General features: G+C 45.1%; 5 protein-coding genes across 7 annotated transcripts in view; 1 reads left to right on the plus strand and 4 right to left on the minus strand.

Annotated features, from left to right (window-relative positions):
* Positions 1–144, minus strand: part of LOC135108143 (uncharacterized) — a 19931-nt gene extending 19787 nt beyond the window's left edge. Inside the window, exon 1 of the mRNA XM_064018865.1 lies at positions 1–144. This exon is cut by the window's left edge and continues 8 nt beyond it. The gene's annotated coding sequence lies outside the window, so the exon portion shown is untranslated.
* Positions 145–7180: 7036 nt separating this feature from the next.
* On the minus strand, positions 7181–23427 carry LOC135108215 (uncharacterized). Its single transcript, XM_064018992.1, has 5 exons — positions 23295–23427; positions 22640–22678; positions 21998–22233; positions 13719–13927; positions 7181–9829 (listed from the first exon to the last, which is right to left on the minus strand). The coding sequence occupies exons 1-5, from the start codon at positions 23425–23427 to the stop codon at positions 8176–8178; spliced, it is 2271 nt and encodes a 756-aa protein (XP_063875062.1). The 3' UTR covers positions 7181–8175.
* Positions 23428–28990: 5563 nt separating this feature from the next.
* LOC135108216 (uncharacterized) lies at positions 28991–34483 on the minus strand. Its single transcript, XM_064018994.1, has 4 exons — positions 33582–34483; positions 32890–33499; positions 30444–32756; positions 28991–30313 (listed from the first exon to the last, which is right to left on the minus strand). Exons 1-4 carry the CDS (start codon positions 34481–34483, stop codon positions 28991–28993), a joined length of 5148 nt encoding a protein of 1715 aa, XP_063875064.1.
* A 313-nt stretch (positions 34484–34796) lies between these two features.
* LOC135108217 (uncharacterized) lies at positions 34797–40287 on the minus strand. The gene is made up of 2 exons (XM_064018995.1): positions 38630–40287; positions 34797–38535 (listed from the first exon to the last, which is right to left on the minus strand). Exons 1-2 carry the CDS (start codon positions 40285–40287, stop codon positions 34797–34799), a joined length of 5397 nt encoding a protein of 1798 aa, XP_063875065.1.
* A 9482-nt stretch (positions 40288–49769) lies between these two features.
* LOC135108144 (uncharacterized) lies at positions 49770–65692 on the plus strand. Of its 3 annotated transcripts, XM_064018868.1 has the most exons (5): positions 49770–49849; positions 50018–50091; positions 50506–50741; positions 58796–59004; positions 63049–65692. In XM_064018868.1, the coding sequence occupies exon 5, from the start codon at positions 63116–63118 to the stop codon at positions 64700–64702; it is 1587 nt and encodes a 528-aa protein (XP_063874938.1). In that variant the 5' UTR covers positions 49770–49849; positions 50018–50091; positions 50506–50741; positions 58796–59004; positions 63049–63115; the 3' UTR covers positions 64703–65692. The 3 variants fall into 3 exon arrangements, with proteins under 3 accessions (XP_063874938.1, XP_063874936.1, XP_063874937.1); XM_064018866.1 differs by lacking the exon at positions 58796–59004 and having other exon boundaries at positions 49771–49849; XM_064018867.1 differs by lacking the exons at positions 50506–50741; positions 58796–59004 and having other exon boundaries at positions 49835–49849.
* The last annotated feature ends 5544 nt before the right edge of the window (positions 65693–71236 follow it).

The following is a 71236-nucleotide window of genomic DNA, read 5'->3' on the forward strand; positions in this document are numbered from 1 at the left end:
TGGCTTTGTTGCGTCTGCTATCTGCTGAGGCTGGAGAGAGTGTGAGGTGGAATGCCTCACTGTGCCTGTGTAGATCGCGTCAAACTAGTGTTCGAACTTCTGATTCCGACTTTGGACTACATAACAAAATAAAAACCACGCCCTTTCTTATTGCCTTAGAGAGAGAGAGAGAGAGAGAGAGAGAGAGAGGAGAAACATATTTGGAGTGCGTCTGTATAGTGTCAGCATGAACCCTTTCAAAGAGATCAGGAAGGATTACGACACATACTTCCCTCTCTTGCACGGAAGCGAGGTTTTGATCAGTCGCCTGCCGTTCATTAGACACTGTTGTAGAAAAATTAATATAATGTATTTATGATTGATGGATATATCGAACTAACAAGTCTTGTATTTAAGCATTGTTTTAGCTTTTGACAGTATCGGAATCGGCACCTCAGTGAGCCTTTTTTTTATTATTATAAATTTGTTGCCCTTGGCCGGTGCTCCTACTAGATAAAAAAAAAAAAAAAAAAAAAAAGAAAGAATCGTATGTGGCATGTTCCTTATCATGCTGGGCTATCAGTTCACCGTGTGGAGTGCTGTTTCTAAGAGCACCCACACCTCTACTGATGGCAGCTGGATACCGCTGGCCACCACTGCCTCTATGAGCACACCACTGTTCTGGAGGCACACCACTTGTTTCCAGAGAAGCCACTGCCACTACTTGTTCTGGATTGATTTCATTGGTTCTTTGACTTTCTGGATGTTGGTGGAGATGACAGTGGCGGGATAGATGATGGTGGCTCGTTGATTCTCCGATGAATACTGGTAGCGCTGAGTACGTGGGTAGTGTTTTAGATTGTGGTTGATTTGTGCGAGTGAAGGCAACACAACAGTATTTTCTTGATTTAATGATGAACAGAGATGTACACGCGTGATATCGAGACAGATTTCGACGAATATGATGCTTGACTCTCTCTCTCTCTCTCTCTCTCTCTCTCTCTCTCTCTCTCTCTCTCTCTCTCTCTCTCTCTCTCTCTCTCTCTCTCTCTCTCTCTCAAGACTGACTGATGACTCTCTGATGACTGACTGCTGACTGATCTGATCTCTGCTCTCTGATGACGGACTCTAGCTCCGCATACAGGCTTTATTTATGTGACAGAAAATGGATAAGGGTTGAAAATCTGAGATGAAGGGATGGCCAATTAGGTGCCTGGAAATGGGGTAGAGAAGCCAATGGCAGAGGCCTTTATTTTGACCAATGCCCTGCAAGAAGACAAAAAGGGCAATGCAGTGTTTTCATAAGAACTGACAGAAATGTAGGGAAGGTCTGATATTCCCTTGAGAGGGAGAGAGGAAGGAGAAAAGGTTAAAAATAGATCAAAATGGCCACATGAGGAAAGTGCACGTGGAATACTGGACAATGAGCGATGAATATATATACAATAACAATTGTTAAGACTGAAGCGACTGATACAGTGCAAGCAAGTGAGTAATCTATCACATTATTTGTATCATACGTTAAGTCAGGTGTAAAAGTACGTAGCACCTGTTTACAGAGAGGATATTCTGCAATCAGTCTAGTTTGTCATTTATCATGTGTGACTCTGCTTAGATTAACATTCTGCAAGCAGGACGAAGCTTTGTCATTGGTTGTATGTGCCCTCACAGGTTTGACAGGATTCAGTAATGTTTGTGTCAACGTGACGGATCTGCTGTCATCCGAATACCATTGTTTATGGTTCTCACCTCACTTGTATTGTCTTTAAGGCACACGTGTGCCTGTAAAAACAAAGTTATTAACTGCTAATCACACCTGCGGCCTCCGCTCCAACTCCCATTACTAATCACCACTTTCCCAGTTCCGCCCACACATTCTTCCGCCACCCGCACTGCGATAGTTAAGGCACGGTCACACGAGCATTAATGAATCGATCTCACTGAGCTTTACAATGATGTATCACCTCAGGAGTTGTGTCGAAAATTAACTACAAGGCTTCCATAAACTCTTGCGGATAAACGATGAAATTTACCTCAATTTTGACTCTCAGTGTGAATCTGCAGTGCTGCCACACGAGATAACTGGAAAATCTAAGATGACCTTGACTGAGACTCGAACACTACACACACACACACACACACACACATTGATTCAGCTGTCATTTAGGTGTAGGAAAATTCGGATATGATTTTCCCGAGTCAAAGATAACTTTTGGCTCACAGGATGCAGATATGCCTGATGTGTTTTGCTGTTATATTCTCACACAATGATTCATGTAAAACTGCAGCCCACGACCAATATTATGGAGTGGACGTGAACTAGAAGTGTGACTGCCACGATGGCAGAGAGAACATGGGACATTTCTTCGTTGCCAAAGCGAAGAAATGTCCCAATGTCCCATGGCATCGCTGCAAAGCGACGTCAAAGAAAATGACAGGAGTAGTACTTGTTAAGCAAGAACACATTAAGTGTGTAATCATAGGCAGGTAGCAATAGATATGAATAGACTCTTTGTTAAACATCACGGAAGTTGTCCTTTGTTCATTTAGATCCAGGACACTTCTCTGTTGTTCGCCTTATAAAATATCACCAACTAGCACAACAACACGCACCATCCTGATCACGTGGTGCTGATGCAAATAGGGATGAGCTGTCTACGTCCCCTATAGGTTAGGACGGCACCTCCCGAGGTAGAGTAGTGGGAAGCAGAGTTGTGTGCCCCTGGTAGGAGTGACTCCCGTGTTAGTGGCTGCGTGAGCGAGCTATATTATAGTGTGCAGCGGAGGCCAACATCGAGATTTTTCCCCGTGTCTCTCTTTGGAGTTAGTGATACGTGTGTACAAAACTCTAAACAAACCCTATAAACTACAAGTGTTGTGCTGTCGCTGTTTTACATATCAAAAGACACCGTCACATATTCCTGACGTCTCTCCAGAAACCAGAGACGCAGAGCACACTGATATTGCAAACATCTCTCCAGTAACCAGAGACGCAGAGCATACACTGATGAGATGCCACTCGAGATAATTGGAAAATCTAAGATGACCTTGACTTAAACTCTAAGATGGCACACACACACACACACACACACACACACGCACACACACACACACATACACACTAAAGGACCGGTACAGACTCAGTGCGATTCCCACCATGGTGCGAGCCATCAATCAATAGTCCCTTCTAGATTAGACTTACCTTTAGGATTAACGTTAGGTATTTCCCCACCCCCTATGTACATTTTCAGTTTGTTAACTGCCTAAATAATAAACCGTTTATTATTATTATTATTATTATTATTACACACACACACACACACACACACACACACACACACACACACACACACACACACACACACACACACACACATTGATTCAGTTGTCATTTAGGTGTAGAAAAATTCGGATACGATTTTCCTGAGTCAAAGATAACTTTTGGCTCACACGATGCAGAGATGCCTGATGCGTTTTGCTGCTATACTCTCTCACACAATGATTCATGCAAAACTGCAGCCCACGACCAATATTATGGAGTGGACGTGAACTAGACGTGTAACTGCCATGATGGTGGAGAGAATTGGGACATTTCTTCGCTGCCAGGAAGGAGAAAGATACTGCCAGTGTTTGCTGGTACGGGAAGCGCTCATAGAGTATGTCAAAGAAAATGGCAGGAGTGGTGCTTGTTAAGCAAGAATACATCGTGCTACCATAAGTAGGTAGCAATAGATATGAACAGACTTTGTTAAACATCACCTAAGTTTTCCTTTGTTCATTTAGTCTAGGACACTTGTTCGTCTAATGAAAAATTACCAACTAGCACAACAACACGCACCATCCTGATCACGTGGTGTTGATGCAAATAGGGATGTTATGTTTACGTCCGCTGTATGTTAGCCGACGGCACCTCCCGAGGCAGAATAGTGGGAAGCCTCGGGTAGGAGTGACTCTCGTGCTAGTGGCTGCGTGAGCGAGCTATATCATAGTGTGCAGCGGAGGGCAACATCAAGATTGTTGGCGTGTCTCTCGCTGGAGTTAATGATACGTGTGTACGAAACTCTAAACAAACCCTATAAACTACATGTGTTGTGCTGTCGCCGTTTTACTGATAAAAAGACACCATCACATATTCGTGACGTCTCTCCAGAAACCAGAGACGCAGAACACACATTGATATTGCTAACGTACCCTAACAGTAACCAGAGACGCACATTGCCTCATAAAAAAGAAAAGAAACATTCAGAAACATCAAGTTACTTTATTCCCCGTGAAAGGTGAATTCTTCAGTTATAACTATAAATACAATTGTTAATAGTGCTTTAATTGAAACTTTCCCTCAATCCTATTAACAAAATGCTACCTTAAATACCTTTTAAAGACAATGTTCCTCCCGCTGGCGTGATAAACAGCCGATCAATGAGAACAATAATAGCGGAATGCCAGAATTAAATGGTGGCGTGGGACTGATGGAAACAAATGAGTTGTCATGCATCCGGCGGATCTGTTCCAAGGACAAACATGAGTAAGTCACGAGTCATTAACCTGTCGTGTGTGTGTGTGTGTGTGTGTGTGTGTGTGTGTGTGTGTGTGTGTGTGTTTTAAATAATAATGCGAATGCTTCATTACTGATAACTTTTCATGCTATTTAACAATGGTATTAACTTCTTTTTCCAGATTGCGGACACACTCACTGGGACCTTAATAATCCAAGATCAAAATAATGTTTCTAATAAATATCTAAAAACAAAACATTTTGTACAAAAACCTAAGCTGTGTCAATGCTGAGCCTGACCAGACCAGTATCATTTTGTGGCATACCGCAAGCAACGTTTGCTTGTGTGACAAGACATTTTTCACATCTCTTCTTCCTCTCTCCCTCCCTCCCCCTCTCATTCCTACCACCTACTGTCTAACCTTCACATGGAAAGCGTCACAGCAGGTAAACTATTTCCATCTATCGGAATTATACTCGAGCATGTTCTGCTTCTCCTTTTTCATCGTTTTTAGTGAAGTTGATGTAAAATTGAGTTGTTTTGCGTCCTGAAACGAGTGAGTCATGCTCTTATTTTACCAACTTAATCATTTCCTAAGGTCTTGATTTTGAAGAACGAAAAAAAAAAAAAAATGCCGTATATTTAACATCCTTCCTTTGTTTTCAGATCAATAAAAACATCACTGTTTTCCCACAACCTGCTTGAGGCAGAGCAAACTTTGGTCACGGTAACCTTTGCTGACACAGGTTCACAAGTCACGATGAAGTTACAAGGCAGGATGGTTTTATGTGTATCAAATTTGGGAAAGTCTCACACTCAATTCTGTTTTCGTTGATGCCTGCCAGTGCTTGTGCTCACTGCCAACTAACAGTGTGAAAAGATTTCCATTTGTCATTGAAGCTCATCCTCACAGATCGTCCTCGAAGTCAAGGATTATTATTGACCATGTCCTCGATCTCATCCTCCAAACCAAAAGGTTGTTTTCGAAGATCGTTCTCGTTCTCGAGGATCGTCCGCACAGATCGTTCTTGACCTTGTTCTCGAAGTCCTTCTTTGTACTCGAGGATCATCCTTGTCTCGAAACTTGTCCTCGACGAAAACTTGTTGAAATTATTGTGTTAGTGATGGTGATGTGTGATAAACTCAGAGTCAGCCCTTCGGAGGACAGCACATCAGAGTCAGCTAATAATATTATCTCTTCCACCTCAGAGGTTGGTTAATTGCTGTTGTGAAGATGCGTCCACCCACTTATCAGAGTGAGGTGGTGCTGCAGTGGTGTTTCGCGTCCTGAAACTGCTTGCGTCAACACTCACACTCTCGGCACGGCTGTCTCACTGGGCGCTCCGTGTTCTTGTGCTTGTTTGTTCTTGACTACCAGAGGGAGACTGTTCTCACTACTATAGCACTATCATGTGCTGCACATCTCAGGAAACGCAGCACAATATATAAATGGTCCCAATTGAACATATAAAACAAAATCCTGCAGATGATACCATAGTAAATCTGTTTTGTACAAGAGGGGTTGCACCTCACCCCTGTCTGGATTGTCCTGCCCATCGCCCTGGCACGCCAGTCACCATACTCATCTTTCCATCTGATACGTTAACTACTTATTGCTGCAACATCAATCTGAATACATCCATTCCTTCAATAAGGATGAACAACATATAAATGTTTTGTTTCTTTAAGGATAATAGCAATGATTTTGGTGTATAGGAATAGACCACGACACGTGACAACGCTGCTTTCAGACGTTGCCAGAGTCAGAGTGACCCACCACGACCGCCCACCACAGGTCAGGTGGAGACAGGTGACGGAGGTCACTTCTTCTGATAATCGTGTACAATGAAAATTTTCCCTCCCGCACCTCCCAAGCGTTCTCATGTGTTTCACAGTAGCGAGGAAAACTCGTCTACAATGAAAACAGTACACTTCCTAGAAGAGAAGACCAACAGAGGACCTTCAGCTGAAGGTGAGGGTATTCTCGGATCATCTTAGGTGCTGCGCAGACAGATTTGTGAGGGCGGCGCAAAAACGCTCACTACATAATATATTCACTATACTTGATAATTTTAAGCACATATTTATATCTCCTCTATAGCTCAAAACTAGTCAGATATTATACTCATTTAGAACCATGTTTTTATGCGATGTTTGGGATCTAAAAGGAGTCAGCTCAGTAACTGGCAGACTATTAGCACAAGCTAATGGGCCGGAGTTCAGGAATGGAGTGCATGGAGTACCGAAGGAATTAGGATGGAGCTCGAGACGTGCACGTGAGTGGGTGCCAAGAAAAGCAGTGGAGGGAGTGCTAGAGAAATGGAGTGGAAAGAGTGCAAGACGAGAGGGGTGAAGGGGGTGTAGGAGAGTGGAGTGCAGTGGAGGGGGCGCAGGAGAGTGGAGTAGACTGCAGGGGAATGGAATGGAGTTAATGAAGTATTGAAGAAGTGGAGTGAAGTGAAGGGAGTCCAGGAGGAGTTCAGTGAAGTAAAGCGAATACTGGAGTGTTGTTGACTGGAGGAAGTTCCACCTGAGTGCAGGTGGAGTGGAATGGTGTAGAGTGGAGTAGAGGGAGTGCCACAGGAGTGGATAGAGTTCCGTAGATAAACAAATGAATATTAAGGAAAATATTGGACCTACAAGGCTACTGGACGTGCACGAGGAAGATACTTAACACTTGTAACTTAATTCAGGAATATTTCCTCTTCTTTCAAGTGTCTAAGCTTTATTTATAATCTTATTAGTACATCGTGATCAATGCTGTGCACCAGATACATGAATCCACATCGCAAAGACGATTAATCAACGTCGCATCAGACGGATGCATTTCAGATACAGTACTACAAACTATCACTACAAGAAGCTAAAGATAATTTTCAACATGTACTCTTATACTAGTGAAACCTAATATCAGATATCCCACAACACAGGAATCATCATAACACCAAGAGTCAAGTCTGCATTATCTAAGCACAAGACTCACATGATACAATGGCGATGTGTCCTCCACACTACCGCTAGCAAGTAAACTCTGATCAAAGACTTCATTGAAGGATGTAAACATTACCATTAGGGACTTCAATAAACTTGATGTTACAAGAAAATTCCAGTATAATCCATCTCTCTGCAGCTTTATCTCAGGTTTTTTTAGGTATACAGATTACTGCCATTGTATTCAGTGATCGTTGTTCTTTCCCTAAACAAGATAACAGAGGTGTTCCACAAGGTATTGTTCTGTCAACCTCTCCCTTTATATCATGTATGATTGAACATCTGTCAGAACTGAAAAAAAAAAAAAAAAATTCTAACATTACAACTTGAACTCCTCTAAGAAAACATTAAAAAAAAAAAAAAACACTCTCTTAATCTTACAAAATTAATTTTATAATTAATTCAGCATCCATGTCACCCAGTGCCTCACACTCCCAGTAATCGCCTCCTTTGTTTATCAGTTAATTCATCACACAGATCCCTGTTCACTTTCTCTCCTCACTTTTCCGGCTTCCATTCATTAAAGATTTCCGCCCAACATGCAACTGCCACAACTGCAATGCACATATTTAACTCTTTTCTTACAAATATTGCAAAATAATATCCAAAATAAAAGATGATTGGAAAAAAAAATTAATATTCTTATAAATTTTCAGTGATGGTTTGAAGATTTCACCCATTACTGTTCCACATATATGGGCTCATATCACTAGTTTAAGCCAAAGTTTCCTGTTTCTATTTTCTTTACTTGTTCCGCCATTCGCCTTAGTTGGTTAAGCTGCTCAACTCTTTCTTGCCACCCCGGCTTTGCTGTTCTCTGCTCATTCTTTATCATCATGTCGATGTATTCGACAGCGCTTAGCGGGTCTGGTTTTAAAGCTATTTCCCTTAGTCTCTCAAGGGACTTCCTTACAGAGTCAGCCATTTCCAGTATCTTCTTCTGCCCTAAATCATATTCTCCTTGAATCTTGTCAATTATATTCTGGGCAGACAGTTTTCTCCCGTGTGCTTCTTCGTAGCGAAGACGAACTTCTTCCACTGTTTTTTGGATTTTCTTCCTAGTGACGTAGTATATGTAGTCACATATTTCGTGTTCTTCAAGAGAACAGTGCAAAGGGCAGACTGTACACATCATTTCTTTATCCATAGCATAGCACCACCTTTCTCTACCACCAAGATAGTAGGCCAAGCACCTGTGGCAACAAGTGCGCTGACATGTCTTACAGTTACGCATTCCTCCATACCCAAACCCATATTTATCATGTTCCTTCTTTTCAAAGACATCTTCTTCCACCTCAAAAGAGAAGTTTTTGTTTTGGTCTACATCATGTTCATGTTTTCTTAACATTTCCTTTTCCTTTTCCAGGGTATTCAATTTACTTAGTCCTACTTTGATTTCTTTTTCTATGCCCTTAATATACACTTCAATTCTTTTGCGCTCTGTAAGAACATCCTTAGTAAGAAGAAGACTCTTACTTTCAACTTCGAGGACTTTATCCAGGAAGGTCTGGAAGCTTTCACATCCCATTTCCCAGAAAAGAGAGCCGAACTTTCTGTTTTTATTAGTTTGGGAGTAGAGAGCAGAATTATTAAACTGGAAGTAATGTTTGTGTGGTATTTCAGCTTCCCTCACTGCATTAAGAACCTCAGGCTCCTGGCCGTCAGCAAAAGTAACGAGAAGGAATATGTTATCGCTTATATCTTTGCCAAACAGTGCAAGGATACTGTCAAAGACATATTTTTGCCCTACAGAGAGTCTGGCCTGGGAAGCCTGAACCACAAAGCCAATGGCATCGATGTGGCTGATGCCGAGATCTCCTGGGCTTGTGAAAAACTTGCGAAGCTGCTCAACTATTTCCCTGTCCCTCTTAATACCTTTAGTGTCACCAAAGCCTGGAGTATCGATGATGGTGAGGGAATAGGGCATTCTGAAACCGTCCTGGTGATGCAGAGTGTAGGAAGTGACATCTTTTGTCTGACTATGAGCTTGGTTAGCGCGACTGTCCTCGACAATCATCTTGAAGCGGAAGGAATCATTCCAGTCAACACCAAAGACATAGTTAACCAGGCCATTGATGAGTGTTGTCTTTCCAGAGCCTGTTTCCCCCACCATCATGATAACTTTGCTTTCAGCATACCCGTGATTACATCCAAACTCTAGTTTTTCAAAGCCTGCGTCTTCATCTCGCAGAGTTTGATGCATGGGAATGCCATACACACATGGATCTCCGTCCTTAACAATACTGGAGTGACGAAGAATGGACAGCTTGACGGGCATCTTGCCACCTTCCGCCATCTTCACCACCTCTGCTGGAGCAGCTGACCTCACTGACAAGACTAGCTGCTGCGTAGACCAGGTAGATCTGCAGAATTAAATACGTATTTAGATGTAGATCTTGTACACATCTGGCATTCGTTGGTAATGTTGTAATGCAATATAAGATAATGGATATAGAAAGAATAAATGAGAAAACAAGATAAATTATGAAAATCAGCAACTCAGACCAACACAGACAGACAAAAACATTAAAAAAAATCCACATATATACACATACATACATATATACACAAAGACCATACTTGTGCAAAAAAAATTGTCTGTATGTATATATATATATATATATATATATATATATATATATATATATATATATATATATATATATATATATATATATATATATATATATATATATATATATTTTTTTTTTTTTTTTTTTTTTTTTTTTTTTTTTTTTTTTCTTTTTTTTACCATGCATATCATACACGCACATGAACATATTGGGGGATCCCATCAAAACGGAGGAACCACTGGCGTTTTGCCTCATGAGGGGGACCTGAGGAGGTATTATTGTGATTTTCCATGGAATGACTACAGCTTTCGTGTCACACAACCATGCCTGTGTGCCGAGCGCTTAACGGAAGTGATAGTGTGTGTGGCATGGAGGCCTACATTCCTCACTCTTTCTCTTGCCTTAAACCTTTTAAAATAATGATTTAACTCAGCCTGCTCTTGTGTCAGACATGACAGAGAGGTGGCCCACAAACTGTACTTAAGCCCTCCCTCACCTGAAACTCGTGCTCTTTATGTTTCTGCTCCAAATCAAGCCAAGACTGTTTTTTTTCCTATTAGTCAAAACTCCTTCATCAAAAGAAAATGTCAGTCTTTCTACATTTATTCCCTGACGACTTCTCTCGGTTTTACGACCATTATTAACTCCTATATGCATTAATGATTTCTGTAAATAATGGAATTTGCAGCACTGTTAGTAAACTTGCAGACGACAAGAAGATGGGTAGATCAATTAGGCCGGATCTGAGCGCATTCGCCCTGCAGACACACTTAGAATGAATGAATGGATAAATAGATGGCAAAGGCAACTCAATACAAGCAAATTTAAGTACTTAGCTCCTCTCGGATTTAGAGCTATTCAGCATAACTCTGTCGCCTGTTGCCTAGCAATGACCTTATCTACACTAACACTTTGCCGTCTCTCCCAGCGATTCTACATCTTTCCGAATTATCTGCAAGTTCATTAATTTCTTTTCGTGAAGCCGTGCTGTGAGTCCTTCATCAACCTCTGCTTGTCCGAATGATTCCTAATTTTCCTCTCAGCTACCGATTCCATTATTGTACCTACAATTCAGGTTATGCTGACTGGCTGACCAAGACATTAGCAATTTATATTCTTCTTTATTAATGACGGGCACTAGTACCTCCTGAATTCAATGATCCCTAAAGATATTAGCAATCTGAGATATAAGTTCAACTGCTTCACGTGATTTCTGTTTTTTTCTTCCTATATATTTGCTGTTCCATTATCAACTTAGTTATGGAAATGTCTAACAGATTATCATAATCTGCTTTAAATATCTGTTCGCTTCCCTGCACACCCTGCATGTTCTCCAAAGTAAAAACAGTTCAAATGTAGTCGTTTATAAATTTACTCATCTCTCCTCAAAAGGTAATTAGCTCTACATCAGATGTCCTTCAAGAACGTGCTGACTTCCTGTTCTTTTTTTTTTTTTTTTTATGTAGGAGGGGCACTGGCCAAGGGCAACAAAAATCCAAGAAAAAAAAAATAAAAAAAAAAAGCCCACTAAGATACCAGTCCCAGAAAAGCGGTAGTCAAAAATTGAAGGGTAAGTGTCTTGAAACCTCCCTCTTGAAGGAATTCAAGTCAAAGGAAGGTGGAAATACAGAAGCAGGCAGGGAGTTCCAGAGTTTACCAGAGGAAGTGATGAATGAGTGAGAATACTGGTTAACTCTTGCATTAGAGAGGTGGACAAAATAGGGATGAGAGAAAGAAGAAAGTCTTGTGCAGCGAGGCCGCGGGAGGAGGGGAGGCATGCAGTTAGCAAGATCAGAAGAGCAGTTGGCATGAAAATAGCGGTAGAAGACAGATAGAGATGCAACATTGCGGCGGTGAGAGAGAGGCTGAAGACAGTCAGTTAGAGGAGAGGAGAAAAGCTTTTGATTCCATCCTGTCTAGAAGAGCGGTATGAGTGGAACCATGTATCTGAAAATATCCGTTTGTGTCTGTCTTCGCCTGGCTAGCTACCTTCAATTCATAATTGTTTTCAGCTTTCTTCCTTAACCTCTTGACTGTTCCAACCAATCCATTAATTCATTAAATCATCCTTTCCTGCTTTTAAACTCCCCCCCCTCTCTCTCTCTCTCTCTCTCTCTCTCTCTCTCTCTCTCTCTCTCTCTCTCTCTCTCTCTCTCTCTCTCTCTCTCTCTTCATTGCAATACAACGGTATGTGTCATGTGAAAGGCCTCAGCTTAATCCCTTGATCGGTCCACCTGAGCTCTCATCTCTCGCTGCGGTTGAGGACAGTAAAGCTGACGATCAAGTCCAGTACGTGATTCTGAACACACACACACACACACACACACACACACACACACACACACACATAAGTAACCGGACATACCTTTATGATAACAAATCTAATCTTCTATCGGAAAATAAAAAGATAACCAATCTAATTTTCTTTTATGATAAAACACACTGTGTGTGTGTGTGTGTGTGTGTGTGTGTGTGTGTGTCTGTGTGTGTGTGTGTGTGTCTGTGTGTGTGTGTGTGTGCGTGCGTATCGACTGGCATGCAGGGACACACCGTGGCTGATCATTGTGTGACCTTGGTGAGGTCGGAAAGTAGAGTTGTTAAGTGTCGCAGTATACCCACTAAAATCACTGCTATTATCCTCTAAGGAACGAAACATTCACAATAAATTTCATTGTTTTAGAAATGGATGTATTCAGATTCATGTTGAATAATCGGGGTGTGTGTGTGTGTGTGTGTGTGTGCTCGTCAATTCTCCACAGATTTCTTCTATACTTGGATATCAATATTCTTCTGAATATGAAGTAAGGAACGTGAATATACGAAGAGCTGGAAAAGTGACATTTTATCGGTATATTTACATCAGGAACTTAGAACAAGTGTAGTGAAAACTGAAACCACCAGACAGCACCAGACCGCCCTGATCGGGTTTCCCCAGTTCGCGCATGCGCACTTGAGCTTAGTGATATGACGCAGTTCTGACGTCATATTCCAGGAAACAAGATAAGTGTTGTAAAAAGGGTGAAACTAGTAGAGAACCCAAGTAACAACAGGCAAGCACTCACACACACACATAAACATGCGCACGTTCGCACGTACATGGAAACACTAACCAATATATATTTGATATGCTACTCTCTCATGTACAGATTCCAATGCCTTCACTGCCACTTATATAGATAATCTTACTACCATATATCATTATGATTAAGAGATCATAGAACGCCTGTCAGAACATGGATTGGACAGAGAAAAATTGTGGAACCTACGGTTAAAATTGGTTGACATTCTTTGTGAGACTTTCCCAGACACATATGAAGCACTTGAGCTTTACAATCGTAAGAAAATATCTCTAATCGCAGAGGATATATACACAATTGGCTACTCTGGGGTGAACAAGTTGCCAGATAGAAGATTGGCTAAGGTATTGAAAACAGGAAACATGGGAGAAGGAATGAATATTAATGCTTAGCCTCAACTGATGGCTGCTCCGGTAGAAGGGGCAGATTTATTGGAGACTTGTGTTATGCTTAAAGACACAGTCATAATTTGAGTAGCGTCATCTCTAATCTATCAGATGTTAATAGTTTGAGAGAAAAGATAGCTCATTTGGAGATGCGTCTGGATGTTACGCAAGTAAATCAACTACGGCAGGAGATAACTAGTATACAACTGCGAGTACCTGCGGACGAGCAACTTGATGCCCAACTTCCTACGGGCGGATGCCGTGATGAGCAGGGGCCTGCAGACATGTCGGTTATGGACCAACGGTCTGTAGGTGAGCCGCTTACTAACCACGGAGGCAGGGACGGGCCCCGAGGTGTCAGGGGCATACGGATAGAACTCATCCTGACCAGCGGCCTGCGGACGGGCCCCATGTTGAGCGGAGGCCTGTGGACGGAACTCGTGCAGATCAGAGGCCTGAGGACCGGCCCCGCGTTGTGCCTGGCCCTGAGGATGAATCTCGTCTAGACCGGCAGCTTGCGTGCGGGCCCCGTGATGAGCGGGGGTCCAAGGGCGAACCTCGTACTAACGGGGGACCGGCGGGTGGGCCCCGTATTGACAAGGGGCCTGCAGATGGATCCCGTGCTGACCGGTGGCCGTTAGACGGACCCTGGCGTGATCAAAAGCCTGCGGATGGGCCCCACTCTATTCAAATGATCGGAGAGTAGGGGACAGCCCCGATGATGACCAACGACCCGCAGCTTTGCCCCACGGACATGAGCATCAAGATGAGATGGAGGGTGAGTTTAGGTTACCAGCTGAGCAACAGCGCCGTCTGAGACAAGGCGAAATAAGGATTCGGAAAAGTACTCATCGCCAGATAGTTGGTTCAGGCCCACCTGACTGCTATCAAATCCAAGATATTAAAAATGGTGACTCCTTGAAGGGATGTATAGCAGTATACGTGGGACACATGGCTGAAAACACTACAGTTGAGTGTATGAAGAAATATCTAAGTACTATTGGTGTTAAGGATGTCTCTGCTGTGATTAATCTCAAATGTAGAGTTAAAGGTAGATCCTCATTCTGTGTAAGTGTTGACTCTGTGGAAGGGGAAGAGAGATTTTATAATGGTGAGCACTGGCCGTCAAGTGTTCAGATACGACCCTTTCAGAAGAAACCTGTTCTTGCACACACACGTGGTTTGCGCCGGCACTATCAAAATGAACTCCCTGTAGAAAATTGGTCGTCCTCTTCCAAGCATCGAGCATCTAGATCCTATACACACTCGAGATTCACCACTAGTAATAACCATTCAGCCTCCTCGGCAACTGTTTGATTATGATCGTCGTTCCAGGCAATTTTAGCATCACTAGATCTGGACTCGGAGAAAAAGTAGTGAATAATAATGTACATAAATAACAAAATTCAGTGATAAAGATTTGACTATTATATCATATAAATGTAAGGTTTTGAAGTCAACGTTTATGGTTATAGATTTTGATTTATTGTCAAAAAGTGACTTATTGTTTCTTTGTGAACATTGGTTAACTCCATACGAAGTGTCTGCTTTGAAAGAGACATTTAGTAATGCAGAGGATAGATGAATACAGTAAACCATGAGGAGGCAGTGGTGGGACGGCCGTATGGTGGAGTGGGTTTTATTGGAAATAAGATTCCTAATGTCACCTATGTACCTTACATATGGACAATGACAGGATAACAGGTGTTCAGCTGATTTCTTGTCAACAGGTTATACTCACAATATTTGGAGTATACATGCCTTTCCACAATGGGAGAAGTGATCAAGTACAACTTTACAATGACACACTTGACAAATTACAGTCTGCTATTGATAATGTGACGGGTCCTTTTGTTATTGTGGGTGACATGAATGCTCCTCTACCATCCCAAAACATGTTGAATAGATATTGGTACAGACGACATCCATTTAACAATCATAGCTATCTACTACTTGATTTTCTGTCAGGGAATGATCTTTGCCAGTCATATTTTATGTTTCATCAGAATTGTAATTATACGTATTTTAATGCTAACATTTTGATAACATCTTTATACCACATTTTATGAGTAATATCAAAAGTTGTTTCATTATGTCAGAGCTGGAGAACAATGTAATGTTGCTCTTCTAGACAGGGTGGAATCAAAAGCTATTCGTCTCATCAACTCCTCTCCTCTAACTGACTATCTTCAGCCTCTCTCTCATAGCCGCAATGTTGCATCTCTAGCTGTCTTCTACCGCTATTTTCATGCTAACTGCTCTTCTGATCTTGCTAACTGCATGCCTCCCCTCCTCCCGCGGCCTCGCTGCACAAGACTTTCTTCTTTCTCTCACCCCTATTCTGTCCACCTCTCTAACGCAAGAGTTAACCAGTATTCTCAATCATTCATCCCTTTCTCTGGTAAACTCTGGAACTCCCTTCCTGCTTCAGTATTTCCACCTTCCTATGACTTGAATTCCTTCAAGAGCGAGGTTTCAAGACACTTATTCATCAATTTTTTACTACTGTTTTGACCCTTTTATGGGACTGGCATTTCAGTGGGCATTTTTTTTTTGTTGGATTTTTGTTGCCCTTGGCCAGTGTCCCTTACATAAAAAAAAATAAAAAGTGTCCATCCTACATAAAAAAAAAAAAAAAGTGATCACTTGCCGGTGTCAATATGTATGAAAATGAGTGTGAACTCCCAAGGTAATGCTATTGGTAATGTTTATAGAATGCCTTCCCATCCCCGCATTAATTGGTCGGATTTTCAAGTTAGGGATCACTATTCTCAATATATGAGTGTGGCTTCACGGAAACTCTCTATTATCGATGTTTCAACGGTTAATACATATGATGGGTCAAAATTTGTTATTGATTCCATGTGTGATCAGTTGAGTACAATTATGCATGATTCTTGCACAAAAGCGTTATTAGATGTTCCTAACAAATATTTAGGTCGTTACCGGAGCAAAAATTGGTGGAATCACGACTGCACCGTTAGTAGACTGCACCGTTAGTAAAGATAGACAACGATTCTGGTTCTAGTTTATTCCTGTCACAAGTTAGCAAAAAAGTCGTATCAAGCTGCTTGTAAGAGAGCAATGAATACTGATTTGCACGACCTAACTTCTCAGATTAATTTTTTTATATAAGTGGTAATCTAAGGAAATTTTACTTACTATTACTTACTTACTATTACTAGTCAAGCATTAGAGCAACATTTCAGGAATAAGTTTGAAAACCGGGAAGATTTATTGACCCTCAGTGACACCAGACGTCGTGCTAAGGCAGAGACCGACGTCAGATATAAAACGGTAATGTCGACTGTATCCCGTGATAAGGTGATCTCGGCCTGTGTGGTAAGAAGATATATATCTTCCTTAAACAATGGCTGTTCTCCTGGACTGGATGGCATAATGGCAGAACACTTAGCATATGCCACAGTCAGCCATGTTTCCGTTCTATTAGGATGTATGCTTACTCTGTGCATACAATTTCATGTAGTGCCTAAGTCATTTAGAAGGGGCGCCCTTATACCCATACTTAAAAAGGGAACCCTTAACCCGTCGGACCTCAGGAATTACAGACCTGTAACCGTCTCTACTGTATTTTCAAAGATATTCGAATTGTATATTCTAGATACCTGTAGGTGTTATGAAATGAGTGACCAACACTTTGGATTTGTCACAGGAAGGAGTACAAATATGGCTGCTGTGCTAGTGCAAGATGTTATTTCATATTGTAAATCCCGAGGCTCACCGGTATTTGCATGTTCTTTAGATGCCCAGGGACCCTTTGATGCTATACCTCATGATGTCATTTTTTACAAGGCAATGGGAGTGATTCCTAATGACTGCTGGGCTACTCTGTTTACGTGGTACACACCAAGTACGGTGCAAATTAAGTGGGGAACATATCTATCAGCTGATATCCAATTCTCTAGAGGTACTCGCCAAGGTGGGCTAACATCTCCCTGTTTATTTAACTTATTTTGCAAAGATTTCATGGATACCTTATCAGCGTCTAACGGTGGAGTTGTTATTGGTTCCAAGTCTTTTAACGTTTTTAGTAACGCAGATATTCTTCTATGTAGTCTAACTGTCACAGGTCTGCAGCAAATGATCAAGGTTTCCAATGAGTATGTAAGTAATCATGGTTTGTCCTTTAAACCCAACAAAACTTAATGTATCATATTCGGGGAATGTTATTTTACGGAGCGTCCTGTATGGCAGCTAAATAGAGATATTTTGAAAGTAAATGATGTGCTGAAATACTTGGGAGTGAATACTTGAAACCCATAGGAAACCTCACGCTTATGTGACTGAACCCAGTAGTGCTTGTAGAAAAGCATTTTATGCCTTACAAGGAGCAGGGTTGTGCAACTTGGAAACTAATGTTGACACAGCTTCCAATGTCTGCAAAACTGCAATTAGGCCTGTACTGTCATATGGATTGCATACTGTCAAAATTGATAAAACGCGTATGAATGAGTTAGAGTCCATGCAAGGAAAATTTGTAAAGGCTATGTTCGGAATACATAACTAGTGTAGAAGTAAACTCTTATTGAAAGCCTTAAGGATCCCCTCAATTGAGTCCACTGTGGATGTAATGAATATTGACCTATTATGCCAAATTTTTCACAATAAATCAAGAGCAGGATGCTTTTATATATAATTGTAATAATAGAGTTTTGAATGAGAGGAAATTCAATCAAATAGGCTTACTTGGAAGAGCGAAGGACATCTGTGCTTCCGTGTCAGAGGCTCTTTGTGTACCGAGCGCATAACAGAGGTGATAGTGTCTGGCATGAAGGCGTACATTCCTCACTCTTTTTCTCGACCTAAACCTTCCAAACCTTCGTTTAACACAGCTTGTTCTCGTGCTATACATGATAGAGAGGTGGCCCACAAAAGGTACTTAAGCTTTCCATCACCAGAATCTCATGCATTTTATAATTATTTCTGCCCGGAACCATGCCAAGTCTGTTCTCCAATTAGCCAAAAACTCCTCTATTAACAGAAAGTGTCAATCTTTCAAGATCTAACTCCCCTCGTGACTTCTGGCATCTAGCCAAAAATATCTCCAATAACTTTGCTTCTTCTTCTTTCCCTCCTATATTTTAACCAGATGGCACTGCTGCTATCTCATCTATTTCTAAAGTTGAACTCTTCGCTCAAACCTTTGCTAAAAATTCTACCTTGGATGATTCTGAGCTTGTTCCTCCCTCTCCTCCACCCTCTACTTATTAAAATTCTTTGCAATGATGTTTTCCATGCCCTCGCTGGCCTAAACCCTAGCAAGGCTTATGGACCTGATGGGTTCCCTCCTATTGTTCTCCGAAACTGTGCCTCTGTGCTTGCACCTTGCCTAGTCAAACTTTTTCAGCTCTGTCTGTCAACATCTGACTTCTTGCTGGAAGTTTGCCTACATTCAGCCTGTTCCTAAAAAAGGGTGACCGTTCTAATCCTTCAAACTACCGTCCTATTGCTTTAATTTGCTGCCTATCTAAGGTTTTGAATCTATCCTCAACAGGAAGATTCTTAAACATCTATCTCTTCACTACATTCTATCTGATCGCCAGTATGGGTTGCGTCAAGGCCGCTCTACTAGTGATCTTCTGGCTTTCCTTACTGAGTCGTGGTCATTCTCTTTTAGAGTTTTTGGTGAAACTTTTGCTGTTGCCTTGGATATATCAAAAGCTTTTGATAGAGTCTAGCACAAATCCTTCATTTCAAACTACCCTCCTATGGCTTCTATCCTTCTCTCTTTAACTTCATCTCAAGTTCCCTTTCTGACCGTTCTATTGCCGTTGTGGTAGACGGTCATTGTTCTTCTCCTAAATCAGTGGTGTTCCTCAGAGTTCTGTCCTGTCACCCACTCTCTTCTTATTATTCATGAATGACCTTCTAAACCAAACTTTTTGTCTTATCCACTCCTACACTGATGATACCACCCTGCACTTTCCACGTCTTTTCATAGACGTCCAACCCTTCAGGAAGTAAACATTTCACGCTGAGAAGCCACAGAACGCCTGACTTCTGATCTTTCTAAAATTCTTGATTGGGGCAGAGTAAACTTGGTATTGTTCAGTGCCTCAAAAACTCAATTCCTCCATCTATCAACTCGACACAATCTTCCAGACAACTATCCCATCTTCTTCACTGACACTCAACTGTCCCCGCTCTTCTACACTGAATATCGTAGATCTGACCTAAACTGGAAACTTCACATCTCATCTCTTGCTAAAACAACTTCTATGAAGTTATGCGTTCTGAGACGTCTCCGCCAGTTTTTTTCACCCCCCTGCTGCTAACTCTGTACAAGGGCCTTATCTATCCATGTATGGAGTATGATTCACATGTCTGGGGGTGTGGGGGGTTACAATCCTATTGCTCTTCTAGACAGGGTGGAATCAAAAGCTTTTCACCTCATCAAATCCTCTCCTCTAACTGACTGCCTTCAGCCTCTCTCTCATCGTCGCAATGTTGCATCTCTAGCTGTCTTCTATCGTTATTTTCATGCTAACTGCTCTTCTGGTCTTACTAATTGCATGCCTCCCCCCTCCCACGGCCTCGCTACACAAGATTTTCTTCTTTCTCTCACCCCTATTCTGTCCACCTCTCTAATGCAAGAGTTAACCAGTATTCTCAATCATTCATCCCTTTCTCTGGTCAACTCTGGAACTCCCTGCCTGCTTCTGTATTTCCACCTTCCTATGACTTGAATTCCTTCAAGAGGGAGGTTTCAAGACACTTATCCTTCAATTTTTGAGTACCGCTTTGGACCCTTTTCTGGGACTGGCATCTCAGTGCGCTTTCTCTTTATTGGATTTTTGTTGCCCTTGGCCAGTGCCTCTCCTACATAAAAAAAGAAAAAAAATGTAAACCTTGTGAAATATCTGTTTGACTCAAGCTATGCAAAGAAGGCCAAGTATGAAATAAAACGCCAAAGATTTGATAATGATGGGTTATCTGACAGTGTCCGTGTCCTTCTGGCAAGTGACAATTCATCTGACAAATATGTTCTAAATTTATGTTAGTGTAATTTAAAAATAACTTATTTGAATAATTTTAAAATTCATGTTTTAATCTATCTCTTTTAATGTTCATGTCGGTATAATTTTGAAGTGATTTAAATAGTTGTAAGATTTCCTTTGTAGAATTTTAATTGATTCCTTTCTTTTAATATTCTAAATTTGAGAATCACTTAATCTTAAAACTGGCTTCTTAGTCTCAGACTAATTTTATGAATAACAATGTATTATGTTTTTTTTTTTTTTTTCTCTCTCTCTCTCTCTCTCTCTCTTCTCTTTTGAAATATGTTTATAGTGTCCTATGTATCTTCTTTTCAGGGCAAATAAATTATTATTATTATTATTACTATTATTATTATTACTATTATTATTATTATTATTATTATTTTTATTGTTATTATTATTATTATTATTATTATTATTATTATTATTATTATTATTATCATTATTATTATATAGTTGACGTATCATGCAGAAAGGTGAATATTGTGATTGGCGTGGCAAGACAATGGCCATGAAAGTCCTGCTGAGGGAGTGGTAGGCCAGCCCTAAAGTCATACTGTATATTGAAATGGTTTACCTTTTTTTATTTATTTTTTTTTTTCATTTTACTTTTTTTTTTTTTTTTTACAGAATAGAGAAACCTCACACAGAAAATACTTCACACTAGAAAAACAGTATCCTTTTTTTTCCAGCTTCCCTCTATTAATCCAAGAATCAGTCAATTACCTTTATAGGTACTCATCTAGCAAAGCATCTACTTTCATATTACTCTATATGTTTATCTGTTTACCTGTCTGTCTAGCTACCTAACTACTTATGTATTTTGGTGTACATAACAACTTACTAATCTACCTATAGCTATGTAGCACAATATATCGTGACACCTAACGGCATCCATTCACCTATCTATCTATCTAACTATCCATCTATTTGTCTCTCAGCCAGTCTTATCTAGCTGTATTGGGCACAATAGATTACTTCCGTTAACAACACCCTCCAGGCACAAAATCTTGCCTATTTATTTCATCGTGCAATACATCTCGTAATTTTGAGTATTTTCATATTAAAAGAGTATTGACAAATTTAAAAACAAGCATAATTTTAGTCTTTGAATGATTAATGCGTGCACGAGACTATTACTATCCGGTTGGGAGGTTAGTTAAGTGATGTCTTATATAAGTTCATGATATGCTGAACTGTTTGCGCGTTGGGAGATTGTCAGGGACAGTTATGGAACCTTGCGTGACAGTTGTGGAATATCAAGTGAAGGACTTGAGGCGAGGCGCCATGACCGTCGTGGGGCAAGTGATGCTTTGGAAAAAAAAATAAAAGTGACTTTCTCGAGAAACGGGTAGTAAAACATTTTAAAACAGAAACTTGTCAGAATAAAATGGTTTTGTTTTAAAATGAAGTTGAAATTATGTTTGTTCCCGAAGATTTGATCATATTAGTATTAATGAGAGTAAATCCACTTGCCCAAATATATGAAATGTTCTTTGCCGGAGTATGGGAAGACAGGAATGCTGAACTGGCAGGCGACTTGTGGCAGCCGGTAAAGGAGGTTTGTGTTTCCCGGCCAGTCACAGGAGCAAAGCTGCGGTAGCCGTCCAGTCCCGGCGTGGCACTGAGTCCAAAGCTGGCGCTCAGGCTGTGGTGGTGGAAGGACGGACTGCCTTGCTCACCCCCGGCCACAGAAAAGAGCCTCTCGGGGGCTGAGAGAGACAAGGCGGTTTATTTCATTTTTTTTTTTTTTTTTTTCTTTTTTAGTGTGTGTGTGTGTGTGTGTGTGTGTGTGTGTGTGTGTGTGTGTGTGTGTGTGTAATGGAGTGAGTATATTTGTTTGTTCCCAGCACGTCTTCCGAAGGTTTTGACATGCACGCTCCCGTGTAGGGTACTTCACTAGTAGGGTGTTACTGAAGTCCGCAGACGTACGGATGGTTCCCCTCTGGGAGTGTGAAGGCTCACAGTCCGAAAAATATTCTACCTATACATCCATACATGTGTGTGTGTGTGTGTGTGTGTGTGTGTGTGTGTGTGTATACCACTCTGTCACATCGTTATCATATTGTTAAATTATGAACATTAAGAGGATTAAATAAATATGCAAAATTCACATACCTGAGATTTGGCTTTTGCAGCGTTTACTGTCTGCTGAGGCTGGAGAGAGTGTGAGGTGGAATGCCTCACTCTACCTGTTTATATCGCGTCAAACTGGCGTTTGGATTTCTGACTCCGACTTTGGACTACATAACAAAATAAAACCACGCCCTTTGTTATTGCCTTACGCCCTTTGTTATTGCCTTAGAGAGAGAGAGAGAGAGAGAGAGAGAGAGAGAATGTGTGTGTGGAAACATAATTGGCGTGCCTCTGTATGGTCTCAGCATGAATCCTTTCAAAGAGATCAGGAAGGATTGCGACTCACGCCTCCCACTCTCGCACGGAGGTGAGGTTTCTTAAGTCGCTTGTCGTTCATTAGACACTGTTGTAGTTCACATATAAGAGAAATTAATATAATGTATTTATAATTGATGGATATATCGAACTAACAAGTCTTGTATTTAAGCACCGTTTTAGCTTTTGACTATTTCGGAATCGGCACCTCAGTGAGCCTTTTTTTTTTTATTATTGTTATTATAAATTATTATTATTTATTATTATATTATTATTATAAATTCGTTGCCGGTGCCCCTCCTACATAAAAAATAAATAAATAAATAAAATAAAAAAAGATCGTATGTGACATGTTCCTTATCATGCTGGGCTATCAGTTCACCGTGTGGAGTGCTGTATCTAAGAGCAGCTACACCTCTACTGATGGCAGCTGAATACCGCTGGTCACCACTGCCTCTATGAGCACACCTCTGTTCTGGAGACACACCACTTGTTTCCAGAGAAGCCACTGCCATTGCTTGTTCTGGATTGATTTCACTGGTTCTTTGACTTTCTGGATGCTGGTGGTGATGACGGTGGCAGGATAGATGATGGTGGCTTGGGAGTGTTCTTATGCCTGTCTGTGCAGGAATCAATTGGAGTGAGTGGGTCGTGGCGACGAGCGGTGCGGCGGGGAGGGGAACATAAGAACATAACATAAGAACATAAGAAACAAGGGAAGCTGCAAGAAGCGACCAGGCTTACACGTGGCAGTCCTTGTATGAAATATACCTACCCATTTCCATCTATTATCTCCATTCATAAACCTGTCTAATCTTCTCATAAAGCTCTCTAGTGTCCTAGCACTAACAACATGATTACTGAATCCGTTCCACTCATCTACCACTCTATTTGAGAACCAATTTTTTCCTATCTCCTCCCTAAACCTAAATTTTTCAAGCTTGAACCCGTTATTTCTTGTTCTATCCTGGTTGCTGATCCTAAGAATTTTGCTTACATCTCCCTTGTTATAACCCTTATACCACTTAAAGACTTCTATCAGGTCCCCTCTTAACCTACGTCTCTCTAAAGAATGTAAATTTAACAGCTTCAACCTCGCCTCGTAAGGAATACTCCTCATCCCCTGTATCCTTTTAGTCATTCTCCTCTGTACTGATTCTAATAGACCTATATTTTTCCTGTAATGTGGGGACCAGAACTGCACAGTGTAGTCTAGATGAGGTATGACCAGCGCCAAGTATAACTTTAATATTACTTCCGGCCTTCTATTTTTAACACTCCTAAAAATGAATCCTAGTACCCTATTTGCCTTGTTTCTGGCTTCTATGCATTGTTTTCTTAGACGGAGTTCAGAGCTAGCTATAACTCCTAAATCTTTCTCGTACCCTGTACCTACCAGAGTTTGGTTGTTTGATGTGTACCTATTGTGTGGGTTTCCTCTACCTACGCTAAGTACTTTGCGTTTATTGATATCAAATTGCATTTGCCATCTATCCGTCCATTCATTCATTCTATCTAAATCTGCTTGCAAGGCGATGGCATCCGATTCTGACCTAATTAATCTACCTATCTTTGTGTCATCCGCAAATTTACTAAAATCACTACTAATTCCACTATCCAAGTCATTGATATATATTAGAAATAACAATGGCCCTAATACTGATCCCTGTGGCACCCCACTAATTATATGACCCCACTCGGATTTCGAGCCGTTTATTACAACTCTCTGTCGCCTGTTACTAAGCCATGACCCTATCCAGCCTAACACCTTCCCATCTATCCCGTGTGCCCAAACCTTTCTCAGGAGCCTTTGATGGGGTACCTTGTCAAATGCTTTACTAAAGTCCAGATATAAGATATCATAACTATCACCATTATCTACTGGCTCGTACACCTTACTGTAAAAACTTAACAAGTTTGTCAGGCAAGACTTCCCCTTCGTGAAGCCATGCTGTGACTGATTTATCAAGTTATGTTTGTCTAAATGTTCCCTAATGTTCCTCGCTATTATTGACTGTAAAATTTTACCTACAACTGAAGTTAAGCTGATAGGTCTATAGTTAGACGCTAAAGTTTTATTTCCTTTCTTAATTAAAGATGGGTACTACATTAGCCTGCCTCCACATTACTGGTACCTCACCCGATTCCAGTGATTTCCTAAAGACAGAAACTAACGGCTCACTAATAATCTCTTTGCATTCCTTAAGTACTCTGGGATATATTTCATCTGGTCCTGGTGTCTTGAACTTTTTTAGCCTACCTGTCTCCTGTTCCACTATCTCCCTAGTTATGGAAATATCTGTCAGCTTCTCATTCTCATCTGCTCTAAACACCTGTTCACTATGGGGAGGGTGAGGTCGTGGTGACGTTGGCGGTGATTGTTTAGTACTGCTCTCTAAAGACAACTCTCTTCCTCCACACAAAACTACAAGCACCTAATAACACACACACCCTTCACTCAAAAATTTTAAAATCATCATGGCGACTCCTACACCAGCCTCGGAGTCCCCATCTGGGGAGGGGACCATAAATGTCCCCAGGTCGGACTGACTTTCTGTCGACGACCCTAAGTCGACGACCCTAAGAGGGGGGTGTCAAGACACCCCCTCAACTTTTTCTTCATGAACTTCTGCAACATTCGCGGTCTAAGGTCTAATTTTCAATCTGTAGAACACCACCTCTCCTCTTCTAAACCTCATCTTATTTTCTTCACTGAAACTCAGGTGTCTGAGGCAACTGACAGTAGCCTCAGGCTTTTCTGTTCCCCCCTACTTTCTCTATCCTCATTTTCGATCCAAAGCTGGATGCTGCGTTTATGTGCGCAATGACTTAACCTGCTCTCGTGCCCACGCTCTTCAATCTTCCGAGTTTTCCACCATCTGGCTACGACTACAGAGTCACTCTCATACTAAATTTATCAGTGCTGTATACCTCTCACCTAACTCCTCTGATTATAAGAAATTCTTTGACTACTTAACTTCCAAAGTGGAGCACATTCTGACCCTCTGCCCTTTTGCAGAGATCTCCATTCTTGGAGACTTCAATGTTCACCACCAGCTTTGGCTTTCCTCTCCCTTCACTGACCATCCTGGTGAACTAGCCTACAACTTTGCTATCCTCCATGACCTAGAGCAATTGGTGCAACACCCTACTCCTATTCCTGACCGTCTTGGAGATACGCCCAACATTCTTGACCTTTTCCTAACCTCTAATCCTTCTGCTTATGCTGTCACCCTTTCTTCTCCGTTGGGCTCCTCCGATCACAATCTCATATCTTTATCTTGTCCTATCACTCCAATCCCTCCTCAGGATCCCCCTAAGCGAAGGTGCCTCCGGCGTTTTGCCTCTGCTAGTTGGGGGGACCTGAGGAGGTATTTTGGTGATTTTCCTTGGAATGACTACTGCTTCCGTGTCAGAGACCCGTCTTTGTGTGCTGAGCGCATAACAGAGGTGATAGTGTCTGGCATGGAGGCGTACATTCCTCACTCTTTTTCTCGACCTAAACCTTCTAAACCTTGGTTTAACACAGCTTGTTCTTGTGCTATACATGATAGAGAGGTGGCCCACAAAAGGTACTTAAGCCTTCCATCACCAGAATCTCATGCACTTTATATTTCTGCCCGGAACCATGCCAAGTCTGTTCTCCGACTAGCCAAAAACTTCTTCATTAACAGAAAATGTCAAAACCTTTCAAGATCTAACTCCCCTCGTGATTTCTGGCATCTAGCCAAAAATATCTCCAATAACTTTGCTTCTTCTTCTTTCCCTCCTCTATTTCAACCAGATGGCACCACTGCTATCACATCTATTTCTAAAGCTGAACTCTTCGCTCAAACCTTTGCTAAAAACACTACCTTGGACGATTCTGGGCTTGTTCCTCTCTCTCCTCCACCCTCTGACTACTTCATGCCACGTATTAAAATTCTTCACAATGATGTTTTCCATGCCCTCGCTGGCCTAAACCCTCGGAAGGCTTATGGACCTGATGGGGTCCCTCCTATTGTTCTCCGAAACTGTGCCTCCGTGCTTGCACCTTGCCTAGTCAAACTCTTTCAGCTTTCAGCTCTGTCTGTCAACATCTACCTTTCCTTCTTGCTGGAAGTTTGCCTACATTCAACCTGTTCCTAAAAAGGGTTACCGTTCTAATCCCTCAAACTACCGTCCTATTGCTTTAATTTCCTGCCTATCTAAAGTTTTTGAGTCTATCCTCAACAGGAAGATTCTTAAATATCTATCACTTCACAACCTTCTATTTGAACGCCAGTATGGGTTCCGTCAAGACCGCTCTACTGGTGATCTTCTGGCTTTCCTTACTGAGTCTTGGTCATCCTCTTTTAGAGATTTTGGTGAAACTTTTGCTGTTGCCTTGGACATATTAAAAGCTTTTGATAGAGTCTGGCAAAAAGCTTTGATTTCCAAACTACCCTCCTACGGTTTCTATCCTTCTCTCTGTAACTTCATCTCAAGTTTCATTTCTGACCGTTTTATTGCTGCTGTGGTAGACGGTCACTGTTCTTCTCCTAAATCTATTACCAGTGGTGTTCCTCAGGGTTCTGTCCTGTCACCCACTCTCTTCTCATTATTCATTAATGATCTTCTAAACCAAACTTCTTGTCCTATCCACTCCTACGCTGATGATACCACCCTGCACTTTTCCACGTCTTTTCATAGACGTCCAACCCTTCAGGAGGTAAACATATCACGCAGGGAAGCCACAGAACGCTTGACTTCTAATCTTTCTAAAATTTCTGATAGGGGCAGAGCAAACTTGGTATTGTTCAATGCCTCAAAAACTCAATTCCTCCATCTATCAACTCGACACAACCTTCCAGACAACTATCCCCTCTTCTTCAATGACACTCAACTGTCCCCCTCTTCTACACTGAACAGCCTCGGTCTGTCCTTTACTTATAATCTGAACTGGAAACTTCACATCTCATCTCTAGCTAAAACAGCTTCTATGAAGTTAGGCGTTCTGAGACGTCTCCGCCAGTTTTTCTCACCCCCCCCCCCAGCTGCTAACTCTGTACAAGGGCCGTATCCGTCCATGTATGGAGTATGCTTCACATATCTGGGGGGGTTCCACTCATACTGCTCTTTTAGACAGGGTGGAATCAAAAGCTTTTCGTCTCATCAACTCCTCTCCTCTAACTGACTATCTTCAGCCTCTCTCTCACCGCCGCAATGTTGCATATCTAGCTGTCTTCTACCTCTATTTTCATGCTAACTGCTCTTCTGATCTTGCTAACTGCATGCCTCCCCTCCTCCCGCGGCATCGCTGCACAAGACTTTCTTCTTTCTCTCACCCCTATTCTGTCCACCTCTCTAACGCAAGAGTTAACCAGTATTCTCAATCATTCATCCCTTTCTCTGGTAAACTCTGGAACTCCCTGCCTGCTTCTGTATTTTCACCTTCCTATGACTTGAATTCCTTCAAGAGGGAGGTTTCAAGACACTTATTCATCAATTTTTGACCACTGCTTTGACCCTTTTATGGGACTGCCATTTCAGTGGGCATTTTTTTTTTATTGGATTTTTGTTGCCCTTGGCCAGTGTCCTTCCTACATAAAAAAAAAAAAAAAAACTTGTTTGTCAAACTGCAGGAGCGCTTGTTTGGAGACCTGCCAGGGAGGGTGAGGTTCTAGTGATCTAGGTGGAAGCCGCCAGGAATATGAGAAGAGAAAACCGACAGGAAACCGTCAGCAGTTGCAAGTCCTTTAATCTCTTAACTCGCCAGAGATAGAGAAGAGAAAACCGACAGATAACCGTCAGCAGTTGCAAGTCCTTTAATCTCTTAACTCTTATTGTTCACCAGCTAAGGTTGTATTTATAGCCACTTGTTAGACTGGTTAAACTCTCTCTACCTTTATTTAATTTTTATTATTAAAGGTTTATTGAGTATTATGTCAACATATACATATATACATATTGCACAAAGGAAAAAATATACATGAATGTACATAATACACAAAGCGGGCACCAGCCCGCAGGTGGGGGAGTCTTGGGTCCCGGTGGTGGGCGGTGCGGTGGCGCGGCGAGGAGTGCTGCTCGCCGGTCAGGAAAGGAGCTGCGACCTGATCAGCGGGGCGGGGGCGCTGCCCTGAGAACTCGCAGCATCAGGTCTGTGGGCGTGTGGCGGACGATGAGGGCAGCCCTGGCCTCGCGGCTGCTGAGGAGATCACCGCCTACAGGATGGGCCGGTGGTGGCGGCGTTGGTCTGAGGGCGGCGGTGGCCGGACAGGACAGTAGGTAGTGCACTAGCGGGTGGCGGCTGTGCCTCCCGCAGTGGTCGCACTCCTGCCCCCGAAAGTCGTCGTACAGCTGTTCCCTGGTGCAGTAGCCCAGCCTTACGCGTTGCAGCAACACGCCGTCTGCTCTGGGCTGCTGCTGGGAGGCGTCCAACGACTGGTAGCCAGTGGCGGAGGCGTACCAAGCTGCCTGTCTCTTCCTTGTTTCCAGCTGCCGGTGCGTGTGGCGGGCGCGCTTGGTTGCGGCGAGCCTGGCTTGCGCCCTCACTTGGCTCAGGCTGGGCGGCACATGCCTTGTCACCTGGGGGCCACTAGCAGCTCTCTTGGCGGCTGCGTCAGCAGCCTCGTTGCCTCGTACTCCCACGTGGCTGGGTATCCAGTTGAGCCTCACCCGCCGCCCCTGCGCGGCGAGGCTCTGGAGGCTACCCAGGATGGCGGTGACGAGGCCCACGTTGTCGCTGGGATACGGCTGTTGTAGAGCCTGTAGCCCCGTTCTGGAGTCGGTGTGGAGCACCACGGTGCGCTCCCGCCGGTGTTGAGCGTGCTCCAGGGCCAGCAGGATGGCCACCAGTTCTGTCTGCAGGGTGGAGCAGTGGTCGGGAGTCCTCTCACACACCTCGGCCCCTCTGGTGATGGCAGCAGCGCCCGTCTTTCCGCTGTCAGGGTCAGCCGAGCCGTCGGTGTAGTACACAACACTGTCTGGCCCGGTGACCTGCGCCATGGCCATGAAGGCGTGCTGCCGCATCTCCTCCACGGCGCAGAGCGCCTTGCTGGCGGGCAGCTGTGTGGCGGAGAACTCTGCCGCGGGTGGCTCCCACGGGGGTGGGGCGCGGAAGGTGGGGGCAGGGAGGTCCGCCTGTGGCCAGTTCTCCATGCGAGCCAGGTTGTGGGTAGCCAGCGTGCACTGCAGCAGCCACGGGTTGCGGCGGAGAGATTCGGCACCCTGCGTCCCCGCCAGCCTTAGTCTCCTCTGTGTCACTCCCTCCGCGTCACGCTGCAGCACCCTCGCTACGCGGCAGGCCGTGATCTGCTGTACCCTGGTGGTGAGGGGTACCAGTCTGGTCTCGCTCTGCATGACGCATGCGCTGGACCACCTCGGTGCCCCCAGCATGGTCCTCATTGCGGTGTTTTGTAGCACCTCGATCCGCTCCTGCTGGTTTGGAGAGAGTGCTATGAGGACGGGGGCGCTGTAATCCACCAGCGAGCGAACAGCGTGCACGTACTAACTGGCGCAGGACGGAAAAAGTGGCGCCCGCGCTGATTCGCGTCATGGCCCGCATCACGTTCAGCCTAGACTGCGTCCTCTCCCTCAGGTAGGCGGCGTGGGCTGTGAAGGACAGCCGCTTGTCCACCCACACACCGAGGTACTGGTAGGAGTTGGTCCATGCCAGCTCAACTCCCTGGACGCGGAGCTGCCAGGTTGGGTCTGCCGCCTTCACCATCATGGCCCGGGACTTCTCTGCCGAGATCTTGAGCCCCAGGTCCTGGCATTTCCCGCTGATGAGGTCGAGTGCCTGCTGCGTCCTCCTGAGCTTGTTGCCCCTTCCGGTGACGACGAGGGCGAGGTCATCGGCGTAGCTCAGCAGGACGGTGCCAGCGTGGAAAGGCAGTGCCACTAGCTGTTCCATCAGCAGGTTGAACAGTAGAGGGCTGAGGATGCCGCCCTGGGGCGTCCCGTTCTCAAGTACCTTGAAGGTCGACCTCAGGCCCTGGAACCTAACCCTGGCGCGGCGGCGCTGCAGGTAGTCGCGGAGCCAGGCCAGCAGCCTTCCTCGCACCCCTTTCCGCACGAGTGCGCCGAGGATGGCGTGAGGGCTGGCTAGCTCGAACGCCTTCTCGAGGTCGATGAAGACGATGACGGCGGGGCGGTGGTCAATTTGGGTCAGCAGGGCGAGGATGCTGTCTGCCGTGCTCACTCCGCGGGTGTAGCCGAACACATGTGGGTGAGAGGGCCCCACGCGCCACTGTAGCCGCGCGAGCACCATCCTCTCAGCCGTTTTGGCCGTGCAGCTGAGGAGAGAGATGGGTCTGATCTTGGTGGGCTCCCTCGGCTTTGGAATCGGCTGAATGTCGGCTTCCTTCCACGCGGGCGGCAGACAGCCCGCCATCCATGAGGCGTTGATGGTGGCCAACAGCGCGGCGTCCCCAGCCGGCCCAGCGTGCGCCAACATGGAGTATGGCACGCCGTCCGCCCCCGCTGCCGTGTCGCGGCCTCTCCTCCTAGCCCGCTCCAGCTCTTGAAGGGAGAAGGGCTGGTCAGTCACGTCGGCTTCCTCCATCGCCTCCCTGACAGCCTCGTCGCGGTGTGGTCGGAGCTGCTGCTGGATGCGTTGTGTCTGGGGAGGAAGCTGGTCACTGGAGCTCCGCGTGGTGAACATGGTGGCAAGCCTCTCTGCCTCCTGCTGCGGGTGCGGGTGGGCGGGCGGGCGGGGCGGGGCAGCGCCGGAGGCTGTCCTCACGCTCCTCCACAGCTGGCCTAGAGACGTGTGGTGGCTAAAAGTGGCGCACCACTCCAGCCATTTAGCCTCTCTGGCCCTCAGGGATACCTGCCGTGCGTGGGCCACCACATCCTGTAGGAGTCTTAGGTTGTTGGGGTTGGGGCGCCTTTTGTACAGTTTTCTGTGCTGGTTGACACGGTGGTTGTGCTCGCGCACCTCTTCGTTGTAGTACCACCAGTCTGTCCGGTGGCGGCGGCTCGGGGTGCACCTGGGGATGGCTGCGGCGGCTGCGGTCTGGATGGCCGTCGTCAGGTCCCTCTCCTGCTGATGTAGGTCGGCGGGCGGCTGATAGGCGGCCCACCACTCGTCAAGAGAGGCCTGAAACTTGGTCCAGTCCGCTCTCCTTATGTTCCAGCGTGGGGGCGGGCGGGGTGGGACCGGCGGGGCCACTGGGAGGGTGGTGAGGGTGGCAAAGTGGTCGCTGGTGAGGGTCGGGTGCACCTGCCACGTAGCGCCTGCCGCCAGGTCACTCGAGACCAACGTGAGGTCAAGCCTTCCTCCCCGGGTGTGGGTGGCCTCCCCTGTGTTGAGAAGGCACACGTGAGGGATTTCCTCGAGCAGCACGGCCAGGTGGCGGCCCGTTTCGTTGGCTGGGGACGGTGACTGTAGCATGGGGTGGTGGGCGTTGAGGTCGCCCGCAACCAAGAGACTGGAGTGGGAGGCGAGGGTGAGAAGCTCTCCTGCCTCCAGCTGGTGTCGCTGGCTCCTGTATACGTTGTATACCAGGAGCGGGAGACTTCCCACCTGCAGCTCCAGCGCCAGGACCTCCACTCCGTCCCCGCAGTTGACTGGGGCTGCAACCCTGCGGTGAGGGATTGTGCTCCTCACCAGCGCTGCACAGCCTCGGGTGCCCTCCGCTGTGGGGAGCGAGTGAAGGGTGTAGCCCGCCACCCTCCATTCAAAGTCGGCGGGCGTCAGTGTTTCCTGGAGGAGCACAACGTCAAGGTGCTCCTCGAAGACGGCCTGTAGGACTTGATGTCTCTTGGGTCGCAGGCCCTGCACGTTCCATTGCAGGACTCTGAGCCTGGGGGGCCCTGCAGGCTGGTCCGCGTGGGTGGCGCCCTCAGCATATCTCCTCTCCATGTTGGTGGTGAAGGTCTGGTGGTTGGAGGGAGGGGCACAGACGTGGGTCCCTCGAGTTCAACGGTGGTGGCAGGAGGCCGCACTCAGAGATGGCCGTGGCCGTCTCCTGGCGGAGAAGCGCGTCCAGATCGTCCCGCCTAGCGGAGACGTGATCAGGGCTGGCAAGCAGCTCCGCCATCAACTGCACCATCCGCGCCACGAGGCAGTTGACCACCGCGCGGGTTTCTTCGCTGAGACAGGCGGGCACCCCGTGGAGAGGATCGCTCGGGACCATGGCTCTCCTCCTCACCGTTGTCGGTGCTGGGCCTGTCGCCGCACGGGCGGGGGCGTCGCCGGGAGGGTCTCTCCCTTGTGTGCCGCTGCTCGGGTGGTGGGGCTTGGCTCGAGCATGCTTGGTAGGGGTGCTACCTGAGCGAGTGGAGGGGTGGGCGGAGGGGGTGCGGCTCTCCGTGCCTATGGCTGGAGGCTGTACCTCGGGTCGGCGGTGAGGGGGTTGCCGGTTAATCTCTTCCGGTCTTGCCGCTGGCTGGGACGGGGGTGGGGGGGGTGGCTGAGGGGGCCTGCCGCGGGACCCAAGCTGACCTGACTGGAGGTGGGGCGGGTGCAACGGGATCTCGCGCTGACCTTCCTGGCTGGCCACGTGGTGGATGCTGTTGCTGCTGGGGCTGAGCGATCTGTTGCCGGGGCTGCCCATGCGACGCTGTATGGCGACGTCGACGTTGCCGCCTTGGTGGCGCCTGAGACTGCTGTTGTTGCTGCTGGCGTGAACGAGGCATCCTACGGAGCCTCTCAGGGTACTGGGGGTTCCACGCGTGGTGGTTTTTCCCACAGTTTGGGCACCTGGCGGTGGTTGCCTCGTTGGCCTTATGGCGGGCGATGCATTCCTCCGTCGGGTGGGGCAGGCTGCACACGCCGCACCTGGCGGCATGTTCGCACCGCGCCTGCAGGTGGTTGTACCGTTGGCACCTGTAACATCTTACAGGCTCACCTTGGTAGGGGCGCAGGGAGTATCTGCCCCAGCAGCCGAGATCCAACTTGGCGGGCGGCGGCCCCACACACACAAGTAGCACCTGTCTCGTGGGCAACTTGTCCCTCCTGGAGGTCAGACGCTGGGCGGAGGTCACCTGAGGGTGAGCCTCTACCGCCTCGAGAGGCAGGTCGAGCGGGTAGCGCTCCAGCACCACCTTGTGCCTCTTTTCGCTTGGGTCGAGGAGGAGCACCCTGTTTCCTTCCTCCGCGATGCGGCGCAGGAGTGCCGTGGAATCCTCGTCCTTGGGCGTGACCACGTGCTCACCCTTGAGATTAACCCTTACCTGTATCCGAAGGGTCGGATACTCCCTCTCGAGGGCAGAGATGGCTCGGTAAGAGTTCTCGTATTCGCCCAGGCTGCCCAGCTTGAACTTGGGCCTCGGGAGCTGGTGGCGGCGAGCTCGGCTGGTCGTGACGGTAGTCCATCCTTGCTCCTCACCGCCGTCCTGCTGCTGCTGCTGCACCACGTCGCTGAAAACGGAGAGGTCGAGTGGGGCCCAGTCCGCTTCGGTAGCGTTGTCCTCCTGCCATGAAGGCTGGAGGCTGCGGGTGGCTCGCTTCGGTGAGCGCTCATCACTGCTGCTGTCCTCCAGCAGGTTACGGGCCGCTTTCTTGGGCGTGGAGCACTTTAGGGATGCTGAAGAAGAGGATGCTCTTGCCCTCTTCCCTGAACCGTTGTTCAGCACTAGCACTTGGTCACTGTTGAATGCCATGACGATTGAACGAGGCGGGAACGACACACGTGGTATTTAGGGTAGGTCAGAGGGAGCGTGGCAGCGACCACGTCCGACCCCGACCGTGGCCCAGTCGTGACTCACCTTAATTTAATTATTAAAGGTTTATTGAGTATTATGTCAACATATACATATATACATATTGCACAAAGGAAAAAATATACATGAATGTACATAATACACAAAGCGGGCACCAGCCCGCAGGTGGGGGAGTCTTGGGTCCCGGTGGTGGACGGTGCGGTGGCGCGGCGAGGAGTGCTGCTCGCCGGTCAGGAAAGGAGCTGCGACCTGTTCAGCGGGGCGGGGGCGCTGCCCTGAGAACTCGCAGCATCAGGTCTGTGGGCGTGTGGCGGACGATGAGGGCAGCCCTGGCCTCGCGGCTGCTGAGGAGATCACCGCCTACAGGATGGGCCGGTGGTGGCGGCGTTGGTCTGAGGGCGGCGGTGGCCGGACAGGACAGTAGGTAGTGCACTAGCGGGTGGCGGCTGTGCCTCCCGCAGTGGTCGCACTCCTGCCCCCGAAAGTCGTCGTACAGCTGTTCCCTGGTGCAGTAGCCCAGCCTTACGCGTTGCAGCAACACGCCGTCTGCTCTGGGCTGCTGCTGGGAGGCGTCCAACGACTGGTAGCCAGTGGCGGAGGCGTACCAAGCTGCCTGTCTCTTCCTTGTTTCCAGCTGCCGGTGCGTGTGGCGGGCGCGCTTGGTTGCGGCGAGCCTGGCTTGCGCCCTCACTTGGCTCAGGCTGGGCGGCACATGCCTTGTCACCTGGGGGCCACTAGCAGCTCTCTTGGCGGCTGCGTCAGCAGCCTCGTTGCCTCGTACTCCCACGTGGCTGGGTATCCAGTTGAGCCTCACCCGCCGCCCCTGCGCGGCGAGGCTCTGGAGGCTACCCAGGATGGCGGTGACGAGGCCCACGTTGTCGCTGGGATACGGCTGTTGTAGAGCCTGTAGCCCCGTTCTGGAGTCGGTGTGGAGCACCACGGTGCGCTCCCGCCGGTGTTGAGCGTGCTCCAGGGCCAGCAGGATGGCCACCAGTTCTGTCTGCAGGGTGGAGCAGTGGTCGGGAGTCCTCTCACACACCTCGGCCCCTCTGGTGATGGCAGCAGCGCCCGTCCTTCCGCTGTCAGGGTCAGCCGAGCCGTCGGTGTAGTACACAACACTGTCTGGCCCGGTGACCTGCGCCATGGCCATGAAGGCGTGCTGCCGCATCTCCTCCACGGCGCAGAGCGCCTTGCTGGCGGGCAGCTGTGTGGCGGAGAACTCTGCCGCGGGTGGCTCCCACGGGGGTGGGGCGCGGAAGGTGGGGGCAGGGAGGTCCGCCTGTGGCCAGTTCTCCATGCGAGCCAGGTTGTGGGTAGCCAGCGTGCACTGCAGCAGCCACGGGTTGCGGCGGAGAGATTCGGCACCCTGCGTCCCCGCCAGCCTTAGTCTCCTCTGTGTCACTCCCTCCGCGTCACGCTGCAGCACCCTCGCTACGCGGCAGGCCGTGATCTGCTGTACCCTGGTGGTGAGGGGTACCAGTCTGGTCTCGCTCTGCATGACGCATGCGCTGGACCACCTCGGTGCCCCCAGCATGGTCCTCATTGCGGTGTTTTGTAGCACCTCGATCCGCTCCTGCTGGTTTGGAGAGAGTGCTATGAGGACGGGGGCGCTGTAATCCACCAGCGAGCGAACAGCGTGCACGTAGTACTGGCGCAGGACGGAAAAAGTGGCGCCCGCGCTGATTCGCGTCATGGCCCGCATCACGTTCAGCCTAGACTGCGTCCTCTCCCTCAGGTAGGCGGCGTGGGCTGTGAAGGACAGCCGCTTGTCCACCCACACACCGAGGTACTGGTAGGAGTTGGTCCATGCCAGCTCAACTCCCTGGACGCGAAGCTGCCAGGTTGGGTCTGCCGCCTTCACCATCATGGCCCGGGACTTCTCTGCCGAGATCTTGAGCCCCAGGTCCTGGCATTTCCCGCTGATGAGGTCGAGTGCCTGCTGCGTCCTCCTGAGCTTGTTGCCCCTTCCGGTGACGACGAGGGCGAGGTCATCGGCGTAGCTCAGCAGGACGGTGCCAGCGTGGAAAGGCAGTGCCACTAGCTGTTCCATCAGCAGGTTGAACAGTAGAGGGCTGAGGATGCCGCCCTGGGGCGTCCCGTTCTCAAGTACCTTGAAGGTCGACCTCAGGCCCTGGAACCTAACCCTGGCGCGGCGGCGCTGCAGGTAGTCGCGGAGCCAGGCCAGCAGCCTTCCTCGCACCCCTTTCCGCACGAGTGCGCCGAGGATGGCGTGAGGGCTGGCTAGCTCGAACGCCTTCTCGAGGTCGATGAAGACGATGACGGCGGGGCGGTGGTCAATTTGGGTCAGCAGGGCGAGGATGCTGTCTGCCGTGCTCACTCCGCGGGTGTAGCCGAACACATGTGGGTGAGAGGGCCCCACGCGCCACTGTAGCCGCGCGAGCACCATCCTCTCAGCCGTTTTGGCCGTGCAGCTGAGGAGAGAGATGGGTCTGATCTTGGTGGGCTCCCTCGGCTTTGGAATCGGCTGAATGTCGGCTTCCTTCCACGCGGGCGGCAGACAGCCCGCCATCCATGAGGCGTTGATGGTGGCCAACAGCGCGGCGTCCCCAGCCGGCCCAGCGTGCGCCAACATGGAGTATGGCACGCCGTCCGCCCCCGCTGCCGTGTCGCGGCCTCTCCTCCTAGCCCGCTCCAGCTCTTGAAGGGAGAAGGGCTGGTCAGTCAAGTCGGCTTCCTCCATCGCCTCCCTGACAGCCTCGTCGCGGTGTGGTCGGAGCTGCTGCTGGATGCGTTGTGTCTGGGGAGGAAGCTGGTCACTGGAGCTCCGCGTGGTGAACATGGTGGCAAGCCTCTCTGCCTCCTGCTGCGGGTGCGGGTGGGCGGGCGGGCGGGGCGGGGCAGCGCCGGAGGCTGTCCTCACGCTCCTCCACAGCTGGCCTAGAGACGTGTGGTGGCTAAAAGTGGCGCACCACTCCAGCCATTTAGCCTCTCTGGCCCTCAGGGATACCTGCCGTGCGTGGGCCACCACATCCTGTAGGAGTCTTAGGTTGTTGGGGTTGGGGCGCCTTTTGTACAGTTTTCTGTGCTGGTTGACACGGTGGTTGTGCTCGCGCACCTCTTCGTTGTAGTACCACCAGTCTGTCCGGTGGCGGCGGCTCGGGGTGCACCTGGGGATGGCTGCGGCGGCTGCGGTCTGGATGGCCGTCGTCAGGTCCCTCTCCTGCTGATGTAGGTCGGCGGGCGGCTGATAGGCGGCCCACCACTCGTCAAGAGAGGCCTGAAACTTGGTCCAGTCCGCTCTCCTTATGTTCCAGCGTGGGGGCGGGCGGGGTGGGACCGGCGGGGCCACTGGGAGGGTGGTGAGGGTGGCAAAGTGGTCGCTGGTGAGGGTCGGGTGCACCTGCCACGTAGCGCCTGCCGCCAGGTCACTCGAGACCAACGTGAGGTCAAGCCTTCCTCCCCGGGTGTGGGTGGCCTCCCCTGTGTTGAGAAGGCACACGTGAGGGATTTCCTCGAGCAGCACGGCCAGGTGGCGGCCCGTTTCGTTGGCTGGGGACGGTGACTGTAGCATGGGGTGGTGGGCGTTGAGGTCGCCCGCAACCAAGAGACTGGAGTGGGAGGCGAGGGTGAGAAGCTCTCCTGCCTCCAGCTGGTGTCGCTGGCTCCTGTATACGTTGTATACCAGGAGCGGGAGACTTCCCACCTGCAGCTCCAGCGCCAGGACCTCCACACCGTCCCCGCAGTTGACTGGGGCTGCAACCCTGCGGTGAGGGATTGTGCTCCTCACCAGCGCTGCACAGCCTCGGGTGCCCTCCGCTGTGGGGAGCGAGTGAAGGGTGTAGCCCGCCACCCTCCATTCAAAGTCGGCGGGCGTCAGTGTTTCCTGGAGGAGCACAACGTCAAGGTGCTCCTCGAAGACGGCCTGTAGGACTTGATGTCTCTTGGGTCGCAGGCCCTGCACGTTCCATTGCAGGACTCTGAGCCTGGGGGCCCCTGCAGGCTGGTCCGCGTGGGTGGCGCCCTCAGCATATCTCCTCTCCATGTTGGTGGTGAAGGTCTGGTGGTTGGAGGGAGGGGCACAGACGTGGGTCCCTCGAGTTCAGCGGTGGTGGCAGGAGGCCGCACTCAGAGATGGCCGTGGCCGTCTCCTGGCGGAGAAGCGCGTCCAGATCGTCCCGCCTAGCGGGGACGTGATCAGGGCTGGCAAGCAGCTCCGCCATCAACTGCACCATCCGCGCCACGAGGCAGTTGACCACCGCGCGGGTTTCTTCGCTGAGACAGGCGGGCACCCCGTGGAGAGGATCGCTCGGGATCATGGCTCTCCTCCTCACCGTTGTCGGTGCTGGGCCTGTCGCCGCACGGGCGGGGGCGTCGCCGGGAGGGTCTCTCCCTTGTGTGCCGCTGCTCGGGTGGTGGGGCTTGGCTCGAGCATGCTTGGTAGGGGTGCTACCTGAGCGAGTGGAGGGGTGGGCGGAGGGGGTGCGGCTCTCCGTGCCTATGGCTGGAGGCTGTACCTCGGGTCGGCGGTGAGGGGGTTGCCGGTTAATCTCTTCCGGTCTTGCCGCTGGCTGGGACGGGGGTGGGGGGGTGGCTGAGGGGGCCTGCCGCGGGACCCAAGCTGACCTGACTGGAGGTGGGGCGGGTGCAACGGGATCTCGCGCTGACCTTCCTGGCTGGCCACGTGGTGGATGCTGTTGCTGCTGGGGCTGAGCGATCTGTTGCCGGGGCTGCCCATGCGACGCTTTATGGCGACGTCGACGTTGCCGCCTTGGTGGCGCCTGAGACTGCTGTTGTTGCTGCTGGCGTGAACGAGGCATCCTACGGAGCCTCTCAGGGCACTGGGGGTTCCACGCGTGGTGGTTTTTCCCACAGTTTGGGCACCTGGCGGTGGTTGCCTCGTTGGCCTTATGGCGGGCGATGCACTCCTCCGTCGGGTGGGGCAGGCTGCACACGCCGCACCTGGCGGCATGTTCGCACCGCGCCTGCAGGTGGTTGTACCGTTGGCACCTGTAACATCTTACAGGCTCACCTTGGTAGGGGCGCAGGGAGTATCTGCCCCAGCAGCCGAGATCCAACTTGGCGGGCGGCGGCCCCACACACACAAGTAGCACCTGTCTCGTGGGCAACTTGTCCCTCCTGGAGGTCAGACGCTGGGCGGAGGTCACCTGAGGGTGAGCCTCTACCGCCTCGAGAGGCAGGTCGAGCGGGTAGCGCTCCAGCACCACCTTGTGCCTCTTTTCGCTTGGGTCGAGGAGGAGCACCCTGTTTCCTTCCTCCGCGATGCGGCGCAGGAGTGCCGTGGAATCCTCGTCCTTGGGCGTGACCACGTGCTCACCCTTGAGATTAACCCTTACCTGTATCCGAAGGGTCGGATACTCCCTCTCGAGGGCAGAGATGGCTCGGTAAGAGTTCTCGTGTTCGCCCAGGCTGCCCAGCTTGAACTTGGGCCTCGGGGGCTGGTGGCGGCGAGCTCGGCTGGTCGTGACGGTAGTCCATCCTTGCTCCTCACCGCCGTCCTGCTGCTGCTGCTGCACCACGTCGCTGAAAACGGAGAGGTCGAGTGGGGCCCAGTCCGCTTCGGTAGCGTTGTCCTCCTGCCATGAAGGCTGGAGGCTGCGGGTGGCTCGCTTCGGTGAGCGCTCATCACTGCTGCTCTCCTCCAGCAGGTTACGGGCCGCTTTCTTGGGCGTGGAGCACTTTAGGGATGCTGAAGAAGAGGATGCTCTTGCCCTCTTCCCTGAACCGTTGTTCAGCACTAGCACTTGGTCACTGTTGAATGCCATGACGATTGAACGAGGCGGGAACGACACACGTGGTATTTAGGGTAGGTCAGAGGGAGCGTGGCAGCGACCACGTCCGACCCCGATCGTGGCCCAGTCGTTACTGACCTTAATTTAACAAATACATGAACATATATACAAGAAATACTGAACATAAAAAATGATTTACATAAAGATATGGACAAAGAGAGTGAATGTGTGTGTGTATGTCTGTGTGAAGAAAGGAGTAATATGATGTATAGAAAAGACGTGTAACGTATGTGTCGAAAAGCGTGCACAGAATGTGTATGTATAAAAAAATGAGGAAGAAGAGATGAAAGACGAAAAATCTGTGCAGTAGAAAGAGAACGGGAGGCTGAAAACATATAAGAGAAAACGGAGTGCTTGGAGCGGTGACTTGTGTTTACATATTACGCTCTCATGAAGCTATGTTAACAGTGGTGATGATGAACTGGTGCTGATGATTTAAGAAATGGCAATACTGATTTATTGTAATTGAAAGGAGTTGACATGAAGACATCAAACGTTACAAAATATACATTACTGGTTTTGAGAAGCGCGTAAGCTTTAGTGTACCCTGAATATGAGAGAAAATGGGATATTTCTATGGCTGACTAGATTATTTGCTACAAGGTGAGGGTGGTGAGGGTGTTGCACAGCTCGCTTATGAAGGGGCAAGCATGCACGATCCTGGCCGCGCCCTTTCTCCAGCCTTTCCCACTGTGTTGCATTGAAGCTGGACTATTAGGGCGGCGATGTGTGTGTGTGTGTGTGTGTGTGTGTGTGTGTGTGTGTGTGAGCGAGCGAGTAATCTGTTGAGTGAATGAGTGAATGAAGAAACCAACGAAGAGTGAGTGATGGGGTGGACGTGGGAACACCGGTAGGAAGGCGTGGTTGTTTCCATCAGGTGAAGCTCTTAATCAGTTTCAGGCGCAGGTAGACAAGTTTCATGCAGGGACTGCACTGCCACATATAGGCCTGGTGGGTTTTTCCTGCCTCACCATAATCTGCTTGCCTTAATGATATGATTACTTGAATTATCAATTTATATTGTCAGGAGTATTTGTATGGTGCATTTCTGTAGCCTGACGCTTTTCCATGTGCAATAAATTAATCAAACAACAATCTCTCTCTCTCTCTCTCTCTCTCTCTCTCTCTCTCTCTCTCTCTCTCTCTCTCTCTCTCTCTCTCTCTCTCTCTCTCTCTCTCAAATACACACACACACACACACACACACACAACATTCGGTGTATTTCTCCTCACTACTGCTTTAAACCTTTCTGTTTGATACGAGACGCATATCACCACTATATGCAATGTATGAATTCTTTATAAGTATCTGCAAGAAAGTTATGGATGAAAGAGAATGGATTTTACAATTTCTTCCCAGTTTAACAAATTGGATATGGTTGTAGAAAGAGTAAAGATGTCTCAGAGTGATTGCTAATTAGGGAAAGGTGTACCAGGTGGCAGTCAAAAGGTTCAGTACCAATTATACAGCTTTGTGACTCGTCTCTGAGCGGCGCCACACAAACACACACATACAAATAGACAGGGCAGTGAAGCGGGTGGGAGTGCATTGTTATTACCACACCACCACAACGCCACACACTGCGGTATCATTGGCTCCCCGCCCTGCTGAGCCCCGGCAAGCCCCGCCGAGCCCTGCCCGTCCCGCCGCTGCTACGGTAACAGACTCCCGTCTCTCCCCGTCAATACTTAACACAATTTCCAGGGTTTTCCAAGAGTTTCATGGCAATTTAAAGATTCGCTGTGTAGGAGGATGAGGATGAGGAGGTGGTGGTGGTAAAGGATGAGTGTGAGGAGGAGGGAAGAGGGGAAGAGGTACAGAGAAGACGACGAATAAAAAACATTTCGGCTCCATATCATTATATATTTCTGTTTTATTAATGAAGTTGGCATTGTTTTGATATTCAATTTATTATTAGAAGAAGATAACAAGTTATAATCTATAATAAAATCTAGTCTAGCTGCGTTTTTGTTTTTCGAGAAAATAACCACCTCGTCATTCTATTTATTTTCATTATTTCTTATTAGCACGACTAGGATTGTTTTGGTATTTAATTTGAGACTTACAAAAATATAACAAACATATACCCACTAACAATATCCAGTAAAATATAGTTTAGCAATGCGTATTTTCAAATTTCATTTTACTCAGTTGTTGGATCTGAAAAATAATTTTCCTTATACGACGAGAAATTTGTGTTTTCTTTATTTATCTGGAAAGTAAACATTTTTTTTTATTCAGAATATGTAATATAATCTAGTCTGGCTGTGTTTTCCTTTTCAATATAATCATTTTTTTTGTGGCCCCAATCCTAAAAGTTAGTTTGTTTTTTTGGAGATTTCGTTTTTGTTACTGATTTCGGAAATCATTTTATATTTTGGGTATTAGTTAAAGTATATGGCAAGTCAGAAAATGTAGTGCATTCTTGTCTGGGCGTCTTCTTTCTTCTCGTGATTTTCAAAATGATTTACGTTATGTAAATATGATGGCCGAGACGAACATTTTCCCTGCCTCCCTCATTCTCAAAATATAGATTCATTCACAAAAAATAGATAAATAACCCCTAAAATGCCTCAAATAAAGTTTAAATAAATTGAAGAGGGAACCCCCGTTCCGATCGCCCACCATGAAAGCAGGACTTCATCAAGACAGACCGCGTCTCCTCCTCCCTGCCCGTGTCTCTTCGCCAATATTTCCATGAATTTCCAGGGTTTTCAAGTATTTCCAGACTGAAATGCATAGATTGTGTTAGCAGAAGGAAAAAATGAAGAATGGAAATGTGTAAAGGAGTGTAGTAGTAGTAGTAGTAGTAATAAGAGTAGTAGCAGCAGTTGTTGTTATTATTAAGTGTGAACGATTGTGTGTGTGTGTGTGTGTGTGTGTGTGTATGTGTGTATGTGGAGGGGGGAAGTTATTTTTGGGCTGTCCCCTGTGGAATTGAAGGCCTGCTATATAGATAAACAGACTATTACTACTACTAGTACTAGTGTGTATGTGTGTGTGTGTGTGTGTGTGTGTGTGTGTATGGTGCCTCTACCGTGCCTCACTGTATGGGATTCCTGGCCTGGTATATAAATAAATCGACGACTAATACTTCTACTGCTACTAGTACTACTGCTGCTGCTCTCTCTCTGTGTGTGTGTGTGTGTGTGTGTGTGTGTGTGTGTGTGTGTGTGTGTGTGTGTGTGTGTGTGTGTGTGTGTGTGTGATAATGATAAAAAAAAAAAATAATAATAATAATAATAATAATAATAATAATAATAATAATAATAATAATAATAACAACAATATAGTAATCATTATTAAAGGTTACATAAGCCAAATAGCCTTTCGGCTGACAAGTTACTTTGAAAACAAGGAATTAAAAGAACACAAGAGCAATGAAATAAATAAAAACATTTTCTCATCCTTCCTCCTTGTCTGTATATCAACATTTAGATAAACTTCCGGGTATTTACAGACAGAAACGTAAAGTAAAACCAAAATTAACAACAAAAAATAGATAACTCATAAAATGCCTCAGATAAGGCTAAAATAAGTGGAAAGGGCAGCCCCGTCCCGATCGCCCACTATGAAAGCAGGACGTCATCAAGACAGACCGCCTCCCCTCCTCCCTGGCCATGTCTCTTCGCCAATATTTTCCTCCATTTCCAGGATTTTCAGGGTATTTCCTGGTTCTTCCATACTGAAATGCGTAGACTGTGGTAATAGAAGGAAAAAATGAAGAGTGGAAGTGTTTGAGGGAGTGTAATTGTAGTAGTAGTAGCAGTTGTTGTTGTTATTGTTATTATTAAGTGTGAATGACACGTGTGTGTGTGTGTGTGTGGTGCCGTGTTTATAGTGCCCCGTGTTGAATTGTAGCCCTGCTGTATAGATAAATAAAGTACTACTACCACTACTACTAGTGTGTGTGTGTGTGTGTGTGTGTGTGTGTGTGTGTGGTACTCCTACTGAGCCGCCCCGTGTGGGATTGCTGGCCTTGTATGAGGATAAATAGACGACTACTACTACTACTACTACTATTACTGTATGTGACGGAATCCTGGCCTGGTGTAGAGATTGATAGACTACTACTACTACTACTACTACTACTACTACTACTACTACTACTACTACTACTACTACTACTACTACTACTACTACTACTTCTTCTTCTTCCAGTACTGCTGGTGCTACTCCTGCTGCTGCTCTGTGTGTGTGTGTGTGTGTGTGTGTGTGTGTGTGTGTGTGTGTGTGTGTGTGTGTGTGTGTGTGTGTGTGCGTATTTACCTAGTTGTATTTACCTAGTTTTGGTTTACGGGAGGGGGAGTAATTTCATAGTATCCCGTCTCTATATTTATCTAGTTTGGTCTTAAAGGCATGGACAGTTACGGCAATGACAACGGCTTCATTGAATTCATTTCATTTGTTCACACTTTTGTGAGGAAAACTATACTATTTGATGTCTCTTCTACAGTTAACTTTATTCAGCTTCTTACTGTGTCCCCTTGTACTCTGTGTGTCTAAAGTTATAAAACTTCCTTTGTCCACATTTTCCATACCAGTTATCATTCTATAGATGTTTATTAAATCCCCTCTCGCTCTCCTGTTTCCAAGAGTAGGAATTTCTAACATTCTTAATCTCTCTTCATAAGTCGACTTACTCAACTCTGGAACCATTTTAGTGACTGCTCTTTTACTCTTTCTAATTTTATAATATTCCTCTTTATATGAGGAGACCACACCACTGACGCACATTCCAATCTTAGTCTTATCATGGAAATCAACAACTTTTTTTTTTTATCATTTCTTCATCTAAATTGCATTTACTTAAATTGAATTCCATTTGCCAAGATTTACTCCATCTATTTTTTTTTCTTTTAAATCATCTTGCAGTACCATAGTCATTTACATTTTCTACCCTTCTCATCAGCTTAGCATCATCTGCAAATAAGTTCATATAACTGTCTATTTCTTTATTTATGTCATTCACATATATTACAAACATTATCGGGCCCAACACTTACCCCTGTGGGACACCTTTAGTTACTTTCAGCCAAGATGAATTCTGGTCTTGTATTACAGTTGGCTAGATGCCAGAAATCACGAGGGGAGTTAGATCTTGAAAGATTTTGACATTTTCTGTTAATGAAGGAGTTTTTGGCTAGTCGAAGAACAGACTTGGCATGGTTCCCAGCAGAAATATAAAGTGCATGAGATTCTGGTGATGGAAGGCTTAAGTACCTTTTGTGGGCCACCTCTCTATCACGTATAGCACGAGAACAAGCTATGTTAAACCAAGGTTTAGAAGGTTTAGGACGAGAAAAAGAGTGAGGAATGTACGCCTCCATGCCAGACACTATCACCTCTGTTTTCGCTCAGCACACAAAGACGGGTCTCTGACACGGAAGCAGTAGTGATTCCAAGGAAAATCAGCAAAATACCTCCTCAGGTCCCCCAAACTAGCAGAGGCAAAACGCCGGAGGCACCTTAGCTTAGGGGGATCCTGAGGAGGGATTGGAGTGATAGGACAAGATAAAGATATGAGATTGTCATCGGAGGAACCCAACGGAGAAGAAAGGGTGACAGCATAAGCAGAAGGATTAGAGGTCACGAAAAGGTCAAGAATGTTGGGCGTACCTCCAAGACGGTCAGGAATAGGAGTAGGGTGTTGCACCAATTGCTCTAGGTCATGGAGGATAGCAAAGTTGTAGGCTAGTTCACCAGGATGGTCAGTGAAGGGAGAGGAAAGCCAAAGCTGATTGAAGTCTCCAAGAATGGAGATCTCTGCAAAAGGGCAGAGGGTCAGAATGTGCTCCACTTTGGAAGTTAAGTAGTCAAAGGATTTCTTATAATCAGAGGAGTTAGGTGAGAGGTATACAGCACAGATAAATTTAGTATGAGAGTGACTCTGTAGTCGTAGCCAGATGGTGGAAAACTCGGAAGATTCAAGAGCGTGGGCACGAGAGCAGGTTAAGTCATTGCGCACATAAACGCAGCATCCAGCTTTGGATCGAAAATGAGGATAGAGAAAGTAGGGGGGAACAGAAAAGGGGCTACTGTCAGTTGCCTCAGACACCTGAGTTTCAGTGAGGAAAAGATGAGGTTTAGAAGGGGAGAGGTGGTGTTCTACAGATTAAAATTAGATCTTAGACCGCGAATGTTGCAGAAGTTAATGAAGAAAAAGTTGAGGGGGGTGTCAAGACACTTAGGGTCGTCGACAGAAAGGCAGTCCGACCTGGGGACATTTATGGTCCCCTCCCCATATGGGGACTTAGGTGCTTGTAGTTTTGTGTGGAGGAAGAGAGTTGTCTTTAGAGGGCAGTACTAAACAATCACCGCCAACGCCACCACGACCTCACCCTCCCCATAGTGAACAGGTGTTTAGAGCAGATGAGAATGAGAAGCTGACAGATATTTCCATAACTAGGGAGATAGTGGAACAGGAGACAGATAGGCTAAAAAAGTTCAAGACACCAGGACCAGATGAAATATATCCCAGAGTACATAAGGAATGCAATGAGATTATTAGTGAGCCGTTAGTTTCTGTCTTCAGGAGATCACTGGAGTCGGGTGAGGTACCAGTAATGTGGAGGCAGGCTAATGTAGTACCCATCTTTAAGAAAGGAGGTAAAACTTTAGCGTCTAACTATAGACCTGTCAGCTTAACTTCAGTTGTAGGTAAAATTTTAGAGTCAATAATAGCGAGGAACATTAGGGAACATTTAGACAATCATAACTTGATAAATCAGTCACAGCATGGCTTAACGAAGGGGAAGTCCTGCCTGACAAACTTGTTAAGTTTTTACAGTAAGGTGTACGAGCCAGTAGATAATGGTGATAGTTATGATATCTTATATCTGGACTTTAGTAAAGCATTTGACAAGGTACCCCATTAAAGGCTCCTGAGAAAGGTTTGGGCACACGGGATAGATGGGAAGGTGTTAGGCTGGATAGGGTCATGGCTTAGTAACAGGCGACATAGAGTTGTAATAAACGGCTCGAAATCCGAGTGGGGTCATGTAATTAGTGGGGTGCCACAGGGATCAGTATTAGGGCCATTGTTATTTCTAATATATATCAATGACTTGGATAGTGGAATTAGTAGTGATGTTAGTAAATTTGCGGATGACACAAAGATAGGTAGATTAATTAGGTCAGAATCGGATGCCATCGCCTTGCAGGCAGATTTAGATAGAATGAATGAATGGACGGATAGATGGCAAATGCAATTTATTATCAATAAACGCAAAGTACTTAGCGTAGGTAGTGGAAACCCACACAATAGGTACACATTAAACAACCAAACTCTGGTAGGTACAGGGTAAGAGAAAGATTTAGGAGTTATAGCTAGCTCTGAACTCCGTCTAAGGAAACAATGCATAGAAGCCAGAAACAAGGCAAATAGGGTACTAGGATTCATTTTTAGGAGTGTTAAAAGTAGAAGGCCGGAAGTAATATTAAGGTTATACTTGGCGCTGGTCAGACCTTATCTAGACTACGCTGTGCAGTTCTGGTCCCCACATTACAGGAAAAATATAGGTCTATTAGAATCAGTACAGAGGAGAATGACTAAAAGGATACAGGGGATGAGGAGTATTCCTTACGAGGCGAGGTTGAAGCTGTTAAATTTACATTCTTTAGAGAGACGTAGGTTAAGAGGGGACCTGATAGAAGTCTTTAAGTGGTATGAGGGTTATAACAAGGGAGGTGTAAGCAAAATTCATAGGATCAGCAACCAGGGTAGAACAAGAAATAACGGGTTCAAGCTTGAAAAATTTAGGTTTAGGAAGGAGATAGGAAAAAATTGGTTCTCAAATAGAGTGGTAGATGAGTGGAACGGATTCAGTAATCACGTTGTTAGTGCTAGGACACTAGAGATCTTTATGAGAAGATTAGACAGGTTTATGAATGGAGATAATAGATGGAAATAGGTAGGTATATTTCATACAGGGACTGCCACGTGTAAGCCTGGTCGCTTCTTGCAGCTTCCCTTATTTCTTATGTTCTTATGTTATGTTCTTATGTTCCCCTCCCCGCCGCACCGCTCGTCGCCACGACCCACTCACTCCAATTGATTCCTGCACAGACAGGCATAAGAACACTCCCAAGCCACCATCATCTATCCTGCCACCGTCATCTCCACCAGCATCCAGAAAGTCAAAGAACCAGTGAAATCAATCCAGAACAAGCAATGGCAGTGGCTTCTCTGGAAACAAGTGGTGTGTCTCCAGAACAGAGGTGTGCTCATAGAGGCAGTGGTGACCAGCGGTATTCAGCTGCCATCAGTAGAGGTGTAGCTGCTCTTAGATACAGCACTCTACACGGTGAACTGATAGCCCAGCATGATAAGGAACATGTCACATACGATCTTTTTTTTTTTTTTATGTAGGAGGGGCACCGGCCACGAATTTATAATAATAATATAATAATAAATAATAATAATTTATAATAATAAAAAAAAGTCTCAAAAGGTGCCGATTCTGAAAGTCAAAAGCTAAAACGGTGCTTAAATACAAGACTTGTTAGTTCGATATATCCATCAATTATAAATACATTATATTAATTTCTCTTATATGTGAACTACAACACTATCTAATGAACGGCAAGCGACTTGAGAAACCTCACCTCCGTGCGAGAGTGGGAGGCGTGAGTCGCAATCCTTCCTGATCTCTTTGAAAGGATTCATGCTGAGACCATACAGAGGCACGCCAATTATGTTTCTACACACACACACACTCTCTCTCTCTCTCTCTCTCTCTCTCTCTCTCTCTCTCTCTCTCTCTCTAAGGCAATAACAAAGAGTGTGGTTTTATTGTTATGTAGTTCAAAGTCGGAGTCAGAAATCCGAACGCCAGTTTGACGCGATCTACACCAGGGTTGCCATTTGGTATTTTTCAATACCAAATTAGGGTAAATTTGGCATTGAAAAATCCATTTGGTATTAAAGCACCGTGACTGGTACTGGACTTAGATTTGGTATTGAAACGAAAGAAATCTGGTATTGAACTATATATATATATATATATATATATATATATATATATATATATATATATATATATATATATATATATATATATATATATATATATATATATATATATATATATATATATATATATATATATATATATATATATATATAATAGGGACACACACACACGCACAGTTCAACCTGCCCAGTAAACAGCTAGTAATTAAAAGTTTAATCAATGTCTTTCATAATCATAGTCGGAGTTCACGGTGAATTTTTACCTGTGCATCATCATTTTGTTTTCATCGTCACCCTACAGACCCGAGACGCCAGGATTAGCATTATAAGACTACAAATAGATAGTCATTAGTTACGGCCGCGCCGACGTCCGCTTCTCACGCTTCTGTTTCGAGACGTGTAGCCTACGCGTCTCATACAAGTCCAGCAGCGACCCTCCGGCGGAGGGTCGCTGCTGGAGAATATAAGTGACAGAATGCTTGAGAAATTTACATCAACCAACATGTATATAGCTGCCGAGGAAACAGACGGTGGCTTGGATGCTCTTCTTGACTAACCAAGTAAGTATATACTTTATTATTATATTATATTTATTATATACAACTAAAAAAATTACGAAAACATGTTTTATCATTAGTTTGATATTGAAAAAGTGAATCTGGTATTAAAAATTGAAGTATTTGGTATTAAGTCCCTGATTAAATCTGGCAACCCTGAATCCTACACAGGTAGAGTGAGGCATTCCACCTCACACTCTCTCCAGCCTCAGCAGACAGTAGACGCTACAAAAGCCAGATCTCAGGTATGTGAATTTTGCATATTTATTTAATCCTCTTAATGTTCATAATTTAACAATATGATAACGATGTGACAGAGTGGTATACACACACACACACACACACACACACACACATACATGTATGGATGTATAGACAGAATATTTTTTTCGGACTGTGAGCCTTCAAACTCTCAGATGGGAACCATCCGTACGTCTGCGGACTTCAGTAACACCCTACTAGTGAAGTACCCTACACGGGAGCGTGCATGTCAAAACCTTCGGAAGACGTGCTGGGAACAAACAAATATACTCACTCCATTATACACACACACACACACACACACACATACACACACACACACACACACACACACACACTAAAAAATAAAATAAAATAAAATAAAAAAAAAATGAAATAAACCGCCTTGTCTCTCTCAGCCCCCGAGAGGCTCTTTTCTGTGGCCGGGAGTGAGCAAGGCAGTCCGTCCTTCCACCACCACAGCCTGAGCGCCAGCTTTGTACTCAGTGCCACGCCGGGACTGGAGGGCTACCGCGGCTTTGCTCCTGTGACTGGCCGGAAAACACAAACCTCCTTTACCGGCTGCCACAAGTCGCCTGCCAGTTCAGCATTCCTGTCTTCCCATACTCCGGCAAAGAACATTTCATATATTTGGGTAGGTGGATTTACTCTCATTAATACTAATATGATCAAATCTTCGGGAACAAACATAATTTCAACTTCATTTTAAAACAAAACCATTTTATTCTGACAAGTTTCTGTTTTAAAATGTTTTACTACCCGTTTCTCGAGAAAGTCACTTTTATTTTTTCCAAAGCATCACTTGCCCCACGACGGTCATGGCGCCTCGCCTCAAGTCCTTCACTTGATATCCCACAACTGTCACGCAAAGTTCCTTAACTGTCCCTGACAATCTCCCAACGCTCAAACAGTTCAGCATATCATGAACTTATATAAGACATCACTTAACTAACCTCCCAACCGGATAGTAATAGTCTCGTGCACGCATTAATCATTCAAAGACTAAAATTATGCTTGTTTTTAAATTTGTCAATACTCTTTTAATATGAAAATACTCAAAATTACGAGATGTATTGCACGATGAAATAAATAGGCAAGATTTTGTGCCTGGAGGGTGTTGTTAACGGAAGTAATCTATTGTGCCCAATACAGCTAGATAGACTGGCTGAGAGACAAATAGATGGATAGATAGATAGATAGATAGGTGAATGGATGCCGTTAGGTGTCACGATATATTGTGCTACATAGCTATAGGTAGATTAGTAAGTTGTTATGTACACCAAAATACATAAGTAGTTAGGTAGCTAGACAGACAGGTAAACAGATAAACATATAGAGTAATATGAAAGTAGATGCTTTGCTAGATGAGTACCTATAAAGGTAGTTGACTGATTCTTGGATTAATAGAAAGAAGCTGGAAAAAAAAGGATACTGTTTTTCTAGTGTGAAGTATTTTCTGTGTGAGGTTTCTCTCTATTCTGTAAAAAAAAAAAAAAGTAAAATGAAAAAAAAAAAAAAAAAAAAGTGAACCATTTCAATATACAGTATGACTTTAGGGCTGGCCTCTCACTCCCTCATCAGGACTTTCATGGCCATCGTCTTGCCACGCCAATCACAATATTCACCTTTCTGCATGATACGTGAACTATATGATAATAATAATAATAATAATAATAATAATAATAATAATAATAATAATTTATTTGCCCTGAAAAGAAGATGCATAGGACACTATAAACATATTTCAAAAGAGAGAGAGAGAGAGAGAGAGAGAGAGAGAGAGAGAGAGAGAGAGAGAGAGAGAGAGAGAGAGAGAGAGAGAGACAACATAATACATTGTCATTCATAAAATTAGTCTCAGACTAAGAAGCCAGTTTTAAGATTACATCATTCTAAAATTTAGAATATTAAAAGAAAGGAATCAATTAAAATTCTACAAAGGAAATCTTACAACTATTTAAATCACTTCAAAATTATACCGACATGAACATTAAAAGAGATAGATTAAAACATGAATTTTAAAATTATTCAAATAAGTTATTTTTAAATTACACTAACATAAATTTAGAACATATTTGTCAGATGAATTGTCACTTGCCAGAAGGACACGGACACTGTCAGATAACCCATCATTATCAAATCTTTGGCGTTTTATTTCATACTTGGCCTTCTTTGCATAGCTTGAGTCAAACAGATATTTCACAAGGTTTACATTTTTTTTCTTTTTTTATGTAGGAGGGGCACTGGCCAAGGGCAACAAAAATCCAATAAAGAGAAAGCCCACTGAGATGCCAGTCCCAGAAAAGGGTCCAAAGCGGTACTCAAAAATTGATGGATAAGTGTCTTGAAACCTCCCTCTTGAAGGAATTCAAGTCATAGGAAGGTGGAAATACAGAAGCAGGCAGGGAGTTCTAGAGTTGACCAGAGAAAGGGATGAATGATTGAGAATACTGGTTAACTCTTGCATTAGAGAGGTGGACAGAATAGGGGTGAGAGAAAGAAGAAAATCTTGTGCAGCGAGGCTGTGGGAGGGGGGGAGGCATGCAATTAGCAAGACCAGAAGAGCAGTTAGCATGAAAATAACGATAGAAGACAGCTAGAGATGCAACATTGCGACGATGAGAGAGAGGCTGAAGGCAGTCAGTTAGAGGAGAGGAGTTGATGAGATGAAAAGCTTTTGATTCCACCCTGTTAAGAAGAGCGATAGGATTGTAACCCCCCACACCCCCAGACATGTGAATCATACTCCATACATGGATAGATAAGGCCCTTGTACAGAGTTAGCAGCAGGGGGGTGAGAAAACTGGCGGAGACGTCTCAGAACACCTAACTTCATAGAAGCGGTTTTAGCAAGAGATGAGATGTGAAATTTCCAGTTCAGGACAGACCGAGGATGTTCAGTGCAGAAGAGGGGGGACAGTTGAGTGTCAGTGAAAAAGAGGGGATAGTTGTCTGGAAGATTGTGTCGAGTTGATAAACGGAGGAATTGAGTTTTTGAGGCACTGAACAATACCAAGTTTGCTCTGCCCCAATCAGAAATTTTAGAAAGATCAGAAGTCAGGCGTTCTGTGGCTTCCCAGCGTGAAATGTTTACTTCCTGAAGGGTTGGACGTCTATGAAAAGACGTGGAAAAGTGCAGGGTGGTATCATCAGTGTAGGAGTGGATAAGACAAAAAGTTTGGTTTAGAAGGTCATTCATGAATAATAAGAAGAGAGTGGGTGACAGGACAGAACTCTGAGGAACACCACTGATTTAGGAGAAGAACAGTGACCGTCTACCACAGCGGCAATAGAACGGTCAGAAAGGGAACTTGAGATGAAGTTAAAGAGAGAAGGATAGAAGCCATAGGAGGGTAGTTTGAAATGAAGGATTTGTGCTAGACTTTATGAAAAGCTTTTGATATATCCAAGGCAACAGCAAACTCTAAAAGAGAATGACCACGACTCAGTAAGGAAAGCCAGAAGATCACTAGTAGAGCGGCCTTGACGCAACCCATACTGGCGATCAGATAGAAGGATGTGAAGAGATAGATGTTTAAGAATCTTCCTGTTGAGGATAGATTCAAAACTTTAGATAGGCAGGAAATTAAAGCAATAGGACGGTAGTTTGAAGGATTAGAACGGTCACCCTTTTTTAGGAACAGGCTGAATGTAGGCAAACTTCCAGCAAGAAGAAAAGGTAGATGTTGACAGACAGAGCTGAAAAAGTTTGACTAGGCAAGGTGTAAGCACAGGCACAGTTTCAGAGAACAATAGGAGGGAACCCATCAGGTCCATAAGCCTTGCTAGGGTTTAGGCCAGCGAGGGCTTGGAAAACATTATTACGACGAATTTTAATAAGTAGAGGGTGGAGGAGAGGGAGGAACAAGCCAAGAATCATCCAAGGTAGAATTTTTAGCAAAGGTTTGAGCGAAGAGTTCAACTTTAGAAATAGATGTGATAGCAGCAGTGCCATCTGGTTGAAATATAGGAGGGAAAGAAGAAGCAAAGTTATTGGAGATATTTTTAGCTAGATGCCAGAAGTCACGAAGGGAGTTAGATCTTGAAAGATTTTGACACTTTCTGTTAATAGAGGAGTTTTTTGGCTAATTGGAGAACAGACTTGGCATGGTTACGGGCAGAAATATAAAGTACATGAGATTCTGGTGATGGAAAGCATAAGCACCTTTTGTGGGCCACCTCTCTATCATGTATAGCACGAGAACAAGCTGTGTTAAACGAAGGTTTGGAAGGTTTAGGTCGAGAAAAAGAGTGAGGAATGTACGCCTTCATGCCAGACACTATCACCTCTGTTATGCGCTCGGCACACAAAAAGCCTCTGACATGGAAGCACAGATGTCCTTCGCTCTTCCAAGTAAGCCTATTTGATTGAATTTCCTCTCATTCAAAACTCTATTATTACAATATATATAAAAGCATCCTGCTCTTGATTTATTGTGAAAAATTTGGCATAATAGGTCAATATTCATTACATCCACAGTGGACTCAATTGAGGGGATCCTTAAGGCTTTCAATAAGAGTTTACTTCTACAGTAGTTATGTATTCCGAACATAGCCTTTACAAATTTTCCTTGCATGGACTCTAACTCATTCATACGCGTTTTATCAATTTTGACAGTATGCAATCCATATGACAGTACAGGCCTATTTGCAGTTTTGCAGACATTGGAAGCTGTGTCAACATTAGTTTCCAAGTTGCACAACCCTGCTCCTTGTAAGGCGTAAAATGCTTTTCTACAAGCACTACTGGGTTCAGTCACATAAGCGTGAGGTTTCCTATGGGTTTCAAAAATTCACTCCCAAGTATTTCAGCACATCATTTACTTTCAAAATATCTCTATTTAGGTGCCATACAGGACGCTCCGTAAAATAACATTCTCCGAATATGATACATTAAGTTTTGTTGGGTTTAAAGGACAAACCATGATTACTTACATACTCATTGGAAACCTTGGTCATTTGCTGCAGACCTGTGACAGTTAGACTACATAGAAGAATATCTGCATAACTAAAAACGTTAAAAGATTTGGAACCAATAACAACTCCACCGTTAGACGCTGATAAGGTATCCATGAAATCTTTGCAAAATAAGTTAAATAAAAAGGGAGATGTTAGCCCACCTTGGCGAGTACCTCTTGAGACTTGGATATCAGCTGATAGATATGTTCCCCACTTAATTTGCACCGTACTTGGTGTGTACCACGTAAACAGAGTAGCCCAGCAGTCATTAGGAATCACTCCCATTGCCTTGTAAAAAATGACATCATGAGGTATAGCATCAAAGGGTCCCTGGGCATCTAAAGAACATGCAAATACCGGTGAGCATCGGGATGTGCAATATGAAATAACATCTTGCACTAGCACAGCAGCCATATTTGTACTCCTTCCTGTGACAAATCCAAAGTGTTGGTCACTCATTTCATAACACCTACAGGTATCTAGAATATACAATTCGAATATCTTTGAAAATACAGTAGAGACGGTTACAGGTCTGTAATTCCTGAGGTCCGACGGGTTAAGGGTTCCCTTTTTAAGTATGGGTATAAGGGCGCCCCTTCTAAATGACTTAGGCACTACATGAAATTGTATGCACAGAGTAAGCATACATCCTAATAGAACGGAAACATGGCTGACTGTGGCATATGCTAAGTGTTCTGCCATTATGCCATCCAGTCCAGGAGAACAGCCATTGTTTAATGAAGATATATACCTTCTTAACACACAGGCCGAGATCACCTTATCACGGGATACAGTCGACATTACCGTTTTATATCTGACGTCGGTCTCTGCCTTAGCACGACGTCTGGTGTCACTGAGGGTCAATAAATCTTCCCGGTTTTCAAACTTATTCCTGAAATGTTGCTCTAGTGCTTGACTAGTAATATAATTTGTGTACGTTTCTTTTTTTCTTTTTTTTTTTTTTTTGCTTGTGCTTATTCTATTCTAAAATTTCGTTAAATTACCACTTTTATATAAAAAAAAAATTCATCTGAGAAGTTAGGTCGTGCAAATCAGTATTCATTGCTCTCTTACAAGCAGCTTGATACGACTTTTTTGCTAACTTGTGACAGGAATAAACCAGAACCAGAATCGTTGTCTATCTCTACTAACGGTGCAGTCTACTAACGGTGCAGTCGTGATTCCACCAATTTTTGCTCCGGTAACGACCTAAATATCTGTTAGGAACATCTAATAACGCTTTTGTGCAAGAATCATGCATAATTGTACTTAACTGATCACACATGGAATCAATAACAAATTTTGCCTCATCATGTGTATATTAACCGTTGAAACATCGATAATAGGCAGTTTCCGTGAAGTCACTCATATATTGAGAATAGTGATCCCTAACTTGAAAATCCGATCAATTAATGCGGGGAAAGGAAGGCATTCTATAAACATTACCAATAGCATTACCTTGGGAGTTCACAGTCAGTTTCATACATATTGACACCGGCAAGTGATCACTTTTTTTTTTTTTTTTTATGTAGGATGGACACTTTTTTTTTTTTTTATGTAAGGGACACTGGCCAAGGGCAACAAAAATCCAACAAAAAAAAAAAATGCCCACTGAAATGCCAGTCCCATAAAAGGGTCAAAACAGTAGTAAAAAATTGATGAATAAGTGTCTTGAAACCTCGCTCTTGAAGGAATTCAAGTCATAGGAAGGTGGAAATACTGAAGCAGGCAGGGAGTTTCAGAGTTTACCAGAGAAAGGGATGAATGATTGAGAGTACTGGTTAACTCTTGCGTTAGAGAGGTGGACAGAATAGGGGTGGGAGAAAGAAGAAAGTCTTGTGCAGCGAGGCCGCGGGAGGAGGGGAGGCATGCAGTTAGCAAGATCAGAAGAGCAGTTAGCATGAAAATAGCGGTAGAAGACAGCTAGAGATGCAACATTGCGGCTATGAGAGAGAGGCTGAAGATAGTCAGTTAGAGGAGAGGAGTTGATGAGACAAAAAGCTTTTGATTCCACCCTGTCTAGAAGAGCAACATTCTATTGTTCTCCAGCTCTGACATAATGAAACAACTTTTGATATTACTCATAAAATGTGGTATAAAGATGTTATCAAAATGTTAGCATTAAAATACGTATAATTACAATTCTGATCAAACATAAAATTTGACTGGTAAAGATCATTCCCTGACAGAAAATCAAGTAGTAGATAGCTATGATTGTTAAATGGATGTCGTCTGTACCAATATCTATTCAACATGTTTTGGGATGGTAGAGGAGCATTCATGTCACCCACAATAACAAAAGGACCCGTCACATTATCAATAGCAGACTGTAATTTGTCAAGTGTGTCATTGTAAAGTTGTACTTGATCACTTCTCCCATTGTGGAAAGGCATGTATACTCCAAATATTGTGAGTATAACCTGTTGACAAGAAATCAGCTGAACACCTGTTATCCTGTCATTGTCCATATGTAAGGTACATAGGTGACATTAGGAATCTTATTTCCAATAAAACCCACTCCACCATACGGCCGTCCCACCACTGCCTCCTCATGGTTTACTGTATTCATCTATCCTCTGCATTACTAAATCGCTCTTTCAAAGCAGACACTTCGTATGGAGTTAACCAATGTTCACAAAGAAACAATAAGTCACATTTTGACAATAAATCAAAATCTATAACCATAAACGTTGACTTCAAAACCTTACATTTATATTATATAATAGTCAAATCTTTATCACTGAATTTTGTTATTTATGTACATTATTATTCACTACTTTTTCTCCGAGTCCAGATCTAGTGATGCTAAAATTGCCTGGAACGACGATCATAATCAAACAGTTGCCGAGGAGGCTCAATTCCTCTTTGGTTATTACTAGTGGTGAATCTCGAGTGTGTATAGGATCTAGATGCTCGATGCTTGGAAGAGGACGACCAATTTTCTACAGGGAGTTCATTTTGATAGTGCCGGCGCAAACCACGTGTGTGTGCAAGAACAGGTTTCTTCTGAAAGGGTCGTATCTGAACACTTGACGGCCAGTGCTCATCATTATAAAATCTCTCTTCCCCTTCCACAGAGTCAACACTTAAACAGAATGAGGATCTACCTTTAACTCTACATTTGAGATTAATCACGGCAGAGACATAACACCAATAGTACTTAGATATTTCTTCATACACTCAACTGTAGTGTTTTCAGCCATGTGTCCCACGTATACTCCTATACATCCCTTCAAGGAGTCACCATTTTTAATATCTTGGATTTGATAGCAGTCAGGTGGGCCTGAACTAACTATCTGGCGATGAGTACTTTTCCGAATCCTTATTTCGCCTTGTCTCAGACGGCGCTGTTGCTCAGCTGGTAACCTAAACTCACCCTCCATCTCATCTTGATGTTCATGTCCGTGGGGCAAAGCTGCGGGTCGTTGGTCATCACCGGGGCTGTCCCCTACTCTCCGATCATTTGAATATAGTGGGGCCCATCCGCAGGCTTTTGATCACGCCAGGGTCCGTCTAACGGCCACCGGTCAGCACGGGACCCATCTGCAGGCCCCTTGTCAATACGGGGCCCACCCGCCGGTCCCCCGCTAGTACGAGGTTCGCCCTTGGGCCCCCGCTCAACATGGGGCCCGCCCGCAGGCTGCCTATCTGGACGAGATCCATCGTCAGGGCCAGGCACATCGCGGGGCCAGTCCTCAGGCCTTTGATCTGCACAAGTTCCGTCCACAGGCCTCCGCTCAACATGGGGCCTGTCCGCAGGCCGCTGGTCAAGACGAGTTCTATCCGTATGCCCCTGACACCTCGGGGCCCGTCCCTGCCTCCGTGGTTAGTAAGCAGCTCACCTACAGACCGTTGGTCCATAACCGACATGTCTGCAGGCCCCTGCTCATCACGGCATCCGCCCGTAGGAAGTTGGGCATCAAGTTGCTCGTCCGCAGGTACTCGCAGTTGTATACTAGTTATCTCCTGCCGTAGTTGATTTACTTGCGTAACATCCAGACGCATCTCCAAATGAGCTATCTTTTCTCTCAAACTATTAACATCTGATAGATTAGAGATGACGCTACTCAAATTATGACTGTGTCTTTAAGCATAACACAAGTCTCCAATAAATCTGCCCCTTCTACCGGAGCAGCCATCAGTTGAGGCTAAGCATTAATATTCATTCCTTCTCCCATGTTTCCTGTTTTCAATACCTTAGCCAATCTTCTATCTGGCAACTTGTTCACCACAGAGTAGCCAATTATATATCCTCTGCGATTAGAGATATTTTCTTACGATTGTAAAGCTCAAGTGCTTCATATGTGTCTGGGAAAGTCTCACAAAGAATGTCAACCAATTTTAACCGTAGGTTCCACAATTTTTCTCTGTCCAATCCATGTTCTGACAGGCGTTCTATGATCTCTTTATCATAATGATATATGGTAGTAAGATTATCTATATAAGTGGCAGTGAAGGCATTGGAATCTGTACATGAGAGAGTAGCATATCAAATATGGTTAGTGTTTCCATGTACGTGCGAACGTGCGCATGTTTATGTGTGTGTGTGAGTGCGTGCCTGTTGTTACTTGGGTTCTCTACTAGTTTCACCCTTTTTACAACACTTATCTTGTTTCCTGGAATATGACGTCAGAACTGCGTCATATCACTAAGTTCAAGTGCGCATGCGCGAACTGGGGAAACCCGATCAGGGCGGTCTGGTGCTGTCTGGTGGTTTCAGTTTTCACTACACTTGTTCTAAGTTCCTGATGTAAATATACCGATAAAATGTCACTTTTCCAGCTCTTCGTATATTCACGTTCCTTACTTCATATTCAGAAGAATATTGATACCCAAGTATAGAAGAAATCTGTGGAGAATTGACGAGCACACACACACACACACACACACACACACACACCCCGATTATTCAACATGAATCTGAATATATCCATTTCTAAAACAATGAAATTTATTGTGAATGTTTCGTTCCTTAGAGGATAATAGCAGTGATTTTAGTGGGTATACTGCGACACTTAACAACTCTACTTTCCGACCTCGCCAAGGTCACACAATGATCAGCCACGGTGTGTCCCTGCATGCCAGTCGATACGCACGCACATACACACGCACACACACACACACACACACACACAGACACACACACACACACACACACACACACACACACACACACACACACACACACACAGACAGACACACACATACACACACACACACACACACACACACAGACACACACACACACACACACACACACACACACACACACACACACACACACACACACACACACACACAGTGTGTTTTATCATAAAAGAAAATTAGATTGGTTATCTTTTTATTTTCCGATAGGAGATTAGATTTGTTATCATAAAGGTATGTCCGGTTACTTGTGTGTGTGTGTGTGTGTGTGTGTGTGTGTGTGTGTGTGTGTGTGTGTGTGTGTGTGTGTGTGTGTGTGTGTGTGTGTGTGTGTGTGTGTGCGTGTGTGTGTGTGTGTGTGTGTGTGTGTGTGTGTGTGTGTGTGTGTGTGTTCAGAATCACGTACTGGACTTGATCGTCAGCTTTACTGTCCTCAACCGCAGCGAGAGTTGAGAGCTCAGGTGGACCGATCAAGGGATTAAGCTGAGGCCTTTCATATGACACATACCATTGTATTGTAATGAAGAGAGAGAGAGAGAGAGAGAGAGAGAGAGAGAGAGAGAGAGAGAGAGGGGGGGGGGGAGTTTAAAAGCAGGAAAGGATGATTTAATGAATTAATGGATTGGTTGGAACAGTCAAGAGGTTAAGGAAGAAAGCTGAAAACAATTATGAATTGAAGGTAGCTAGCCAGGCGAAGACAGACACAAACGGATATTTTCAGATACATGGTTCCACTCATACCGCTCTTCTAGACAGGATGGAATCAAAAGCTTTTCTCCTCTCCTCTAACTGACTGTCTTCAGCCTCTCTCTCACCGCCGCAATGTTGCATCTCTATCTGTCTTCTACCGCTATTTTCATGCCAACTGCTCTTCTGATCTTGCTAACTGCATGCCTCCCCTCCTCCCGCGGCCTCGCTGCACAAGACTTTCTTCTTTCTCTCATCCCTATTTTGTCCACCTCTCTAATGCAAGAGTTAACCAGTATTCTCACTCATTCATCACTTCCTCTGGTAAACTCTGGAACTCCCTGCCTGCTTCTGTATTTCCACCTTCCTTTGACTTGAATTCCTTCAAGAGGGAGGTTTCAAGACACTTACCCTTCAATTTTTGACTACCGCTTTTCTGGGACTGGTATCTTAGTGGGCTTTTTTTTTTCTTGGATTTTTGTTGCCCTTGGCCAGTGCCCCTCCTACATAAAAAAAAAAAGAACAGAAAGTCAGCACGTTCTTGAAGGACATCTGATGTAGAGCTAATTACCTTTTGAGGAGAGATGAGTAAATTTATAAACGACTACATTTGAACTGTTTTTACTTTGGAGAACATGCAGGGTGTGCAGGGAAGCGAACAGATATTTAAAGCAGATTATGATAATCTGTTAGACATTTCCATAACTAAGTTGATAATGGAACAGCAAATATATAGGAAGAAAAAAACAGAAATCACGTAAAGCAGTTGAACTTATATCTCAGATTGCTAATATCTTTAGGGATCATTAAATTCAGGAGGTACTAGTGCCCGTCATTAATAAAGAAGAATATAAATTGCTAATGTCTTGGTCAGCCAGTCAGCATAACCTGAATTGTAGGTACAATAATGGAATCGGTAGCTGAGAGGAAAATTAGGAATCATTTGGACAAGCAGAGGTTGATGAAGGACTCACAGCACGGCTTCACGAAAAGAAATTAATGAACTTGCAGATAATTCGGAAAGATGTAGAATCGCTGGGAGAGACGGCAAAGTGTTAGTGTAGATAAGGTCATTGCTAGGCAACAGGCGACAGAGTTATGCTGAATAGCTCTAAATCCAAGAGGAGCTAAGTACTTTAGATTTGCTTGTATTGAGTTGCATTTGCCATCTATTTATCCATTCATTCATTCTAAGTGTGTCTGCAGGGCGGATGCGCTCAGATCCGGCCTAATTGATCTACCCATCTTCTTGTCGTCTGCAAGTTTACTAACAGTGCTGCAAATTCCATTATTTACAGAAATCATTAATGTATATAGGAGTTAATAATGGTCGTAAAACCGAGAGAAGTCGTCAGGGAATAAATGTAGAAAGACTGACATTTTCTTTTGATGAAGGAGTTTTGACTAATAGGAAAAAAACAGTCTTGGCTTGATTTGGAGCAGAAACATAAAGAGCACGAGTTTCAGGTGAGGGAGGGCTTAAGTACAGTTTGTGGGCCACCTCTCTGTCATGTCTGACACAAGAGCAGGCTGAGTTAAATCATTATTTTAAAAGGTTTAAGGCGAGAGAAAGAGTGAGGAATGTAGGCCTCCATGCCACACACACTATCACTTCCGTTAAGCGCTCGGCACACAGGCATGGTTGTGTGACACGAAAGCTGTAGTCATTCCATGGAAAATCACAATAATACCTCCTCAGGTCCCCCTCATGAGGCAAAACGCCAGTGGTTCCTCCGTTTTGATGGGATCCCCCAATATGTTCATGTGCGTGTATGATATGCATGGTAAAAAAAAGAAAAAAAAAACATATATATATATATATATATATATATATATATATATATATATATATATATATATATATATATATATATATATATATATATATATATATATATATATATATATACATACAGACAATTTTTTTGCACAAGTATGGTCTTTGTGTATATATGTATGTATGTGTATATATGTGGATTTTTTTTAATGTTTTTGTCTGTCTGTGTTGATCTGAGTTGCTGATTTTCATAATTTATCTTGTTTTCTCATTTATTCTTTCTATATCCATTATCTTATATTGCATTACAACATTACCAACGAATGCCAGATGTGTACAAGATCTACATCTAAATACGTATTTAATTCTGCAGATCTACCTGGTCTACGCAGCAGCTAGTCTTGTCAGGGAGGTCAGCTGCACCAGCAGAGGTGGTGAAGATGGCGGAAGGTGGCAAGATGCCCGTTAAGCTGTCCATTCTTCGTCACTCCAGTATTGTTAAGGACGGAGATCCATGTGTGTATGGCATTCACATGCATCAAACTCTGCGAGATGAAGACGCAGGCTTTGAAAAACTAGAGTTTGGATGTAATCACGGGTATGCTGAAAGCAAAGTTATCATGATGGTGGGGGAAACAGGCTCTGGAAAGACAACACTCATCAATGGCCTGGTTAACTATGTCTTTGGTGTTGACTGGAATGATTCCTTCCGCTTCAAGATGATTGTCGAGGACAGTCGCGCTAACCAAGCTCATAGTCAGACAAAAGATGTCACTTCCTACACTCTGCATCACCAGGACGGTTTCAGAATGCCCTATTCCCTCACCATCATCGATACTCCAGGCTTTGGTGACACTAAAGGTATTAAGAGGGACAGGGAAATAGTTGAGCAGCTTCGCAAGTTTTTCACAAGCCCAGGAGATCTCGGCATCAGCCACATCGATGCCATTGGCTTTGTGGTTCAGGCTTCCCAGGCCAGACTCTCTGTAGGGCAAAAATATGTCTTTGACAGTATCCTTGCACTGTTTGGCAAAGATATAAGCGATAACATATTCCTTCTCGTTACTTTTGCTGACGGCCAGGAGCCTGAGGTTCTTAATGCAGTGAGGGAAGCTGAAATACCACACAAGCATTACTTCCAGTTTAATAATTCTGCTCTCTACTCCCAAACTAATAAAAACAGAAAGTTCGGCTCTCTTTTCTGGGAAATGGGATGTGAAAGCTTCCAGACCTTCCTGGATAAAGTCCTCGAAGTTGAAAGTAAGAGTCTTCTTCTTACTAAGGATGTTCTTACAGAGCGCAAAAGAATTGAAGTGTATATTAAGGGCATAGAAAAAGAAATCAAAGTAGGACTAAGTAAATTGAATACCCTGGAAAAGGAAAAGGAAATGTTAAGAAAACATGAACATGATGTAGACCAAAACAAAAACTTCTCTTTTGAGGTGGAAGAAGATGTCTTTGAAAAGAAGGAACATGATAAATATGGGTTTAAGTATGGAGGAATGCGTAACTGTAAGACATGTAAGCGCACTTGTTGCCACAGGTGCTTGGCCTACTATCTTGGTGGTAGAGAAAGGTGGTGCTATGCTATGGATAAAGAAATGATGTGTACAGTCTGCCCTTTGCACTGTTCTCTTGAAGAACACGAAATATGTAACTACATGTACTACGTCACTAGGAAGAAAATCCAAAAAACAGTGGAAGAAGTTCGTCTCCGCTACGAAGAAGCACACGGGAGAAAACTGTCTGCCCAGAATATAATTGACAAGATTCAAGGAGAATATGATTTAGGGCAGAAGAAGATACTGGAAATGGCTGACTCTGTAAGGAAGTCCCTTGAGAGACTAAGGGAAATAGCTTTAAAACCAGACCCGCTAAGCGCTGTCGAATACATCGACATGATGATAAAGACTGAGCAGAGAACAGCAAAGCCGGGGTGGCAAGAAAGAGTTGAGCAGCTTAACCAACTAAGGCGAATGGCGGAACAAGTAAAGAAAATAGAAACAGGAAACTTTGGCTTAAACTAGTGATATGAGCCCATATATGTGGAACAGTAATGGGTGAAATCTTCAAACCATCACTGAAAATTTATAAGAATATTAATTTTTTTTTCCAGTCATCTTTTATTTTGGATATTATTTTGCAATATTTGTAAGAAAAGAGTTAAATATGTGCATTGCAGTTGTGGCAGTTCCATGTTGGGCGGAAATCTTTAATGAATGGAAGCCGGAAAAGTGAGGAGAGAAAGTGAACAGGGATCAGTGTGATGAATTGACTGATAAACAAAGGAGGCGATTACTGGGAGTGTGAGGCACTGGGTGACATGGATGCTGAATTAATTATAAAATTAATTTTGTAAGATTAAGAGAGTGTTTTTTTTTTTTTTTTAATGTTTTCTTAGAGGAGTTCAAGTTGTAATGTTAGAATTTTTTTTTTTTTTTCAGTTCTGACAGATGTTCAATCATACATGATATAAAGGGAGAGGTTGACAGAACAATACCTTGTGGAACACCTCTGTTATCTTGTTTAGGGAAAGAACAACGATCACTGAATACAATGGCAGTAATCTGTATACCTAAAAAACCTGAGATAAAGCTGCAGAGAGATGGATTATACTGGAATTTTCTTGTAACATCAAGTTTATTGAAGTCCCTAATGGTAATGTTTACATCCTTCAATGAAGTCTTTGATCAGAGTTTACTTGCTAGCGGTAGTGTGGAGGACACATCGCCATTGTATCATGTGAGTCTTGTGCTTAGATAATGCAGACTTGACTCTTGGTGTTATGATGATTCCTGTGTTGTGGGATATCTGATATTAGGTTTCACTAGTATAAGAGTACATGTTGAAAATTATCTTTAGCTTCTTGTAGTGATAGTTTGTAGTACTGTATCTGAAATGCATCCGTCTGATGCGACGTTGATTAATCGTCTTTGCGATGTGGATTCATGTATCTGGTGCACAGCATTGATCACGATGTACTAATAAGATTATAAATAAAGCTTAGACACTTGAAAGAAGAGGAAATATTCCTGAATTAAGTTACAAGTGTTAAGTTGTACACAAGGGGCAGTCACAGCCTGCCCTCTAAAGACAACTCTCTTCCTCCACACAAAACTACAAGCACCTAATAACACACACACCCTTCACTCAAAAATTTTAAAATCATCATGGCGACTCCTACACCAGCCTCGGAGTCCCCATCTGGGGAGGGGGCCATAAATGTCCCCAGGTCGGACTGCCTTTCTGTCGACGACCCTAAGTGTCTTGACACCCCCCTCAACTTTTTCTTCATTAACTTCTGCAACATTCGCGGTCTAAGATCTAATTTTCATTCTGTAGAACACCACCTCTCCTCTTCTAAACCTCATCTTCTTTTCCTCACTGAAACTCAGGTGTCTGAGGCAACTGACAGTAGCCCCTTTTCTGTTTCCTCCTACTTTCTCTATCCTCATTTTCGATCCAAAGCTGGATGCTGCGTTTATGTGCGCAATGACTTAACCTGCTCTCGTGCCCACGCTCTTGAATCTTCCGAGTTTTCCACCATCTGGCTACGACTACAGAGTCACTCTCATACTAAATTTATCTGTGCTGTATACCTCTCTCCTAACTCCTCTGACTATAAGAAATTCTTTGACTACTTAACTTCCAAAGTAAAGCACATTCTGACCCTCTTCCCTTTTGCAGAGACCTCCATTCTTGGAGATTTCAATGTTCACCACCAGCTTTGGCTTTCCTCTCCCTTCACTGACCATCCTGGTGAACTAGCCTACAACTTTGCTATCCTCCATGACCTAGAGCAATTGGTGCAACACCCTACTTGCACTCCTGACCGTCTTGGAGATACGCCCAACATTCTTGACCTTTTCCTGACCTCTAATCCTTCTGCTTATGCTGTCACCCTTTCTTCTCCGTTGGGCTCCTCCGATCACAATCTCATATCTTTATCTTGTCCTATCACTCCAATCCCTCCTCAGGATCCCCCTAAGCAAAGGTGCCTCTGGCGTTTTGCCTCTGCCAGTTGGGGGGACCTGAGGAGGTATTTTGCTGATTTTCCTTGGAATGACTACTGCTTCCGTGTCAGAGACCCGTCTTTGTGTGCTGAGCGCATAACAGAGGTGATAGTGTCTGGCATGGAGGCGTACATTCCTCACTCTTTTTCTCGTCCTAAACCTTCTAAACCTTGGTTTAACACAGCTTGTTCTCGTGCTATACATGATAGAGAGGTGGCCCACAAAAGGTACTTAAGCCTTCCATCACCAGAATCTCATGCACTTTATATTTCTGCCCGGAACCATGCCAAGTCTGTTCTCCAACTAGCCAAAAACTCCTTCATTAACAGAAAATGTCAAAACCTTTCAAGATCTAACTCCCCTCGTGATTTCTGGCATCTAGCCAAAAATATCTCCAATAACTTTGCTGCTTCTTCTTTCCCTCCTCTACTTCAACCAGATGGCACCACTGCTATCACATCTATTTCTAAAGCTGAACTCTTTGCTCAAACCTTTGCTAAAAACTCTACCTTGGACGATTCTGGGCTTGTTCCTCCCTCTCCTCCACCCTCTGACTACTTCATGCCACGTATTAAATTTCTTCGCAATCATGTTTTCCATGCCCTCGCTGGCCTAAACCCTCGGAAGGCTTATGGACCTGATGGGGTCCCTCCTATTGTTCTCCGAAACTGTGCCTCCGTGCTTGCACCTTGCCTAGTCAAACTCTTTCAGCTCTGTTTGTCAACATCTACCTTTCCTTCTTGCTGGAAGTTTGCCTACATTCAACCTGTTCCTAAAAAGGGTGACCGTTCTAATCCCTCAAACTACCGTCCTATTGCTTTAATTTCCTGCCTATCTAAATTTTTTGAGTCTATCCTCAACAGGAAGATTCTTAAACATTTATCACTTCACAACCTTCTATCTGATCGCCAGTATGGGTTCCGTCAAGGCCGCTCTACTGGTGATCTTCTGGCTTTCCTTACTGAGTCTTGGTCATCCTCTTTTAGAGATTTTTGGTGAAACTTTTGCTGTTGCCTTGGACATATGAAAAGCTTTTGATAGAGTCTGGCACAAAGCTTTGATTTCCAAACTACCCTCCTACGGTTTCTATCCTTCTCTCTGTAACTTCATCTCAAGTTTCCTTTCTGACCGTTCTATTGCTGCTGTGGTAGACGGTCACTGTTCTTCTCCTAAATCTATTAACAGTGGTGTTCCTCAGGGTTCTGTCCTGTCACCAACTCTCTTCTTATTATTCATTAATGATCTTCTAAACCAAACTTCTTGTCCTATCCACTCCTACGCTGATGATACCACCCTGCACTTTTCCACGTCTTTTCATAGACGTCCAACCCTTCAGGAGGTAAACATTTCACGCAGGGAAGCCACAGAACGCCTGACTTCTGATCTTTCTAAAATTTCTGATTGGGGCAGAGCAAACTTGGTATTGTTCAATGCCTCAAAACTCAATTCCTCCATCTATCAACTCGACACAATCTTCCAGACAACTATCCCCTCTTCTTTAATGACACTCAACTGTCCCCCTCTTCTACACTGAACATCCTCGGTCTGTCCTTTACTTATAATCTGAACTGGAAACTTCACATCTCATCTCTAGCTAAAACAGCTTCTATAAAGTTAGGTGTTCTGAGACGTCTCCGCCAGTTTTTCACACCCCCCCCAGCTGCTAACTCCGTACAACGGCCTTATCCGTCCATGTATGGAGTATGCTTCACATGTCTGGGGGGGTTCCACTCATACTGCTCTTCTAGACAGGGTGGAATCAAAAGCTTTTCGTCTCATCAACTCCTCTCCTCTAACTGACTATCTTCAGCCTCTCTCTCACCGCCGCAATGTTGCATATCTAGCTGTCTTCTACCGCTATTTTCATGCTAACTGCTCTTCTGATCTTGCTAACTGCATGCCTCCCCTCCTTCCGCGGCCTCGCTGCACAAGACTTTCTTCTTTCTCTCACCCCTATTCTGTCCACCTCTCTAACGCAAGAGTTAACCAGTACTCGTATTCTCAATCATTCATCCCTTTCTCTGGTAAACTCTGGAACTCCCTGCCTGCTTCTGTATTTCCGCCTTCCTATGACTTGAATTCCTTCAAGAGGGAGGTTTCAAGACACTTATCCACCAATTTTTGACCACTGCCTTGACCCTTTTACGGGACTGGCATTTCAGTGGGCATTTTTTTTATTGATTTTTGTTGCCCTTGGCCAGTGTCCCTCTTACATAAAAAAAAAAAAAAGTAGCTTCCTCGAGCACGTCCAGTAGCCTTGTAGGTCCAATACTTTCCTTAATATTCATTTGTTTATCTACGGAACTCTATCCACTCCTGTGGCACTCCCTCTACTCCACTCTACACCATTTCACTCCACCTGCACTCAGGTGGAACTTCCTCCAGTCAACAACACTCCAGTATTCGCTTTACCTCACTGAACTCCTGGACTCCCTTCACTTCACTCCACTTCTTCATTACTTCATAACTCCACTCCATTCCCCTGCACTCTCTCTACTCCACTCTCCTGCGCTCCCTCCACTGCACTCCACTCTCCTACACCCCCTTCACCCATCTCGTCTTGCACTCTTTCCACTCCATTTCTCTAGTACTCCCTCCACTGCTTTTCTTGGCACCCACTCACGTGCACGTCTCGAGCTCCATCCTAATTCCTTCGGTACTCCATGCACTCCATTCCTGAACTCCGGCCCATTAGCTTGTGCTAATAGTCTGCCAGTTACTGAGCTGACTCCTTTTAGATCCCAAACATCGCATAAAAACGTGGTTCTAAATGAATATAATATCTGACTAGTTTTGAGCTATAGAGGAGATATAAATATGTGCTTAAAATTATCAAGTATAGTGAATATATTATGTAGTGAGCATTTTTGCGCCGCCCTCACAAATCTGTCTGCGCAGCACCTAAGATGATCCGAGAATACCCTCACCTTCAGCTGAAGGTCCTCTGTTGGTCTTCTCTTCTAGGAAGTATACTGTTTTCATTGTAGACGAGTTTTTCCTCGCTACTGTGAAACACATGAGAACGCTTGGGAGGTGCGGGAGGGAAAATTTTCATTGTACACGATTATCAGAGGAAGTGACCTCCGTCACCTGTCTCCACCTGACCTGTGGTGGGCGGTCGTGGTGGGTCACTCTGACTCTGGCAACGTCTGAAAGCAGCGTTGTCACGTGTCGTGGTCTATTCCTATACACCAAAATCATTGCTATTATCCTTAAAGAAACAAAACATTTATATGTTGTTCATCCTTATTGAAGGAATGGATGTATTCAGATTGATGTTGCAGCAATAAGTAATTAACGTATCAGATGGAAAGATGAGTATGGTGACTGGCGTGCCAGGGCGATGGGCAGGACAATCCAGACAGGGGTGAGGTGCAACCCCTCCTGTACAAAACAGATTTACTATGGTATCATCTGCAGGATTTTGTTTTATATGTTCAATTGGGACCATTTATATATTGTGCTGCGTTTCCTGAGATGTGCAGCACATGATAGTGCTATAGTAGTGAGAACAGTCTCCCTCTGGTAGTCAAGAACAAACAAGCACAAGAACACGGAGCGCCCAGTGAGACAGCCGTGCCGAGAGTGTGAGTGTTGACGCAAGCAGTTTCAGGACGCGAAACACCACTGCAGCACCACCTCACTCTGATAAGTGGGTGGACGCATCTTCACAACAGCAATTAACCAACCTCTGAGGTGGAAGAGATAATATTATTAGCTGACTCTGATGTGCTGTCCTCCGAAGGGCTGACTCTGAGTTTATCACACATCACCATCACTAACACAATAATTTCAACAAGTTTTCGTCGAGGACAAGTTTCGAGACAAGGATGATCCTCGAGTACAAAGAAGGACTTCGAGAACAAGGTCAAGAACGATCTGTGCGGACGATCCTCGAGAACGAGAACGATCTTCGAAAACAACCTTTTGGTTTGGAGGACGAGGTCAAGAATAATCCTTGTTTTCGAGGACATGATCGATAATAATCCTTGACTTCGAGGACGATCTGTGAGGATGAGCTTCAATGACAAAAGGAAATCTTTTCACACTGTTAGTTAGCAGTGAGCACAAGCACTGGCAGGCATCAACGAAAACAGAACTGAGTGTGAGACTTTCCCAAATTTGATACACATAAAACCATCCTGCCTTGTAACTTCATCGTGACTTGTGAACCTGTGTCAGCAAAGGTTACCGTGACCAAAGTGTGCTCTGCCTCAAGCAGGTTGTGGGAATACAGTGATGTTTTTATTGATCTGAAAACAAAGGAAGGATGTTAAATATACGGCATTTTTTTTTTTTCGTTCTTCAAAATCAAGACCTTAGGAAATGATTAAGTTGGTAAAATAAGAGCATGACTCACTCGTTTCAGGACGCAAAACAACTCAATTTTGCATCAACTTCACTAAAAACGATGAAAAAGGAGAAGCAGAACATGCTCGAGTATAATTCCGATAGATGGAAATAGTTTACCTGCTGTGACGCTTTCCATGTGAAGTTTAGACAGTAGGTGGTAGGAATGAGAGGGGGAGGGAGGGAGAGAGGAAGAAG

Source organism: Scylla paramamosain, chromosome 16, assembly GCF_035594125.1.
Source record: "Scylla paramamosain isolate STU-SP2022 chromosome 16, ASM3559412v1, whole genome shotgun sequence".
Classification (NCBI taxonomy): domain Eukaryota; kingdom Metazoa; phylum Arthropoda; class Malacostraca; order Decapoda; family Portunidae; genus Scylla; species Scylla paramamosain.

Coding starts and splice junctions, on each gene's coding strand:
- LOC135108144 (XM_064018868.1), top strand. CDS start 63,116: ATGGCGGAAGGTGGCAAGATGCCCGTTAAGCTGTCCATTCTTCGTCAC.
- LOC135108217 (XM_064018995.1), bottom strand. CDS start 40,287: ATGGCATTCAACAGTGACCAAGTGCTAGTGCTGAACAACGGTTCAGGG. Junction 38,536..38,629: donor ACGGCCACGGCCATCTCTGA/GTGCGGCCTCCT, acceptor CATGGAGAGGAG/ATATGCTGAGGGCGCCACCC.
- LOC135108216 (XM_064018994.1), bottom strand. CDS start 34,483: ATGGCATTCAACAGTGACCAAGTGCTAGTGCTGAACAACGGTTCAGGG. Junction 33,500..33,581: donor AACGAGGCAACCACCGCCAG/GTGCCCAAACTG, acceptor CGTTCACGCCAG/CAGCAACAACAGCAGTCTCA. Junction 30,314..30,443: donor GGACGCAGTCTAGGCTGAAC/GTGATGCGGGCC, acceptor TCTCCAAACCAG/CAGGAGCGGATCGAGGTGCT.
- LOC135108215 (XM_064018992.1), bottom strand. CDS start 23,427: ATGGCAGTGGCTTCTCTGGAAACAAGTGGTGTGTCTCCAGAACAGAGG. Junction 22,234..22,639: donor CTGCAAAAGCCAAATCTCAG/GTATGTGAATTT, acceptor TGTCTCTCTCAG/CCCCCGAGAGGCTCTTTTCT. Junction 13,928..21,997: donor AGAACATTTCATATATTTGG/GCAAGTGGATTT, acceptor TTCCGTCCACAG/GCCTCCGCTCAACATGGGGC.